General features: G+C 45.1%; 2 protein-coding genes across 3 annotated transcripts; one reads left to right on the plus strand and one right to left on the minus strand.

Moving 5' to 3' along the window:
* Positions 1 to 8304: 8304 nt before the first annotated feature.
* Positions 8305 to 40605, minus strand: KIF22 (kinesin family member 22). 2 transcript variants are annotated; one of them, XM_082261141.1, is made up of 13 exons: positions 40408 to 40605; positions 35751 to 35878; positions 35524 to 35672; positions 34340 to 34549; positions 23207 to 23437; positions 20901 to 21054; positions 18815 to 18938; positions 18557 to 18725; positions 16922 to 17114; positions 11046 to 11107; positions 10726 to 10923; positions 8820 to 8879; positions 8305 to 8591 (listed from the first exon to the last, which is right to left on the minus strand). In XM_082261141.1, the coding sequence occupies exons 1-13, from the start codon at positions 40593 to 40595 to the stop codon at positions 8562 to 8564; spliced, it is 1896 nt and encodes a 631-aa protein (XP_082117267.1). In that variant the 5' UTR covers positions 40596 to 40605; the 3' UTR covers positions 8305 to 8561. The 2 variants fall into 2 exon arrangements, with proteins under 2 accessions (XP_082117267.1, XP_082117266.1); XM_082261140.1 differs by having other exon boundaries at positions 16856 to 17114.
* Positions 40606 to 43355: 2750 nt separating this feature from the next.
* On the plus strand, positions 43356 to 54437 carry PAGR1 (PAXIP1 associated glutamate rich protein 1). The gene is made up of 4 exons (XM_082261176.1): positions 43356 to 43481; positions 47286 to 47731; positions 47847 to 47929; positions 54128 to 54437. The coding sequence occupies exons 2-4, from the start codon at positions 47286 to 47288 to the stop codon at positions 54304 to 54306; spliced, it is 708 nt and encodes a 235-aa protein (XP_082117302.1). The 5' UTR covers positions 43356 to 43481; the 3' UTR covers positions 54307 to 54437.
* The last annotated feature ends 17652 nt before the right edge of the window (positions 54438 to 72089 follow it).

Genomic DNA, 72089 nt, shown 5'->3' on the forward strand with positions numbered 1-72089 from the left:
ATCAGAAGAGAAAGAATGGTTCTTGTATCGAGGATCCAGAAGACATGCACGCACAATATTTTTATTCTCCTCATGCTTCTCAAAACGTTTGGGGAGGCTGTCTCTCATGGCCTACATGCTTTAATGCCACGTATGTTGGGTCCTTCATTCTGTTGAAGAAGCATCTTCAGCACTCTCACACATGGGATGACAGAGTACACAGTTGAGTCTAAATGACTCACCTCTAGCGTCACTTCCTCAATGGGTAGGAGGGTCTCAATGATGTTGGCTACTATGTCCCGCTGATCTGCAGTAGGGCAAGAATGTCCTCCAAGTTCATATTCACAAGAATATATGGTAAGAGCTCGCTTCTGCTCCAGCACCCTTTGCAGCATGTGTAGCGTTGAGTTCCATCGTGTTGGAACAGCCTGTATCAAGTTGTTTTTGGGTAGGCCAAGGTCTTCCTGAATGCACCTCAGTCACTGCTTGGCATGGATAGAATGGTGGAAATGGCCTGCGCACTTCTTCAGCATGCTAATTATGTCAAGCAAAGCTTTCTGATTTTACAGACCATAATTTACCACAAGCTGGAAGGTGTGTGCCAAGCAACTGAGGTCTGACACTTCAGCAAGTCTCATTCATTTCACCATGTTTGCTTCGCTGTCTCGAAGCACAAGCATCACTCGGTCTTTGGTAATTCCCCATTCTTCTAGCATGCCTAGAAACTTTTCTTTAATGTACTCCCCAGTGTGGGATCCTTGCATCACTTTTGTATTCACCCCTAAATGTCTTGTCCATCCGCTGTCAATGAAGTGTCATGTAAGACTTATTAGTGATTCTGTTTGTCCTGACCAGCAGTCAGTCGTGTATGAGAGTGAGTTGCCAGCATTCTCTGGTTGCAGCATAGCCTTTACTTTCTCAAAGACCTTTTGGTGAATCTTTTCCAGCATTTCAGTTTGATAAACCTTGTAACTCTTCAGTGTGTACCTTGGCTCAAGTATGGACATCAACCGCTTAGATCCAGAGTCACACTATTGTAAATGGCTGGTTATCAGTGACCATCATCTCTGTGATTACTCTGTCCAGCAGTTGGGATCTTCCATCCGATTTTAGCCACCTTTTTTTTTTTTTTTTTTGAAAGATATCTGTTATTGTTGCCTGGGATAGTGATGTTTCACCTTGTGATGCATTTTTTTTTCTGTGCTGCATGATACAATTTAACATAATTAACTCTTAGATGGGCTCAAAGATTAGACGTATTTTTGATATTTGCAGTTATTGATCCCATGCTTAGTTTTTGCAAGTGTTGCACAGTGCTGCTGCTTTTCCTGGAGATGAGAAATAGTCCCAGACCACACTTTTAATTTTTCTATCTGCATCCATCTTCATTGAAACTTGAAAGACACTAATAAATATAGGCTTAAAAAAAAAAAAAAATGGCTGGCTCCCACTCTTTGGTGGCTGACTGGAACCCTGTGTATAGGCGGATGGCTGGTACAGGCCTGTGGTGTATGCAGGTGGCTGGCACCGGGCAGCTGTGGGTGGGTGGCCACGGTGGCTGTGTGTGCACTGTATGATTGATTTTAGAAGAATCACTCACTGTCCCGACTGTGCAGAGACTCCACTGTGGCCACGGCGGGTGTAAAACACACTGTGCGCACTGTGAGACTCCAAAACGAGGCTTTGGAAGGCTGCAGAAGCTGTCCCAGACTCCCAGTGCGCGTGGCGCAACATACGCGATGACATCACAGGCAATATCCGTAACCGCCAGGGTCGACTGCGATATATCGGGGAAAGTGCATATCGGTGTTGCCGATAATCGGTCGATCCCTAATTAATACCCCTGTAATGTTTGTTTTCCTGTCTGTGCCCCTGTTCAGAATATTTCACCTCACTTTCTGTCCCTGTGATAATTGGATTTTGAAAAATTTGGGTTGTTGTGGAAACAAGGATTGGTGATAAAGCTTCAGTGGAGACACCTTTTTTCCCATGAGAACTCTTACAGGAGTGAATTTTACTTTCTAGGGGTAGATTTCCTCACTTCCTGTTATCTCCCTCCGTTTGTAACCCGAAGACCGCCTGTACTGGTTAGTGTCCTGAAGAGTCAGTGTTCACTGAGTCTGCTGCCAGAGTGAGCAAATAACTTTTCCTTTCATACAAATGCAGAATGGTTCAGCAGAGAGTCTGCTATTCAATTCAATGAGGCGGAGGCCAAGTGAGAGTTGTCCTCATCCGTGCATAGTTCAAATTAAGGTATCCCACTTATCCAGGAGTCAGCAACCTTTTACCACTTAAGGACCAGATTCAATGTATGTGAATGCATGGAGGGCCACATTCACCTGCTAATAAATTAAAATAACACAGCCCCCTGCACCTCTGGACCCCCTTCACGTCACACAGCCCCCGCACCTCTGGGCCCCTTCACGTCACATAGCAGCAGCCCCACCCACCTCTGGACCCCTTCACGTCATAGTCATGCCCCGCCCCGCAGCTACTTAAGCCACATTGTCTTGTTTACACAAACATCCCTGTTTGCTAATGACAAGTGTCCCAGTGCCTGTGCTTTATTAATAAAATGCCTCTATATACCCGATTTCCAAGCGCCGCTCGGCTCTTTCCTCCTCCCCACTGAGGTTAGTGGGGGCCTCTCAGCCCCTCCCACTCAAGCGGTCAGATCAGGAGAGAGAGGAGAGCCAGCCAGCCAAGCAAGCACCGCTCAGGTAATCAGGTATATAGAGTCATTTTATTAATAAAGCAGAGTCACTGGGACACTTGTCATTAGCAAACAGGAACGTTTGTGTAAACAAAGTGGCTTCACAACCACTTAAAAATGTCTGCGGGTCAGGTGCACAGGATTTCATCACACGCACTGATGGGTCGGACATTTAATGGCGGCAGGCTGGGTGCAGCCCGTAGGTTGCCGACCCCTGCACTATTCCCTTCTCCTATCCAAGTTCTACCAATAAACCCAAAATAACCAAACACCCTAGACTGGTAATTGGCTAACAAGCAGAAGAGTGTGCGGGTGGGCGTGTGAAAATATCCAAGTGTCTTGCTGCAGGATAATCAGAGGAAGGCCCAGGGTGGACTATATTCAGCAACCCCCACAGGGGCAGTGCTATCTGTTTTTTTTTTTTTATGGTGCCTAGTTGCTGATACCTATGGGCTCATAACCTTAGACAAATGGTCCTACTAATGAGTGGAGCCAGACTGTTAGGAAAAACTACATCAAAACATTTTAGGCCTATGTTTGGCTGGTCAGTGCCTCTGATCACTTTGGAAAATGCATCCTTGTTTTGCCAACTATCTGACATTGTTTAAGCATAAACTTCTGTATGATGCTTAAAATTTGTAATGAAAAACTATTGGGAAAAAAATGCATATAATTGTGCAGGTTTATAAAAAAAAAAAACAAGTTTTTTTTTTTACTAGGAGCACAGAAAGCAGATACAATGACAGGAAGAGAATGAACCACCAGGGTGCTGAACAGCACCATGGTAGTTCATTGAAACTACAAACTAAATTTCCCCATTCACAGAACTCTGAATGAATGACACGGCCCCACACAGCCAAGTTTTAAAAAAATAAATAGTGATGGGGAGCAGAACAAGTAACATGTTTCCACAGGTGAACTTATTCTTTAAGTGTATTTTTTAAGTATTTTAAATATTAAGTGGATTTGACTGCAGTGGTCACTTAAGCCTCGTACACACGATCAGATTATCGAACGATCTGTCGTCCCGTTTTTTGTTGCATGCTAGTTTCATGTCGAAAGTGAAAAGGTTACTTTCATACGATAATTCCCATACGACAGAATTCTACTTCAGAAATGATGTCATGTGATGGAATTGTTGTTTTGTATGTGTTCCTTCTTTGCTGAGCATGCCTAGTCTTGCTCTAACAATTTTTTTCAGACGAAAACTGTACTAATTAAATGAAAATCAGACATTGTGTTGACGTTCAATAAAAACATTATAGCCTGCACATCCAGTTTGTCGTCCGAAAATTCATAATCGGCTGTCGAAAGCACTATACTAACAATCTGAAAATCGGCAGATCGTTCATAGGATGAAATTTCCCTTCCGATTTTCGTATCGTGTGTACGGGCCCTTTAGGGGTTGATTTACTAAAACTGGAGCATGCAAAATTGAGTGCAGCTGTGCATGGTAACCAATCCACTTGTAACTCCAGCTTGCGCAGTTAAGCTTTGACAAAAAACTGGAAGCAGATTGGTTTCTATGAAGAGCTGCACCAGATTTTTGCACTCTCCAGTGTTAGCAAACCAACTCCTCAAACATGTGTTCGAGTGCATGCTTTTTGGGCCAGTTTACTCACTCCACCCCTTGAGAGACTCTTGGAAAAATGGTTTGTGTTGTGCTCAGTTGAGAAGGTGGTGTAGCTTCAACACATCGGATTATCAGGTGAGCGATCTCAAACATACACTAAATTACAAAATGTATGGTGATGCCTGCTTTGACACGCACACAAACTCAAGTTGGCCCACCCTTTGCAGCTACAACCACTTCAACTCTTCTGGGAAGGCTGTCCACAAGGTTTAGGAGAGCATCTATGGGAATGTTTGATAGTGAACAAGGCGGCCTGGCTTGCAGTCTCCACTCCAACTCATCCCAAATGTGTTCTAGCGGGTTGAGGTCAGAACTCTGCGCAGGCCAGTCAAGTTCCTTCACCCATGTATATATGGACCTTGCTTTGTGCACTGGTGCAGAGTCATGTTGGAACAGGAAGGGGCCATCCCAAATTGTTCCTACAAAGTTGGGAGCATGGAATTGCCCAAAATGTCTTGGTATACTGATGCTTAAGGCCCCTTTCACACAGGCGGACCCGTTCAGATCCGCCTGTCCGTTTTTTTGGCGGATCTAAACAGTCCCCCCATGCATCTCTATGGGGCATCGGAGACATGTCCGCTGACACCCGATCCGTCAAATCTGGACGGATGGAAACCCTATTTTCCATCCGTCCAGCGGATCGGATGAGTCCGTTCTCATCCGAATTCCCCATAGAGATCTACGGGGCTGTGACAGCTGTCTCTCCGCACAGTGCAGAGAACAGCTTTTATTCTCCTGCTCAGCAGGGGATCGGTGGATCGATCCCCCGCTGAGAAAAGCAGAGTCCGTTTGACGGACTTACTGTGTGAAAGGAGCCTAAAGAGTTCCCTTCACTGAAACTAAGGAGATAAGCCAAACCCCTGAAAAACAACCCCACATCATAATTCCCCCCTCCACCAAATGATTTGGACAAGTGCAGAAAGCAAGGTTCATAAAGACATGAGCAAGTTTGGGGTGGAGGAACTTGACTGGCCTGCACAAGATATTAGTTTCAGCTTTGGGAATTAATCTTTATAGGTGTGGTGAGAGGATATACTATATCTTCCAGGTCACAAAAAAGTTATTCGGGGGCTGATGTGCATTCCCACACCATTTATAGATTGTGCTAAAGCAGTGAAGTCTTTCAGTACCCCTTGAACTTGACCTTTCAGGTTGTGTATGGAAGTCCACTACCCTTAACATGGGTTTGGGATTCTCCTAATTTGTCCCCAAGTACTCTAGGAATTTTAGGGAGTGCGATAGCAATACTCACAGTGGCGGGGGTTTACCCCCCCCCTGTCAGAGGCTAAGACTATAGTGGCTGGTGTCATCTATTGGAGACACCAGGAGTCTTAAGGTGGTGGATATTCTGTCCCCTGTGCTGGAGCATTGGACAAACTAGTCCAAGTCTGTAGCAGGCATCAGTCAACCTGTCCGTCTCTTGCTGCCCTTCCACCATACAATGTGGAATCTGAGGGCTGCCAACATCTTGGTTTCCAGGTTCAGTGAGTCCCACTTCATCTTTTCACCTGGTTGTCATGATTAGAGCAAGTATGACCAGAGCTGAGGGGTAGTGCTCACAACCTGCAAAGGCTGTAGATAGAAGTCTGTAACCAATGAAGCACTGGAATTCTGTTATATACATGTGCAGTCAACCACACCCCCTCTACATAAGCATCTGATGTCCACAGATGAAAGGAGGCTTTGACCATTCTCGTGGATTCCATCTGGAACTTTTGGACTTTAATGTAAAACATTCAGCGCCTTGAGGTCAGGGATAGGGCAAATGCCCCCTTTGGGGTTTGGGAACCGCAAACCGGTTGGAGTAAAACCCCTTGGAATAGTTCCCCTACAGGAAATGAAGTTACAGCTTTTAAGAGGTTTTGAACAGTCAAAAAAGTTAAGCCAGAATCAGGTAAATAAGGTAGGATTACCAGAGAACAAAATGGAAGGAAGAAAAAAAAAAAAAAAAAAAAGATATGTCATGCAGCACAGATTAGCCTCCTCTGCTCCTGTGAATGGACAATGAAGGAGCAGCAACAATCTGATGAGGAAATGTCTATTAATGTGCCATAAAGAACAAATGAGCACAGGCCTGGCACCTGGTCAGCTCAAACTCCAGCCCCTAGTGCGGCTGTATAGGTGACGATCAAATCCAGGTAAATCCACTACTGTACTTGTACAGATTGTGCAAGATTTGCATTTTATTTTTTATCTGCACAGAGTTCAGTTTTAGAATTCTCATAATTGTACCTGCTATAGATCTAGGCCAGTGATGGGGAACCTTGGCACCCCAGATGTTTTGGAACTACAATTTCCATGATGCTAATGCACTCTACAGTGTAGTTAAGCATCATGATCATGGGAAATGTAATTCCAAAACATCTGGGGTGCCAAGGTTCGCCACCACTGATCTAGGGCCTGAAACTTAGGATATCCAGCAAACTGATTGGATACATTGCTTCCCTATAGTAAGCAGAGAAGAACATCAGCAGACAAAACTAAATAGTGCTTTTTCTATCTAATTTCTAGATCTCTTCTCTAGGCATGTTTCTACACATCTGTTCGTTATTTATCCCGGTGAGATTACATGTACTGTTCCCCTCTGGGGCCGCTGTGGTACCTGATGACTGTCTGGGTGACTTCCCCTGCGCACCTGCTACTGGCCAGGTGATAGATGCCGGGAGATGCCCTACCGCGGTCAATAACCCATTATCCTTATGCCTTTCTCCATAGCGCGATCTCAGGGGATTGCCTCTTTATAGAACATTACCTTACAATATCCATGTTGTCATCCCAGTCTCTTGTCGGCATGTAGACTTGCATATTTTCATATTTTTGTATTGAAATATTGCCTATGTTTTTTCACTCTTGCCTGATACCGTTCATTGCATTTCTCTGTTTGAATTGTGATATGCCTTGTTTCTTCAATAAACAAATTTATAAAAAAAAAAAAAACTATTCGTGCTCGTTCACACTGCCACAACTTGTCATGCGATGGGAGTTCAAAAGTTGCACCCCATTAACAGCAATGGAACTGTTCTAATCAGCGAGACTAAAGTTGCTGCAACTTAGAAAAAAAAAAGTTCCTGCACTACTTTTGGGCGAGTTAATGAAGTCGCAAGCATGCCGCAATGAAGTCACGCAGAATATTGGCTGTCGAAGCTGTGTAGATGTGAACCGGCACTTCTTGGGAGCCAATCCTGTGCCGATAATATCCAGTCCCATCCCAATATTACAGATCCAAGCATTGCCAAAAATCGGTCCTGTTAATATAGTTTTCTTTCACACTACATTATATAAAAAGAAATACCTGAAGACAAATCCTTAAATAAAAAAAAAACAAGACGTTTTATTAATACAGATTATGGGCAAGCAAACTCTCATGCAATGGCTGTCCAGATAGTAATGTCCCAAATCTCAACTCCCTATTCTGGTCTAGATGTTGCTTTTGAGTCTGTACGGTAGATAAGTCCCATTCCGTCAGACCTTTTGGGAGGCCAAAGATCCCGCAACAGTCTTATGGTCACTGGGGCTGAGGGTTTCCTTCAGAGCACCAATTTGCTGGACAAGTTGTAGAAGTTTATACCATTTGAGATACCAGCAACCAGTTAATTTGGCTGCGAAAAAGTTCTCCATATATCCCATGTTGTGTGATTATTGCTAGCAAGGTTTGTTTGATTTTCATTGCAAATGACAATCACATTAGGAGTAATGAAACGAACATACATGATGCAAGTGAAAAACATTGTATAAGTTATTTAACTATCTGGATAAAAACAAACAATGCTGGTAAAACAATGAACTTCATTGGTCCAATTTTGTTTCGCCCTTAAAATGGAATACATTTTATATACAAAAGTGGTTTTGCTAAAACAAATAAGATGCATCAAGAAGCCTTTTGACGTTGAAAACACATTTCCAGGTAATACCAGCCGTGACCCTTATTTACTTCAATAAAAATTTTAAAAAATAAAATTAAAAAAAAAAAAAAAAAAAGTCCTCCCAAAAGTCTCTTCGCTTTGCTATCAGCACAAGGACTCTGAAGCAGGGCACAGAATCAGGATGAGGATATTTGATGGACAAACGGAGGGGACAGGAACTTGGAACAAGGTTGTTTTGTGGACGAACTCCTCCATTACATCCTGTGCTGAGCTTGGGGGGGGTGGACTGAGCCCCATGTAGGTGTAAAAAGGTTTCATAGAATCCATTACATCAGAGGCTCCAGACAAGTGCAGGGTCCATAGGTGCAAATCTTCAGCTGGCCGCTATGCTCAGGATGTTGGTCTGTTGAATTGCAAGAGTGTTATAAAGGAATACTAGAGAATGGTTTTGGGTCAATTTTAATGGAGAATTAGACTCCCTGATTTAGTTATAGGACCCATCAGGGTGTCTTATTACCATGCAGACCAGAGCAAAGTCAACATTTGGATAATGCATGCAGACAGAATACAGTTTAATAAAGCTGTGGTATCAGCTGTATATAAAGAAAGATGGGTTATAGGAAATATTCACCTTTAAAAATGAACAGACTTGCTTGACAGACATCCCTTCCATATTTGACAGATCTTCCACCTGTGAAGCGAAAAGAGAACCTGTCAAGCCATCAAGCGTACCAAACTCCTATTTGCCATTAAGTGTGACCGTAAAGTGGTTCTAAAGTCAAAAAGTTTATCCTACAGCATGCTCTGCATCAAGGTAAAATACACCCCACTACTTGCACTACTGACTCCCCCTACTTGATTCCTGTCACCACCCCTGCTTTTATAATGACTACTTTTTTTGAATAAAATTTTATTGAATACTACACTATGAGCCTCCCGACTACTCTTTCCATCTCTATGCTGATACCCTACCACTAACGAGTGTGAGTGGCGAAGAGAGGAATCTCCAACACAACCCACACCGCACCCCCCTCTAAGGACATCTCAAACCCTAGGACAACAACCCTTGGTGTATCATCCTGAGTAGAGGGACCCCCCTACTCAGGATGCTCACCCATAGAGACCACTTACCTATGCGAGACCCCCCCAAGGGGGTCATCGGGTAAGTGGGCAGCGTACAAGGTGGAGGATACGCTCCAGATACCCACAAAAGTCACCTGTTTACAGAGCACGAATCTTCACTTTTTTGGAATTTCCTTGATTATCACCGTTTGGAGCACTATCACTTTATTAGCATACGCAGCTAGTGTTTGCACAAGGACTGTTACTATTGCACTTTTATACTTTATATATTTGTGCACAAATCACTTTATATACTCTTATTTATATTGTGTTAATATTGATTTGCCTATTTGGTAGAATAGGACATTGAGTTAATTTATACACATTTCATTTTATGAAAGGGGATATTTTTGCTATTCACATATGAGCGCTGTTTCACTTTATCTTTACTCTTCACAACCAATTGTTGTTTAAACTAGCAGCTCATAATATTCACTTTTAAAACAATTTAATTTATTTTTCCCCCTACACTTATTGGTCAATCCTGAGCGCAACCACCTGAGTATTATTACTCACTTCTTTCTATACTCCCATAGTTGAGAGTCCAGCCCCTTCCTGTTCTGCTCCTGGTTACCATCCAGGTAACCCATGTCATCAATGGCCCAACAGTGAGAAAGGAACTAGGGGCATCAGATCTTCAGTCCAAGAGATTTGGTGGGTAGCCCTCATCTGACTGATCCTATAGCAAAATAATCACATCTGGTACACCTATATGGACTGAGTCAGCTCCTGGCTTCTGAAGGCTCTGTTCACACCCGTTCAGGTGCTGTGCCTTTAGGGCCATTCAGTTTAGGGGCTTCCCAACGCACAAAAAAAAAAAAAAAAAAGGTAACATTAAACGCGCTGCACCAAAACGCATGGCAGATTGTTATGTGCTTGGCTCACAAGTGCTCATGTAGCAAGGTTCCATAGGGTGCCATTAAGAGTAAATAGCACTGCAGTGCACCTGCCAAAAAAAATGCACGCTAAGGGAAACAAAAGGTTGCTTACGTTCCTGCATTGCCAAAGTGTGAGCCTGTATTTCCTAGATAACCCAAATGAGATTCCTCCTGCTAGAATTCCTGGCTCCGTTTACAGTCTACTCATCAGTGTTGCGTGTACCTGCCTCCCATTACATGCTCCATAATAAAAAAAATCCTGCAGGGATGGTGGGATCCTATTATAAACAGCTCAACATGTATGCAGAGTTGGAAAGTAGGGACAGGAATCTCACTGGAAATGGAGACAGGTAAAAGTGGAGGAGAATAAACCACCAACATTTCTGTGTAGGCGGACCCTTCTAAAATGTCAGATACAGGGTTCACATCACCTTCAAGTGTAATAGACCATCAACTACCCCTGATGTGCACCCAAAGCTAGTGTACATGGCGAACCTCTGCTTCCTGACATAGCCAAGATGGCAACTGTCATCCCACCTTTTTGAATGGGCCATTCAGCTCCCTCCAGCCCACAATGAGTTTGGCTTTCTTGTCTCCAATTTTCTGCAGAGACTTCAGCTCTTTTACAGAGCCATTGTTGAGGAGATGGAGGATCTTTTCTCGGCCGTTCTGGAGGATGTCCGACCGCATGTTCACCTCCCAGCTAGGCTCGTTCTCCTGGCCTGCAGGGGCTTTCTGTGAGGGAGACATTAAATAATGTGAAGGAGAATGAGCCAGTGACTAAAACATGTCTGCATTTACATGCTGTTAATGCAAAGGCTATTTTAATTTTCCAGCTCTAATGTCATTCCACCTACCCGTGTCGTTTTCTTTACAACTGGTACCACTTCCTCATGGATATTTGACTGGTTGTTAACGCCTGAACAAAGACAGAACGCCAGTGAGTGAAAAAGCAAAAAGACTTCAAGAATTAGACCAACGTGTTCTCAATGCATAATAAACGCAATGCACAGCAAACTGTTTTAGTGTGGGTACACTGCTGCCAGGTGCTGCTGTGGGTACACTGCTGGCTCCTGAGACACATGACAAACAGTGAGTAGTGCTGGAGGAAGCATACAGAACATGCCGATGCTTCCGGTTTCTCTCCCGTCACAGGCGGAGTGCATTTGATATCACTTCGCCTGTGAAAGGATGGAGCCAGAACTACACAGGAAGCATCGGCTCCGTTCTGTCACAGCTGACAGATGCCGTTCTTTCGCCAGACATCCCAAGTCTCCTGCAAGGTCCGGGAGACTCCCGCATGTGGGTGCAGCACTTGCTGGTGTCAGGGAGCTGCAGCCCGCATGCAGGAGACTCCAGCACCTCACAGGAGACTTGAGATGTCTGGCGACCAAACCTCCTCTGGCAGTGTAACCCAGGCGCCTGGCCGCTAATTCTAGTCGCCAATGCAACTTGGTGCCTGGGATTTGTCGAGCACTGACATACAGTATGTGTTTTTATGAAGAATCCACTAGAGCAACTTCTCAGCTAAAGCTCACTGAAATCCTGATCGGAGGTTGCTTGAGCAATTGTGGATTGTCCTCCCACCTGAACGTGCCTTCAAAGCCTCTCATCTCAGATTAGCAAAGACTAAAATACTCTTCAGCTGTCTGAAAGGGTCCTTCTTCCCAAAGTCCACAACAGTTTACAGCGAGTTACACACTATAATATTATATATATATATATATATATATATATATATATATATAATTTTTTTTTTCTCCAGGTGAGCTCCAGTTGTTTATGGTTGAGCTCCATGTTACCTCGTTGGCTACGGTTTAGCCGTGGGAGTATTTTCTTGCTGTTCCCACCCATCATGTGCGACACTGCTTTGGGACATCCCAATGGTCAAGATCAGGAGCCGTCAAGGAACGAAAGCGAAAATGGGATTTTTGACTCACCGTAAAATCCATTTCTGTTATTCAATGACGGACACAGCACCCGCTCCTCTGTGGAATATACACACACGCGAACAACCAACAACGATACACCCTCAAAGAGGACCAGGTCCTCTAAACAGCAGCTTGCAAAACCTTGCAACCAAACGAAGCATCCACAGATGCCAACACATCTACCTTGTAAAACTTTGTGAAAGTGTGCAGAGACGACCAAGTGGCCGCCTTGCAAACCTGCATCACTGACTACTGATGACAGAAGGCCCGGAAGGCACTAAGCGCCCAAGTAGAGTGCGCCTTAACAGGGAAAGGAGGAACCTGACCCTTAATTGAATAGGTCTGAACCACTGTCTGATCCATCTGAAAATGGTCACAGCAGAAGCAGCAACCCTTTGAGGTTCATTCGTAAGTACAGAGAGTCTGACTTTCTAAAAGACTCCGTAGCTGCCAGGTACACCCCGATTGCCCGGACCACATCCAGGGAATGCAAGGCCAATGTCGTCATTCAAATGAAGTCCGAGATGACCTTTGAAGGAACGACAGACCAGGACAAAGAACCACCTTATCTCTGTACCAAATTGAGGTCCCACGGCAGCAATGGGGACCGCACCGGAGGAGCCAAGTGTCTCCCTGGATAAAATGTACGCACCAAGGAATGTGTGGCCAATGGACATTGAAAGAAAACCCGTTAAGGCCAAAACCTAGCCCTTGATGGTACTCAAGGCCAGGTGCTGCTCAACCCGTTGGAGGAAAGCCAATATCAGAGCCACCGAAAAGGATCAAGGGGGAACCCCAGGAAATGTACGTCTTCAAGTACGGCGGTAGATCTTCCTAGAAGTAGATTTTGTAGCTTTTATCAGAGTAGGAATCACCGATTCAGACAAACCTCTATCCTTTAGCACCTGGCTTTAAACAGCCAAGCCGTTAAAGCCAGCGACCATAAAGCAGGATGAAAGATTGGCCCTTGTAACAGCAGATCTTCCCTGAGATGAAGTCTCCTGGTACGGCTGTTCTCCGATTTTCCTTGATCGGCGTACCAAGACCGGCGAGGCCAGTCTGGAGCCACTAGAATTACCAGAACCCCTTCTGCCTTGATCCTGCACAGGAGTATTGGCAGAAGTTTGAGAGGGGGCATAAATCAGACGATACAGGCTTCAAGGAACCACTAAGGCATCTGTGGCTTCAGCTAGAGGATCCTGAGACCGTGCGACAAGCCTCTGTACCTTTCTGTTGAGACGAGAGACCAACAGGTCCACCTTGGGAGTATCCAACTGGAGACAACTGATTAAACCCCTCCGGATGAAGCGACCATTCCCCCTCGTCCAATGCCTGTCGACTGAGAATCTAAGTAAGCGATATGGAGACAAGCACAGGTTGGAAGGGAAGAACCTTTCCGGAGGATAAGACCGAAACGCTATCTTGTAGAAAAACTATCTTGTAGCCGGACCGAATGACTTAGTGGACCCACTTGTCCTTTCCCAGAGGTCCATGGATCCAGAAACCAGCGAAAACGTCCTCCACCCCAGATACGTGTGAGGGCGCCCTTTCATGCAGAGGAAGCCTTGTCCGCAGGTCTGGAAGAGCCCGCAGCACAAAAGGCTACAAGAAAATGGCAGCACCACGGGGACCCCAGGAGCACTGAACATGATCCCAGCAGGAAGGGGGGCCCTGGCAGGAGCCCCCACCAGGTACAGCCCCCTTCCCAAAAATCAATCATCCAGTTGCTGGCAGCGAGCCCCCACACCCTCATCTCGACACCTCAGACTGACCTAAAAAAGGTATGGCCACCCCATGGGAGGGGAGTTTGGGCAGATGGGGGGGGGGGGGGGTAGCAAGTCCACAAAGGACCGAGCAGGGTGGGGTAACCAGTCCACAGAGGACCATCGAGAAAGGGGGGGGGGCGACCATCCCAGGGAGGGGCCTACGTCCACCCCAAAACCCTCCAAGGGTAGAGGGGGGGACAGCTACTTACCATACCAGGAACAGGGTGGGCACCGCTCCTGACAGACCACCACCCCATCAGAATGGGGGTGGCTGTCGGCTAGGAGGAACGCTGCGACTCAGGCCGAGGCCAAGTCGTATACGTCCTCACAAGAGGTTTAACTCGCAGGCCAGCCCCCTGATCCAGTGGGGCTATGTCGAGGCCAACCTAGCACAGAGCTGAGGCCTGCAGATGCTCGCCAGATTGGGGGGACCCTCTGAATCTAGATCATCCAGTTGGTCACCCAGTCCGGCAGCAGATCGTACATTCTCACAGGAACAAAAAAAAAAAAAAACACAAACACAGATAAGAAAAAAAAAATCCATTCAGAAAGGAAAAGATTGCCAGGACCAAAGATCCCAGCAAGGAACTAGGTACTTACTCCTGACTAGGCAGAAGAAAACTGAGTGCCTATAGCTTTAAGTGGGCGTACACCCCCTGGGGCTGCCCCATAGGCGTAGTAAAGTTTATTCCTGCCTAGTGTCCTACTCCTGTAGGGGGCAGTATAACCCAATGGTCAAGAAGAGAAGGAGCTGTGTCCGTCAATGAGCGAAAGAGAAAGTGTCTTTTTTTAGTTAAAAAAAACATGTTCTACTTACCACCCCTGTGCAGTGATTTTGCACAGCAGCCCAGATCATCCTCTTCAGAGCCCTTGGCCCCTCCCTCCTGTTGAGTGCCTCCACAGCAAGCAGCTTGCTATGGGGCACCCGAGCCCGGACACTGAGCCGTGCCCCAGCCCGCCCCCTTCCTCTCATTGGCTGACAGCAGCGAGAGCTCATGGCGCTGCTGTCTCAGCCAATGGGGGGGGGGGGGGTGGAGTCCCAGGCAGCCGATTCTGCCTTTCTACATGGCTGGATCTAGATGGTCCTTCGGTAAGTATTAGGGGGCCTGCTGCACACAGAAGGCTTTTTATCTTAATGCATAGAACGCATCAAGATAAAAAAAACCTTCTGACTTTACAACCACTTTAAAGTATAAAATGCTGCATTTGTAAAGAATAAAAATTAGAAATAGTTTATATCCATGAATGTTTACTTTTAAATTATCCTAACTGTCTAGGGCCTAGTTAAACATTTTAGTTTTTAGTCTTCTGCTTCAGTTGGAGTCTGGCTTTAAAGGCCACAGACATCTGAAAATAGCTTGCCTAATTTCATTCATTCTCCCAGGGATAGTGAAGAACTTTTAGGCAACACAGCCCTGTAATAAAAGGAATGTAAATAAAAGATACAGGTGACCCCTCAACCAACTTACAAGCAAATCACCTACACCCCCCCCCCCCATTCTTTCCCCACAGTTTTCTGTGATACATCACAGGTCCCAGAAGAGTGCAGGACCATTCACAAATCGCAGCGCGGCACGCACATGCCCAGTAGGAAGCCAGCCGTGAAGCTGAAAGGATTCACTGCCCATTTCCCTTAGGAGGCCAGCACCTGGACCCAAAGCCCATTGAAGTATCAGTTCAGATGACAGTGCTGGCGAAGGACTGAGGCTCCGCTAATATTTGGATATACATAACCAAAACGTATTTTTCGGTAAAAGGGTTGTCGGGTTATTTTTTTACCGCCCGGTAACATTCTTCACTTCCTGTCTGACAAAGATGTTAAACCAAACCTTCAAAGTGAAGAGAATTCCACTCAGACAGTTGGACCCATTGGAATACTTAACCCCTTTGTTATGGGGTCAATGCTAAAATTTTTATTCTCATACTTCTAAACTGAATAAAATAGCCACAGAAGATGCTAGGGGGGAAAAAAAAAAAAAAAAAAAAAGTGTGCCAATGCATTCATTGCAAGGATAAGTCCACCCTAAAACTAAAATCACTGCATCTTAAGACATCTGCGATCTAGCACTAACCTATTTTTGCCTTTAAAGAAGAAATTTGTATACATACCTTTTTTTTTAAGCCGATCTGACCCGACTACCAGCGGCGGAAGCTCTGTAGAGGGCATGGCTGACAGCGGCTGTGAAATTAATGGGATGTGAAGTCGCCCAAAGACTTATTACTATGGGGCTTCCGTTGTCTGTGTCCTCTAAACCCACCTACACAGCGAAGCCGCAGGCTGACAGCTCAGCATGGGATCGGGTGGGCTTCAAAAAGGCAAGTACACAAATTTCTTCTTAACAGGGCTAGATAGGTTAGTGTTAGAACCTGCAGAGCTACAGATGCAGGGATTTTAATTTTAGGGTGGATTTATTCTTTAAAGGATAACTTCACCTTTGAGAAAATGTTCCACTGGTTAAGGTTTGAACATGTTCCCAATGCTGCAGCCGTAACCTCCCCCCCCCCACCCCGTGACAGAAGTACGGTGAGAAGTTGCCTGTACTAGCTGTCACTGAAATCAGCACGGCCATGCGGGGCTCTGCTCACATGGCCATATTCATTCACACAGCTCTGTGTGAATGAACTACAAGCCTCATCATCCTTTGTGGTTGGTGGCTTGTAGTTCAATGAACAACGGTGCTGTGAAGCGCAGTAGAAGTTAATTGATTCTTCCCGTCAGTGTATGCTTGTCCATATGGGATGTACGGGCATGCAGATACACTGACAGATCTGCAGGAGACCAGTGATCTGCTAACCGCAGGTGCAAGGCTTTACAGGCTACAAAAAATAAATGCACTTATTTTACCTGCAAAAAAATATGCATTTATTTTTTTCCAAAAAGTGAACTTTTTAAACCCCAAGCTCTTCCAGGTATAAAACAAAAAAGGTAGTTTAGTAGAGAACATTTGTGACCCGCTCTCAGGACAGTACCAGACTGCTCGAGCTCCTCCTGCATTCCAGCAGGCAATTCTCCAGGATTTGCCCTCGAATGCTCACCCTGCATGGGTAGAACACGGAGCACCTTCTTGGTCTTGGCGGTGGAAGTTGCCCGAGTGCGTAGTGGTGCCCGGAACATGCTTTCGCTCACGCTGGAATCCGAGAGCTCCAGATCTGAACTGGTCGATTTTTCCAGACGAGCCTCAGCTGCAATAGCCTTCTCCTCCAGCTCCTTCTGCTTCTCCTTTAGCCTCTGAGGAACATGAGAAGAAACACAATGAATGCCATAAACAGATCTTTAGTTACAGGAATAGAGATACGCATAACTGTGAAAGTGAAGCAACAGGTGCAGGTTATAAAAGGCTCTATTAAAGAAGTATTAAACCTTCTGAAGACCTCACTTCTACCAGGAAAACCTACAAGCATTAAGAGTTTTCAGGTCTCCAACCTTTAACATTTGTCACAACAGCCACTTACTCCCTATGGCTCAAGGCCACTTCCTCCCTATGGCTCAAGGCCACTTCTTTGACCTTCGCACTGCCCCATCAGAATGCGGGTGGCTGTCGGCCAGGAGGAATGCCACCACAAACGTTCACGAACACATGGACCCTTACGCCCAGTAAGAATACATGTGCTCCATGCATGGCTGAAGCACACAAGCTGTAGATGGGAAATAATGGTCACATGACTGCCCTCATCCCAAACGCCAGGATAAAAAGGCATGCATGAGTTGCTACGGTAGGGACCCATAGGATCCTGTAAAGCTGTGTAGCCACCCTCAAGACAGAAACAGGAGAAACTTCCAAGACAATGCAAAGTAGTGACAGGCTCTAGAGCAAAAGCAAAACACATTGTAAGTCCTGTTGTAGGCAGCAAAATTAACATAAGCACCGACTGTTACATGTAGTAATCCTAATAGAAATAAGCCATACAAACCTAATAGAAAAGCAGCTAAATATCAGAGTGAAGTGATTTAAGAACATGTTAGAGAAAAAAAAAAATAAGGGAAAAAAAATATAAGAAACATTCTCTTAATATTGAGAACAGTTGCCATATCTTCAGTTTCCTAGATCAGTACTTACTGATCAGGTATTTTTTTTAGTAAAGGGGCCTCTAATTTTTACACCACATTTCAACTGTCAGGTTCATCACAGATTTCTTATCAGCATACCAGAACAGGATGCAAGTATATGCATGGCATGAGCTGTACAAGACTGACAGTGATAAACGAAGAAAATGCAATGAAAAGCTGTGGATTAAACCAGCTCAGTGAAGGGGGTGGAGAAAAAGGAAATTACATTAAACCCCCCTCCATTGCGGGGGTTACGTTCCGGACCCAGCCGCGAAAAGTGAAAATCCGCGAAATAGAAAAACCCTATTAAAATGCATTGTAGGCATGTTTTTTTTACTGTCACTGTACGTGTAAAAGCATTTTAAGGTCTTTAAACACACTTTTAAAACAATAGAAACTCATTTAAACACATAAAAGATACTAACATAGCAAGAGCTATGGAAAACACAAAATATTTAATTTTAATGATTTATATAGTAAAACATTACAAAAAAAAAAACGCAATATACCGGGACCGCAAAAACTAAACCGCGATGGATCGGGGGGTTTACTGTACACCGATTTTTTCCCAATGCAAACTTTGTTGTATGCAGATGTGGATTTGGCATGCACCTACAGCTCACCTCAATCTCCATTTGGCTCTCTTCCCATTTCCTCAGCAGAGCCATTCGCTCCCTTTTTGGGGTGCTCAGAAGTTGGGTCTCCATCTTTCCTTTCTCAGTGAGAATTTTATCCAGTTTGAGAAGTCTCTCCACCACAGACGGGTCCAGCGAGGCCAGGTTGAGTTTGTTTCTTCAGGGAGAAAAAAGAAAAATTAAAAAGGCAGTCCGAGTCTGAACAGCTCCTGGAAATTGCTGGTACATATAGAACAAGGCACTCACTTTCGGACACCTTCATTGGAGGAATTAGGGGACTCCTCGATGGAGTCCATTTTGGTTTTCTTCAATTTGTGAGGTGGGGCAGTGGTATCTGCATCTTCCCGAGGCCTCTTAAAGGTAGCGTGAACTAAAGATGTGAATAGAGAGGTTTAAAAAGACGTGAATCACATACAAAACATTTTTTTAAAGCGGTTGTAAAGGCATTTCATAGTGCGGTTTGGCCATAACGCAGCGTATCTGCAGTTTTCACGTGGGTCACCGATGCTTACCCCAAATACTTACATTAAATCTGGCTTTGTGGCCTTTTCTGAAAGAGAACCAAAAGTTCTGCTTGCTGCATCTTTGGTGCACTTTCAGAAAATGCACCAAAAAATGGCCGTGGATAACCCTCGCGAGAGCTGCAGAAACACTGCACTCCGGGCAAACTGTAGCGCAGTAGCATGAGACATCCCTGGGCTGGAATTCCACTTTGTAATACAGGTATTAAAAAATAAAGGATTAGACTGGGGGGGGGGGGGGGGGGTCATACAAATCAGAAGGGATTTTTCCATTTCTGGCAGATGGAAGAGTTCAAGCAGATCTGCTTTGCCTTATTGGGTTCCAGCCCACTTTGCAATGATAAAAAACCTTTTCCTGCCCACCCAACACACCATTCATGCCCATGTTAGAATGACGCGTCTCTGCTTCAGGAATAGCAGTGTCCCACACAAAGCTGTGAAAAGCAAAAAACAAACGTACATTGCCCCCCTTCTCCTGAATAATTTTGCTTATTTGTCACTTCAAATTTTTTTTATTTTTTTTATAATAGTACATATCAATAACCCGAGTAAATACAAAATGTAATTTTTAACCACTTCAGGACTGAGCCCATTTCTGACATGTTTACAAGTTAAAAATCAGTATTTTTTGTTAGAAAATTACTTAGAACCGCTAAACATTTTTTTAAGCAAAGACTCTGGAGAATAAAATGGCGGTCGTTGCAATATTTTTTGTCATGCGGTATTTTCGCAGCGGTCTTTCAAACGCCATTTTTTGGGGAAAAATTAAAATTCACCGCATTTAAAAAAAAAAAAAAAAAAAAAAAAAAGTAAAGTTAGCCCATTTTTTTGTATATTGTGAAAGATAATGTCACGCCAAGTAAATAGATACCCAAAATGTTACGGTTTAAAATTGCGCACACCAGCGGAATGGCGACAAACTACAGTCAATAAAAATCTCCATAGGCGACGCTTTAAAATAATGTTTTATCGGTTACCAGTTTAGAGTAGCTTTTTTTTTTTTAATTATTGCTCTTGCGATCACAGCGATACCTCACATGTGTGGTTTGAACAGCGATTTCATTTGCGGGCGCCACTTCCGTATACGTTTTCTTTCGTGCACGAGCTCGTGGCGAAGGGGGGCGGTTAAAAAAATGTTCCCTTTTTTTGTAATTTTAGCACAGGTTTTTTAAAAAAGAAAATTTGATCACTTATTGCCGTCACAAGCAATGTAAACATCCCTTGGGGGAATGGGCAGTGACAGGTACTCTTATATGGGAGGGGGTCTAAAAGACTCTAGACCCCCTCTCCACTGAACTTCAATGAAAACTGCAATTTTGAATACAGTAACTTTAAATCTGCGACTTTAGAAGCCGAGTAACCCGGAAGTGACATCATGGACGCCACCTCCGGGTTAAGTCATCGGAGACCCGATCAAAGCCACATCGGGACTCCAACCAGCTGGGGGGGGGGGGGGGGGGTGTGGTCACGTCCCACTCGCTGGGGTAACAATTGAGCGGCTCCCGAGCCGCATCGGTCATTACTGCCTGAAAGCCGACCGCCTGCTCTAAAAAAATGGTACCGGGATGATGCCTCTAGCAGCAGGCATCACCCAAGTACAACCACTTATTGCAGCTGACTTAGAGCTACATCGATTTGCGGTAAGTTGTTAAATGGCAATTTAATAAGGGAAAAAAAAAAGATGTCCAAACCTGCCTGGCTCTATGTAATAAAGTAATTGCCCAGAAATAGTTTGTCTGGAGTTCATCTTTAACCTCAGAGGTGAAGAGTTAATTCTGGTGCTGATGGGTGGATGGAAAGCCAACTCTTACCTGGAGCTTGAATGGTTTCCTGACTGAAAGGTTTGTTAATGATCTGTTTGGACTTGGCAGCAAAGTTGAGGGCCGTCAGTGTGTCAAAGTAATACTTATGCTCCGGTGCGATATTTGTTATCATAACGCTGTGGGCGGAGCCACCAAGGGAATCCTAGGCAGTGGAAACAAAAAGTGTAATAACTTAAATGTTTACAATAACACCAATATTGAGGTTTAATAAAAGCTGAATAAAAAAAAAAAAAACGCGATCTGCATTCACTCCCCCTCGCGATCTTAAAAATCTATGTCCTTGATTCTTACAGAGCTGTTCTCTGCTCACTCACAGCTGTCAAAAAAAAAAAAAAAAAAAAAAAAAGCCTCCAGCAAATGTTGCAAATGTTTATCAACATTGTTAAGGCTGCTAGATAACTATGAACATAATGTTTTACAATGTATCATTTCCTTCTTAGATCAAAGGAATGAACTTAGTCTGTAAGTGAGGGCAGTTCAACCTCATAAAGATTAAGCCTTTTTCTGACACTTGTTGCTTACAAGTTAAAATCAGTATTTTTTTGTAGAAAAATACTTTTAACCCCCAAATAATATTTTTTTAGCAGAGACCCTAGAGAACAAAACACGATTGTTTCAATATTTTATGTCAAACTGTACTTGCGCAGAAGTCTTTCAAACTCAGTACAAAGTACAAAAAAAAAACCGAAACCATGAAGTTAGCCCATTTTTTTTGTATAAGTGTGAAAGATGATGTTATGCCGAGAATCGTGATCTTTATTGGAGGGGGGGGGGGGGGGGGGGGGGGGGAGTCGGGATTCTCATTTTATCCAGAATCGTGCAGTTCTAACAGTAAACAAAACTAACCACTGCTGCTTCCATCAAACCCTGAACACAGAGGTGGTTTGTAGATTAGGAGGGATTGCCAGGAAAACTGCACCATGTGTTGATGAATCCTAGTGTTAAGGTGTGTCGGGGGGGGGGGGGGCAATGTTTAGACTTTGAGGGACCCCACCATAAAAGCAAATAGGCATTTTCCAACTTTCTTCCTCCTCTCTCCCTTACACATGCGAATGACAAAAAAAAAAAAAATTTGAAGTTGGCACCTGTCTAAATGCAGCCCACCCTCTAATGCCCACATGTGATGCTGAGTCTTCATGACAAATCTAAAAGCGAGAGAAACGGGGGAGGGAGAGTAACAAGCCAGGGAGAAACAAGTCAGGGACAGTCATGCTTGGGTGAAAAGCTTCTGGAATAGCAATGCCACATACTGTGCGGCTTCAACTCAGGCATCCGTGATGAGAGCAGCAGTGAAGTTCTTCTATAACCCCCCCCCCCCCAAATTCCTACATCATTTAGGGATTGGTAGTGAAAGGTGGATTCTGGACCTCCTCTAGCCAGAAACAATGCAGGCACCATTTACATTTCTACAGCTCCTAACTGCGAGAAGCAATTTCTATACAAACTGTACAACACTGAATGCTGGAGTTTAGCTTTCATTTTCAGCCAAAAAAAAAAAAGAAAAAGCCAACCTGTTCTCTTGCACCCCCTACATACCAGAGTCTCCTCCGCACACAGTCCATTTGTATAAAGCAAAAAGGTGTAAATATTTGATGACCAGACTAATACATGCACTGAGCATCAGTGCTTCTGACAGCGGAACAGATAGGAAACAGAGCAGATGAAGTGGAACAATGTACCAACACATCCCTACATGACAATCTGGGGACAATGAGTTACAATATACCACAAACTGTAGAAACGCTCAGAAACTACTTGCAGCAGTTCTTGATGGTTATGAAAGGGGGTGGCGGTTAAAAAGCTACCAAATTATCAGCCTGCTAAAGTGGGGCAATTTGAGGGGAATCCATCAGGGTAAACATATGCAGCCATCACTGCACAAAGGCAGGTTGTTCGGTCATCCATGATTAAAAGTACCTTAATCCCTTGCCAGTAATCGTATGTATTTGGGTAGTGCTATTGAGACCCTTCCAGTCCCTCACCTGTAATTTTATCAATCACAACTAATCACTATTAATGCTGTTAATCAAGGCAGAACATAGGGCAGGACTAGCGGGAACAGCACATCGTTCTGTGCAACGATGGTCTTCCCCCCTTCAGATTCAAAAAGGAGGGAAACAAATAACTAGGAGGAAGGTGTGGGAAACATGACCTGGGCTGTGTGGCCTGCAGAGCGCAAACCACAAAGGTCATAGAATAACCCAATATTCTAAAATTTCAAACCTCACAAAAAGAAAAAAAAATGTTTTTTTAAATCAATCCTTTAGATACTGATAGAACAAACAATCTCTTACCTGTAGGAGCCGTGTTAGCTTGCTGTCTCTGTAGGGGATTCTGGGTAAGCCCTGATTTAAGGCATCTACCACCTTGCTAAGAGTGAATAGTGAGGAGTTGATGGCACCGCTCTCCTTTAGTCGGATGCCTTGGTTTCCTGTGCGTCGGTTGTCTTCTGATCCCGCCAGGTCTATCAGGTACAACTTCCCTGTTAGCTGCCTGAATGGAGGTATCTGCTGGGACTTCTGCACCTGAGAGGGTTTAAAGAAATAAAATATATGAAGTCATCAAATTAGCAATTTTGATAAAGTCACTAGCTTCTTGCCTTTGAAGTGCTGGGATCCAGAGTTCAAATCCCTCCAGGCAAACCCTCTGGATGAATTTTTATGCCCATTGTGTCTTTAGCATGCTGATAGGTGGCATCAATTTATTCAAGAAAGTCAGATTAAATTGGTTGTAAACGATCAGTTTAAAATAAAAATTAAAGGCAAAACGTGCATGTATATAAAAAAAAAAAAAAAAAAAGTATAAATGATCACATTCTCTGTGCTCAGCTGCATAAGAGCTGGGGGGAGAAGCAGCAGCACACAGAGCTTCTCAGTGAATGGCTGTGCAACAGAGGATATCAGGACAAGTCCGATCATTGGAGAGCAGAGTTCCCAGCATAGCTAGAGAATTGAGCACACAGTGTGCCAAGCAGAGCTGCACGATTCTGGATAAAATGAGAATCACAATTTTTATGCTTGGAATAAAGATCAGGATTCACTCCTGATTCTCGGAGTACCATCTTTCACATTCTACAAAAACCGGGCTAACTGTTTAGTTTTTTTAAAATTCATTAAAGTATTTTTTTCCCAAAAAATTGCATTTGAAAAACTACTGCGCAAATACCGTGTGACAAAATATTGCAACAATCTCAATTTTGTTCTCTAGGACAGCGTTTCTAAACCTTCTCAGTCAAGGCACCCTTAAAAAATTATGAACAGTCTTGAGGCACCCTTTAAAAATTATTGACACCCCATTCTAAAAATGTAAACGATTTTAATAGTTTTGCATTACACAGCAAGTATTCACACATGTAGAACACCCAATGCTAGAGGTGATTTATTCTTCCAAAGCAAATACACTTTTGCAAATTGGTACTGACTAGTATTCCAATGTTTTTCTCCCTCAATTTTTCTTCATCATTCAGCTAAGGTGCCCTCAAGAAGGTTGTAATGGTGCAAAATGAAACCCTGTGGCTTTGTGTAACTAAAAGGCAGCTTTATTCACATGCCAGCTTGTATACAATTTTGGGGCAATTTGCCAAGGCACCCCTGAAGAAAGCTCAAGGCACCCCAGGGTGCCTGGGCACACTGGTTAAAAAAGGCTGCTCTAGGGTCTCAAAAAAAAAAACAAAAAAAACTATTGGACGTTTAGAAGGGCTGGGGGAGGAGGGAAGGGGAACCCGGGAGTCCGACTGTCCCAGGGAGAGGCCCACATCTACCCCAAGAGACCACCAAGGGAGAGGGGGGGGACACTACCACACCATGGAACCGGGTGGGCACTGCGCCGGGCAGACCACTGTACTACCGGAATGGGGTGCTGCGGGCCAAGAGGCACGCCAGAAACAGGACGTATAAGCACTCGCGAGGCATTAACTCACAGGCCATCGACCGTCCAGTGGAGCTATATCGCAGCTGACCTAGCGCAGAGCTGAGGCCTGCGAGTGCTCGCTGGCTGGACTAGGGAGACCATAAGGATCTAAAATATCCAGTGCAGCAGTTTATTTTAGTTCTCACAGGAACAGAAAATAGAGGGAAAAAAATGTTATTTAAAAAAGGAAAAAAAAATGCTAGGACCAGAGATCCCAGCAAGGAACTAGGTCCTTACTCCTGACTAAGCAGAAAAAAAAAAAAAAAAACAAAGTGTGGGAGTATACCTCCTGGGACTGCCCCATAGGCGTGGTAGCTTTTCCTGCCTAGTGTCCTACTCCTATAGGGGGCAGCATAACCGAATGATTAAGAAGATTCTGGAGCTGTGTGTCAATGAATGAAAAAAAATAAACACTTTATAGACTGACGGGAAGATCAGCATCTTCACCTGTGCGATTTTTTGATCATGCGCTATAAACAAAAAAAAAAAAAATCACAAAAAGCGCATTTTGATTGGTTTGCGCAAAAGTTATTGCGTTTACTAAGGGAAAGATTAGTCATTTTAGTTTTTTTTTTTTTTTTTTTTTTTTAAACGACTAACGGCGGAGATCTGTGTTTTTTTTTCGGGACTGCAACATTGCAGCGGACAGATCGGACCCCTGACTGACATTTGACACTTTTGGGGTTACCTGTGACATTACTACAGTAATCAGTGCTATACATATGCACTGTTACTGTAAAAATGACACTGGCAGTGAAGGGGGTTAACTTTATAGAGGGAGGGGTTAAGTGTCTCCCTAGGGGCATGTTTCCAACTGATTGGTTGTGGCTTGAGGTGTAACAGTGATCAACGGTCCTAAATAGCAGAACCGCATGATCACTATTTCTTACACAGGGAAGAATGACAGGCTGCTTTGTTTACACTAGCTGTCTGCCTTTCTCTTCCGGTGTTAGACGATCGGGCCTGCCGGGCCGGGTGGGGGTCCGTGACCGAGCGGGAGCGCGCCTCCGGCGGCGCGTGCTTGATCGCCAGAGCCTCACAGGCTAGCGACGTAGCCCTACGTCGCTTTGCCTGTGAGGGGCTGACCGCTGCCGTAAATAGTCGTGCGGCGGTCGGCAAGTGGTTAATTACACAATTTAAAAAAAAAAAAAAAAAAAAAAAAAAAAAAGGTTTTGATCACTTATTACGTTTACTAGGAATGTAAACATCCCTTGTGACAATGACTGGCCAAAAAAGAAAAAATCCTCTGCACTTAAAAGCATTCAAAAACCCAAGTTTGGCTGTTTTGAACGCGTCTTTTTAAAAAAAAACAGGCGCCTTTGAGGGCTCCAGTACCCGGAAGTGATGTCATGACTTTACATCAGAAACCTGATCAGAGCCAAATGCAGCTTTGTTTGGCGGATGTGCTGGCTGGTTGCTCGGTGGGACGCGAGACCCGGGCAAGCCGCGGAAGGAGACCGGAGGAAAGTGGGGCGTCCACTCCCGCTCCTTGTAACGACAGCTGAGCAGCTGCTCAGTCGTATCGGTTGTCAAAAGAAAGCCGACTGTTGGCTCTAAACAGGACAGGGATGATACCTCTAGCTAAAGGCACCACCCTGGTACAACCCCCTAAAGCCAAGGCCGCATATTTGCGTTCTGTCAGCGCCAAGGGGTTAATGATCTGAGTGATGTTATTTACCAGATTCAACCTCTAATAGTATATACAGCACATCTGTGTTTTTCTCAGACTGGATTAAAGATTTTTCTACCCAACCATATAGTTGGTTATTTATATTTACCACTGCATATAAAGATTTCAGAATAAACTGCCTTTTTAAACTTTACATTTTAGCTAAATACACACTTTAAAAGGTTATTATCTGATTAAGCGAAACAATCGGCCAACTAATCGATTATGAAAATAATAGTTGCAGCCCTAATAAAAAATGCTCCTTTGGTGAAGGTACTGAGATGAGATGAATGTGACTGCAGTGGACTTACTGTGTTATACAAAATCAAAACAGATTCGACTGCGGCCAAAACCAAGCATGGCAATAAGTAGAACTATGCTGCCACCTGATGGTGTCTGACCTACACACAGGACTGTCACCGTGCAACAAATCACACATTTAACAAATACTATCAAATCTGAGTGCACATAATTGCCACTTAAATTCACCCAGGAAGATTAGCTATGCAGTATAATGGAGACTTTAATGTGCTTGGGATACCATCAAGAGGCAAACAACTCATCGCAGAGTTAAATAATCGCAACTCGCACCCAAATAAATCTCAATGCAGAACATCTAGGGTCACATGAGAGCTTTTCATGTCTGATTCTGTCAGGCGGGGGGATCTCCAAAATTTCAAAATCAGAGGGGAGCACTTCACTGACTTCCACACCAAGATACAATCTAGTTTCTCAAAAACGGTCACCCACTGATTTTGCACATATGCAAAAAAAAAAAAAAAAAAACACTTTACTGACAGGAAAGATTTAGTGCTCATACTGCAACGTGTTCAGATTGTTTAGTATTTAATTGGAACAGAATAGTGAGATGTGGGCAACATTAACCCCAATAGCTCAGCGGATTCACCTCACCCCCCTCTCTCAGGACCAAAACCGCAAGCATTTGAGAAGTATTAAACTTATTTTAGGCTAGTTATGTGTTAAATTATAGTGATTAAAAAATAACTCCTAAAACATTCTACTCACCCTCTCACGTCACCCGCTGGCACTCCTAGCTCCCTCCCCCTGCAAAGTGCCCCCATAGCAAGCAGCGTGTTATGGGGGGCACTCATGCGGCAAACTCCCAAGCCGTGCTGCATGTCCATTGTCAGTGTGGCTCAGCCTCGTCCCCTCATAGAATGTGATTAACAGCAGGGGGAGCCAACAGCTTCCACTGCTGTCAGTCTATGATGGAGAGAGAAGGGTGCTGATGTTCTCATGCACAGCGCTTGATCAAGATAAGGCTCAGGCAAGTATTCCAGGGCTGCATGCAGAAGGCTTTTTCCCCTTCATGCATAGAATGGGGACTAATGTTCTTGTGATACCATCAAAAGGCAAACAACTCAACTCATTGAAGCTATACTGAGCCTTTAGTAAAGTTTAAATCGTTTTTTTGGACCATGCTGGTTTAACCACTTAAGCCCCGGAAGATTTTACCCCCTTCCTGACCAGGGTTTTTTTTGCGATTTTTTACTGCGTGACTTTAATGGACAATTGCGCGGTCGGGCGACACTACCTAAACGAATTTGACGTCCTTTTCCCCACAAACAGAGCTTTCTTTTGGTGGTATTTGATCACCTGTGCGATTTTTTGATCATGCGCTATAAACAAAAAAAGCGTCAATTTTGCAAAAATAGCAATATTTCACATTTTTTTTTATATGAAATTCCCAAAAAAAAAAAATGTAAAAATCAAAAATTTAACATTTTCGGCCAATTTGTTTTATGCTACATATGTTTGGTAAAAAAAAAAAAAAAGTATCGCAAAAAGCGTATTTTGATTGGTTTGCGCAAAAGTTATTGCGTTTACTAACAAAGGGAAAGATTTGTCTTTTTTTTAACGAGTAATGGCGGCGAACTGCGATTTTTTTTGCGGTACTGCGACATTGCGGCGGACAGATCGGACCCTTGACTGACATTGACACTTTTGGGGTTACCAGTGACATTACTACAGTAATCAGTGCTATACATATGCACCGTTACTGTAAAAATTACACTGGCAGGGAAGGGGTTAACTGTATTGGAGAGGGAGGGGTTAAGTGTCCTAGGGGCGTGTTTCTAACTGTGATGGGACATGGCTACTACTGTAAAAACAGATCAACGGTCCTACATAGTAGAACCGTCTGATCTCCATTTTTACACAAGGGAGAATGACAGGCGGCTTGTTTACATTAGCCGCCTGCCTTTCTCCCTCTACCGACGATCGCAGTGTGACCGGCGGACATCGGGTCCGCCGGTCACACGCACGGACTCCCTCAGTGAACGGGGTGGGTGCGCGCTCGCCCGCTATAAGCTCACAAGCCGGTGACAGGCTAGTGACGTATATATACACGTCACTTTGCCTGGCCGGGGCTGACCGCCGCAGTATATGTACTTGCGGCGGTCGGCAAGCGGTTAAAGAGGTTGTAAACCCGATTATTTATTTTTTTTTTAACCCTGAAAGAAACACATAATGAGCTTAGTATGCATCGCATACTAGCTCATTATGAAATACTTACCTGCGAACGAGCTCCCGCCGTGCCGCCTGCTTACCTCTATGACGGGCACCATGTTCAGTCGCCCGTCTTCAAGGATCGCGGCATCCGGCCATCTGATTGGCCGGAGCCATGGTGACATTACTCCCACGCGCGTGGGAGCCGACGGTCACGGCACGGGGCTCTGAAGAAACGGCACCAGCGGCCGTTCCTTCAGAGCGCATGTGCCAGTGACGTCACTGGCTGCATGCAAGGTAAATATCTCCTAAACGGTGCATGTTTAAGAGATATTTACAGTACCTATAGGCAAGTCTCATCATAGGATCACCTATAGGTACAACTTGCAGAGGAGGGTTTACTTCCTCTTTAAAGGAACTTTAAACTATTTGACAACCGGAAGTTACCACCCTGAGGCCATTTAAAGCGCTTTTGCACCACTATCACGTGCTTAATACGCCACCATTGTTCATTCACAATATCGTGAAAGTCCTCGGGACAAGGGAACACCTGACCCGACTTCTGGGCTTTGTGGGAGCGAAAAACTACCCGCTTTCCTGACTGTGGGCTCTTTATCCTATTTTAATGTTTCCCTTACTGAACTAATCAGTGCTTTCACCATAGCAAGCATTTTTGGTGGTAATCACCTCTGCAGATTATTTTTTGAGCTAAAAACAAAAAAAAGAGTAAACTGAGAAAAAAAAAAATATATACTTTGCTACAGAACACCTCAAAAAAAAAAAAAAAAAAAAAAAAAAAAGAAACATTTCTTCAAGTTAGGCCAATATGTATTCTGCTACATGTTTTTGGTAAAAAAATCCCAATAAGCGTATATTGATTGGTTTGCACAAAAGTTATCAAGTCTACAAACTAGGGCATAACTGGATTTTTGACTTACCATAAAATCCTTTTCTCTTAAGCTCATTGACAGACGAAGCCTTCTTGATTAATATCAGTAGGGTTATGTCCTACTCCTGTAGGGGGCAGTATAACCCTATGGATATCAAGATATGGATTCTGCATCTGTCAATGAGCGAAAGAGAAAACTGGATTTTTTGACTTACTGTAAAATCCTTTTCTGTTAAGCTCATTTACAGACGCAGAATCCATATCTTGATATCCATAGGGTTATATTGCCCTCTACAGGAGTAGGACATAACCCTACTGATATTAATCAAGAAGTCTGCATCTGTCAGAATTTTTTATTTTACTAGTAAAAACGGCAATCAGCGACTTCTAGCAAGATTACAATAGTGGCAGAAAGTTGGACAATAACTGACATTTTGGGAACAAGTGACACTAATTCAGTGATAAAAACATGCACTGTACTAATGACACTGGCTGGGAAGAGGTTATCAGGGGAAATCAAAGGGTAAATGTGTTCCTAGCCAGTGCTTGGGTACAGTGGGGGAGGTGCTGTAACTATGGGAAGGCATGGAGCCATGTTCTGGCTTTGCAGGAACACAGGATCCATGCCTCCCCTACTGACAGAAGGGCAATCTGACTTGTTTACATAGACAGACTGCAATTCTGCCTGTGTAACAAAAGGTCACCGGGTGCCGACAGATAATGAGTCCACAGAGGAAAAAAAAAAAAACAGTGGGAGTGGGCCGGCGGCAGTGTGCCCCCAACCCAGAAGTGCTGGATCACATGCTAGGTACATGATCCAGCGCAGTAGAGCCACCTTGCCGGAAAGCTGTTAACCCCTTCCTAATCAAAGCCCACCATATACACTGATACTACCTAATTGGGCTGCCAATCACACCTGAAAGTGCTCCACATACCATATCAAATAATATTTCAAATTATTAATGCAGCACTACCATTTACAAACCTTAAGTCTTTAGCCAGCCTACTGAAAATTGCACACTCAATTCATGCAATACTTTATAAAGTAATCCAAAAACATATGAAGAAATTAGATCAAGTGCAAGTCCACCCGAACACTAAAATCCCTGCATCTATAGACCTCCACAATCTAACACTAACCCATCTAGCCCGGAAAAGAAGAAATCGGTATACATATCCTTTTTTGAAGCCGCTCCGGTCTCGTCTCCAGTGGCGGAAGCTCTGCAGAGGACACAGCCAACAACGGCTGTGAAATGATTAGGAAGTGATGTCACCCATAGACTTACTATGGGAATGTGTCCTTTGCATCCACCTACAGAGCGAAGCTGCGTCTTACAGCTCACTATGGGAATGAGTCGGATTGGCTTAAAAAAAAAAAAAAATGTATACTGATTTCTTCTTTACAGGGGTAGATAGGTTAGCGTTAGATCATAGAGTTCTGTAGATGCAGGGATTTTAGGGTCAGGGTGGACTTCTACTTTAACACAGTAAATACAAGAGACTGTAACTTTCAGATTATTAATGTCTGTAAATGGCAGTGCTGCACTAATAATTTTAAATAGTTTTCAAAGGAATTACCTTCACTAACAAATGTAGGGACTGGGCGCACTGTATGAACTATGTAGCCTCAGCCCATAGGAGCATTATACAGCGTTGTGTTCTGGCAGTGAGATGGGGGACTTCCTGTCCCACTACAGAGCAAAATTCACATCAGGCCGAGTGTTGCTCAGCCATTCAAAAGGAATTTTGAATTCTTCTATATGTAGCACTGCCCCCGTAGGGACTGCTGGAAATTGTCTTGACAGCCCCCCCCCCTGGTTACCAGCACACAGTCATGATTTAATCCAACTCCTTGCTCCCATGGGCTCTTCACAGTAAAACAGTCTAGGGGTGTTTTTGTTCGTTTATTTTGTAGTTGGGACAGAAGGGAATAGTGGGATACTCAAATTGAACTATTCAAAACATTTGAGGACTTCTATCTTCAAACCTCTGCTATTCGATATGGAACAGCCAGGCTGTTTATTCACCTTGCCACTGAGATGAATGGGGTTTTCTTTACTCTAACAAGGAGACTTGGACAATCGCCTTTCTTCAAGGCATTCTCACTAGCATCTTCATCCTGCTGACACCCATCCACTGACTAACCTAGGAGCAAGGGTGGCCCCCTCAGGTCAGGCCCCTTGACAAGTTCCTGTACTCAAGATACTGCAGAAACCGGACATCTTGTGTCTACCCTTCTCAGTCAGCTTCCATGGGCCTCTGGGTTCAGCTCCTATCGACCACTCCTCCGGCCCTCAGAACGACCTCCTGGCAACTCTACAGAGACGGGCGGCCACCCCTCCCTCCGGGACTCCGCTCTCAAACGAAAGACCCCAAACACATGTACTCCTGGCCTTTATACAGTATCCCAACATACACAGAGGTGACCTGCCCTCTGCCAATCATCAGGACTGTATCAAAAGCTATGCACCAATTTATCAGGTTTCCTTCCACTGTCCAATATGCCTCCCTATTGGACCAGCGTGAAACTCTAGACTGAATGAGTTGCACACTGAGCAGACCTCACTAACCAATCATGCTCTCTGGTAGGCAGAGAGCAATATAGATTTACCTGCAGTTCCTCTGGTAAGCAGACAGTGCTCAAAACTATACACTCACTAGCACCTAATTTTTTCTTTTTCCCGCTCATCGCCATGCCACAGCCACACAGCCGAAGGCCCCTTTCACAGGGGCCGTCTGATCCGGTCCGCCTGTCAGTTTTTCAGGCAGACCTGATCGGACCCTTCAGTATCCTCTATGGAGCGGTAATCTGTTGCCATCTGATCCTGTCTGCCAAAAACAGACGGATGGCGGTTCTATTTTCTATCCATCCCGAGGATCGGATAAGATGGCATTGGATGGAAACGGACAGTGTTTCCATCCGATTGCCCTATAGAGGAGAGTGGGGTTCTAGTTGTCTTTGTGTGTAAATTTACTGTTATTTTTTGAAAATAAAGCTTGGTTGTTTTTTTTGTTTTTTTTTTAAACAAACTGGCTCCTAACTTTAGCTGGCTCCTAGATTTCAGGCAAATTTGTCAAGCCCTGACTTAACCCAGCTAGAGATTGTATTCCAGCCATGTGGAAACGACCTCCTCCTACCTTTGCCCAATAGTTCGCCAGAGTGAATGATATAGAAAGCACAGAGCATCCCACCTTTGCCCTCTGTGACAAATCTGAAGAACATAAAACCAGATGGTTTTACTAGGATCAGTTTTGTTTCTCTGATGAATACTCAATATTTACAAACCATCTTTTGCCTATCTTAGATTGCCACATGAGTGTGTGTGTGGCAATCTGGGCCCTACTTGCAACCTCTCCATTTACCCCCTCCCCCCCCCCCTTTTCCTCTCTCCCAGTACATTTTCCTATTCTTTGCGCCCAAGTACAGCAAGCACCAGGACCGTCTCCTACAGTTGATTCAGCTGTGGGGATTGGTGTACAGAGCTTGCTCAGGAATGGCAGCAGGCAGGTGTGAGTACATATGCACACACACAGTGAGAAAACTTTTGGAGGATGGCCTGGTGTCAAGTGCCGCAAAGAAGCCACTTCTCTCCAGGAAAATCAAGGACAGACTGATATTCAGTAAAAGGTACAGGGATTGGACTTCTCAAGACCGGGGTAAAGTGATTTTCTCTGATGAATCCCCTGATTGTTTGGGGCATCCAGAAAAAAACCTTGTCCGGAGAAGAAAGGTGAGGGCTACCATAAGTTCTGTGTCATGCCAACAGTAAAGCATTCTGAGACTATTCATCTGTGGGGTTGCTTCTCAGCCAAGGGAGTGGGCTCACTCACAATTTTGCCTAAACACACCGCCATGAATAAAGAAAGATACAAAAAAACATCCTCCAAGAGCAATTTCTCCCAACCATTCAAGAGTTTGGCGACTAAGAATGCCTTTCCAGCATGATGGAGCACCTTACCATAAGGCAAAATTGATAAGTGGCTTGGGGAACAAAACAAAAAGTTTTGGGTCTATGGCCAGGAAACTCCCTAGACCTTAAACCCATTGAGGTCGCTTGGACAATCCTCAAAAAGCGGGTTAAAAAAAATAAAAAAAATAAAACAAATTATGACATACTACAAACATTGTTATGCAAGAATGGGCTGCTATCAGTCAGGATGTGGCCTAGAAGTTGACAGTAGACAGTATGACAGTAACACTGCAAATATTGACTCTTTGCATGAACTTGATGTCATTGTCGAAATCCTTTTAAACTTACGGAATGCTTTAATTAAACTGCAGTATACCATAGTAACATCTGACAAAAAGATGTAAACACTGAAGCAGCAGACTTTATGAAAATTGTAATTTATGTCACCCTCAAAACTTTTGACCACAGCTGTACACAATTATAAAACCCACCCTACAAGAGTAGCACGGACCAGTATTACTACAAAAAAAAAAAAAGTATACCAAGGCAACTTAGTGTCCAGTTTCTATCAAGTCCTTACCTTGATGAGTAGGACGGCATGGCTGCGGCTGGACCGGTCGTTTAGTTTTGTACAGGCCACTGTTCGGTTCTGACTAGCTGGGATGAAATGCTCGTCAAAGTCTGAAAAGTTGTTAAGTGTTTTCTGTGTCACGCCAGGAATGAGGATGTTATGGTCCTTATCTTCTCGGATAGGAAGATCCTTGTTCTTTGGCTCCAGAAGATCCATCACCTGGTTAAAAACCACCAATAATTAAATAGAGAGACCAACGGGCTCTATATACAAGAAATATGGCAGGGGCCATTTCTGAGCTTCTAAAATAAGTAATCTCTGGTTTCAGAACCACTGACCTATAACAAGTATGTAGATTACAAAAGTTAGGACTGAAATCAGACCTGGCACAGCTTGAGGTAGTATATTGAAGAACTCTGTATAGCTGTCACTTTAACTGGCACACTCTGTGCAATTCAGGGCCCAGACTGCAGGTGCCCCCTTTAACTCTTCAGGGTTCACTGACTATGTATTCCCCTTCTGTAGCTTCAGGGTACTCAACCTAGGTACCCCCTTTACAGCTAGCTGACACTGGATCCATGAACCTCTTCCGGAGTGGTCCCCTCTAACTTTAGGCAGACACCCAGGGGCAATCCTCAGTACTCACGACCTGTGTAGACTTCCCTGGGACTGGACCCCTCTCTTTCTGCAGGCTCTCGGCACACCGGATCCCCCTCAGCTCAACTCGGCACTCTCTGGACACTCAGGCGACACCCTGAGACATCCACTTTCCTCAGACAGGAGTAGAGACAGACGCACTCTACTTCCTGGGACTCTGCTCCCGCCAAAGACACCATGCCCACTCCCAGAATCCTTTGCAGCCCAATCTGCCTTCTGGGGTAGTTACAAGCTGGGATGTGTCCCCTAAACGGGCTTCCCACACTGCCCTATGAGAAGCCTCTCACAGGAGCCAGTGGGGAATACTGCTCCCCTCAGCAAGCACATCTGGAAGCCCTGACCCCCTAGCTAAATAATTAACAGCCCTGCTGTTAGGCAGACAGGGCCCACTATACATTTACCTAGCACCTACCTGTAGGGTGCTACATCTGCAAAACCAAAATGTGTGGGTGTGTTTTGATGTATGCAAACACAAACTAATCAGCCTCTGATCATTGCAGACTTGAGACAGTAAGCAAAGGAATGGGTTTACTTGCCTTCTCCTGGTAAATCTCCACATAAGACATGCTGATGGAGTAAGTCCAGTTCTCTTCAGTAGCTGCCCGTGTCATCTGTAACAGATCTCTAACAGCCCGAGGGATGACACCTGGCTGATTCGGGTTCCCCAGCATTGTGTGCGTCTTCCCTACAGAGAATAACTAACGTTTATACTATGCTAAAGATTATAATAAAATCATTTGAGTCTTGTGATGGTGATACCAACCTGCTCCTGTGGGCCCATAGGCAAACACGCTAGCATTTTGTCCAATAAGCAAGTGTGGAAGAATGGGGTACACAGAGCCTGTGTAAACCTCCCGCTGAGTAGCAGCTTCCCCATAAAACGCATCAAACCTGCAAGGAAGAAATGGCACAGTATGAATAGTGTGACCTGACTTACTAAAAATCCTTTCATCCGCCAATGCTTTAAGAAAACTGGTAAGAAGGAGCGAACAAAAAAAGGCAATTACTGATTACTTCAGAAAATGCAAGTTGTTTGGCTGCCATGCTGAATTGCTTCAAAACACTGACCTGAAAGAAAAAAAAACTATGCAGAAAAATATCAGACTTTCTTCATCTGTACACCTGCCAGGATGTAAAGTACTGAAGCCAGGTGGTCAAGCATTACAGCCAGATAAACTACAGCCCCTGTATTAGGTGGAGGCTTGTCAGTCATGTAATCTAATGCCTTGTTCACACGCAACGATCGTTGGCCGTGAATTTTCGGCGATCGGCCGATTTTTGGCTTGTTAGTATGATGCTTCCGACAACCGACTCCGACTTTTCGGCCGAACAAAATGGTGTGCATGCTATAAAATTTTTGTTGGCCGATTTTCCGTCAGTCAGCACAGATTTCGGCAGACAAAAAAAAAAAAAAAAAAAAAAAAAAAATCAGATGAACAAGACTGGGCATGCTCAAAGAAAAACACACGGAAAGTAAACCAGCACATGACCTCACTTCTGAAGTTGGTTTTTGTTGGCCGAGAAAATTCGTGTGCAGTCTAGAGCAGTGGTCCTCAACTCCGGTCCTCAGGGCCCACTAACAGGCCAGATTTTAAGTATTACCTTGGGGAGATGCAGACTAGAGTACTGCAATCACTGAGCAGCAAATTATATCACCTGTGATGTATTTCAGTTATCTTGCAAACCTGGCCTGTTAGTAGGCCCTGAGGACCAGGGTTGAGGACCATGGGTCTAGAGCACATTTCTACCAACACAACACTGGACAAAAGACAGCCGATCGGTCGGCTGATAATCGTTGCGTGTGTACGAGGCATTAGGCTTTTTAATCTGGAAAAATTGAATTGAATTTATACAGCTTGTTTTCAGATTGAGCTCACTTCTGTGCAGCTTCCAGGGCAAGCTTGGTCATCAAAGCCCATTTCTAAGCATATGGCACTATCCTCTACCATTTGTTCCCCAAATCCCAATACCATCCTTACCCGTTTGGCCAACCCCCGAGTCTGCCATCCTATGCCCCTCACTGGCGCTGCAGTCTTTATCTGTACTAAACTGTCCCTTTGCTATGACATCATTGCACCACTGTAGTTCTAACAAAGACTGCAGTGGCGCAAGGTCACAGCGAAGGGATACTTTGCCGCAGGTAAAGACTTAGGCGCCAGTGATGGGCATGTGATTGTATCCTGCTAATTGATAGCAGATAGGAGTGCCCAAAGCTCTCAGGTAGCAACAAGGACAGTGGAAGGACCTGAACACTCTGCTGTAGGAAGATAGATAGCAGGAAACCAGCATGACACAATTAAAATATTTATATGTACTGCAGTAATTGGGGGGGGGTATATATGTGCATGGAGAAGAGCTTTAATGAATATTTCCCCCATCAATTATATCTGCCCAGCACATACCAAGGAAATGGTGGACATAGCCAAAGACATTAGGTAATTGTCTCCTGTCTAAATTCACCCTGGTATGCATGCATGGTAAAGACCCTAGACTGTAAACTCCTTGAGGGCAGGAACTAATAAATGTACAATATGCAAAGTGCAGAGTAAAATTGTTGGTACTATACAAATACCTGTAAGGGTCCATGCACACTGGCCATAAAAATGTTTGCATTTTATTCTTCAGCCTGTGTAAACACCTCTATGTTAGTCTTTGTGTCCATGCTAGTGGAGTATCTTGAGGCAGAAAAAAAAAACCCTTTAGAACTGCATTTAAGAGGAGCTTTCCAGCAGAAAAAAAAAAAAGCCGATTGTAAAGTCATGTTTTGTTTGGTTTCAATAAAAACAACATGTTATACTTGTGTAGCACCCTCCTAGGTAGGTGCTAGTGAGTATAGTTTTGAGCTCTGTCTGCTTACCAGAGGAGCTGTAGGTAAACTATATTGCTCTGCCTATCAAGGAGCAGGATCTGTTAGTGAGGTCTGCTCAATGTGCTCAGCATGCAATTCATTCAGTCTGAAGAGTGTTTCACGCTGGTCCAATAGGGAGGCATGTTGGACAGTGGAAGGAAACCTGATGAATAGGTGCATAGGCTTTTGATAGTCCTGTGGATTGGCAGAGGGCGGGTCGTCTCGGTGCATTTTGGGATACTGTATAAAAGCCAGGAGCACATGTGCTGAGGGGGTCTTTGGCTGGAGGGCAGAGTCCCGGAGGGAAGGGGGACGGCTGCCTCCTTCTCTGTAGAGGAGTCATGAGGTCGCCCCGAGGATCAGATGAGAGGAGCTGAACCTTGAGGTCCAGGAAAGCTGACAGAGGGGAGACATTGGAGACCCTAGGACGGCAGTATCATGAGTACAGGGACTTGTATCAAGGGGCCTGACCTGAGGGGGGCCAGCCCTGCTCATAGGTTAGTGGACAGGTGTCAGCAGAGGAAGAGAAAAAAGGATACTGGGGAGAGTGTCCTGAATGGTTTGTTCACCAAGTCGTCTTAGGAAAAAGACCCAATCCAATTTGATTCAAAGTGGCAGGGGTGAATCAACAGCCTGGCAGTATCAGAAGATAGGAGTCCTCAGCATTCTCTATAGTTAAAATGGAGTATCCCACTATTTTCTCCTATCCCCATTTTACAATAAATCACAAAACCACCAAATACCCCTGGACTGATTATTGGAGTGAGCAGAGCAAAGGAATTAAGGACTTGTATCGGTCATGACTGTGCTGGTAACTCCAGGGGACCTGTAGAGTGAATAACTGGCAGTCCTTACGGGGGCAGTGCTACACTTGCCTGCTCTGTGCAGTGGGTTTTGTACAGAGCAGCCTGGATCCTCCTCTTCACAGGTCCCTCTTCGGCTCTCCTGGCTCCTTCCTCCTGTTGAGTGCCCCTCACAGCAAGCAGTTTGCTATGTGGGCACCCGAACTGAGGCACAGTTCCTTGTATCCATTCAGGCACAGCGCTGTGGTTCAGCCCCACCTCCTGCCCTCATTCGTGAACTGACTGACAGCAGCGGGAGCCAATGAGAATGGGAGTCCCAGATGTTTAAGACAGTTGTGGACATCGCTCCGACATCAAGAGGCTTGGGTAAGCATTGGGGGGGCTGCTGCACAGTTTTTTTTTTCTATGCATGAAGATAAAAACGACCTGACCTTACAACCCCTTTAACCACTTGCCGACCGCCGCAAGTAGATATACTGAGGCGGTCAGCCCCGGCCAGGCAAAGTGACATATATATACGTCACTAGCCTGTGACCGGCTTATGAGCCAATAGCGGGCGCCCGCCGCGGCTCGTTCACTAAGCAGTCAGTGCGTGTGACCGGCGGACCCGATGTCCGCCGGTCACTCGGCGATCGTCGGTAGAAAGGGAGAAAGGCAGGCAGCTAGTGTAAACAAGCCGCCTGTCATTCTCCCTTGTGTAAAAATGGAGATCAGACGGTTCCATGTAGAACCGTTAAACTCTTTTTTTACAATAGTAGCCATGTCCCACTACAGTTAGAAACACGCCCCTAGGACACACTTAACCCCTCCCTCTCTAATACAGTTAACCCCTTCCCTGCCAGTGTCATTTTTACAGTAACAGTGCATATGTATAGCACTGATTACTGCAGTAATGTCACTGGTAACCCCAAAAGTGTCAAAAAGGTCAGTCAAGGGTCCGATCTGTCCGCCGCAATGTCACAGGCCCGCAAAAAAAAAACAAAAAAAAACACCAAAAATGACAAAAATCTTTCCCTTTGTTAGTAAAACGAGATAACTTTTGCGCAAATCAAAATACGCTTTTTGCGATTTTTTTTACCAAACATATGTAGCATAAAACAAATTGGCCGAAAATTTTATAAAATTTGGATTTTTACATTTTTTTGGGGGAATTTCATATAAAAAATGTGAAAAATATTGTTACAAAATTTACGCTCTTTTTTTGTTTATAGCGCATGATCAAAAAAAAAAAAAAAAAAAAAAAAAAACACAGGTGATCAAATACCACCAAAAGAAAGCTCTGTGGGGGAAAAAAAAAAGGACGTCAAATTCGTTCAGGTACAGCGTCGCACGACCGTGCAAAAACCCTGGTCAGGAAGGGGGTAAAATCTTCCGGGGCTTAAGTGGTTAAATGCTTATAAACCCAACACGTTTATGAGCGCTTGGAAGCACACACGTTAATAAATTCTGATTGCATCCTATGGGAAGTGCGACCTCTACTCTTCTTACAATTGGAATCTGCAGCAGTGGCAGGGTTGACACCCCAGCAGGATTTTGTTCATTTCAGGATATGAGAATCACCCGGAGCAGCGATTCCTGTTTTCAAATGCCTTTAAACTAGTGTGCAATACAAACTGAGCATTTTTCTGCCAGAGGTTTTGCCATTCTTTTTTGCCCCAAGTGCACATGGATCCCAACTATAAAATTGACTTTAGATACACTTTTACTTTATGTTGAATATGGTGGTGGTTAAGGTTATGTTTACTATAGTAGTTTTGTGCAACACTTACTGGTACTGCATGGTCTCCATCTGGTTCCTCCAGTTGATAATCTCCAGAGATTGGGAGTCCAGACCCCTGACACAGACTTTATCCTCCCCTGTCTCCACATATGGCCTCAAGCGGACTGCTACACGTACGCGGGTAATGGATGGCTTTTTCATGCCATGTGAGTCCAGGAGACTTACTCTTTTCGCCATGATTGTTAATGAACCTAAAAATACACACATTTCTAAAATAAAATCTAGACAACATACAGCACACAAGGTTATTAGAAATCTACCCAACACCAGACTCCTTTCAAAAGAACACCTAGAATGTGAGTTACGATTTAAAATGCAAGCTCAGACAGATGCTCTGCTTTATTAAACTACAGAAGTCCTCAAAAGTGAAATCCCAAATTTAGGTCCCTGGAACAGTAAAAGTAGCCAATGGGGATTACTAGGTCTGGTAAACCTGGTCACACAACCAAAAAATCTCTAACTTTAGAATTTCCCCACTTGGATAGGTTAGTCTTAGAATGTGGCTGCGAGTAGATTTAGAGATAGTTTAAGGGTCCATTCACACTAGCGCGACTTGTCAGGCGACTTGGTGGCCTGCCAAGTGGCGGTCGGTCGCTCGCCATTGAATAGTACAGGACCCGTTCTAATAGGAGCAACACAAGTCGCTCCGACTTAGAAAAAGGGTCTTGTACTACTTTGGGGCGACCTGGAGGCGACTTGCATTGACTTCAATTATATGAAGTCCGTGCAAGTCGCTCTGCGGTCACGGTGCACCGCGACTTCACAGGTCGTCCCACCAAGTCGTGTCGCCCCAGTCTGAATGGGGTGTTAGGCTAAACTGCTACAGGGGGGCACCCCTGACAGATCACGTACTGTATATACACATGATCCGACATTTCCAGGTAAGGGGTGGGTATGCGCACCACCGCCGGCTTATTACCGCTGTGAAAACACAATGGGAGCCTATTGGCGGGTACTATGTCTTTTGGCGCCCGTCAATCTTCTTGCAGAGACAGAACAGTGGTCTACGTAAGTAAACAAGGCAGATTGCTGTTCTGACAGAAGGGAAGGCACGGATCCTGTGTTTCTGCAAAGCAGGGACTAGAATTACATAGTTACATAGTAGGTGAGGTTGAATAAAGACAATAGTCCATCCAGTTCAACCTGTGTAGGTGTGTGTGGCTCTAATCATCTCTCATACCCCTGAATGTTCTGATCCTTGAGATGTAAGTCTAAGAGTCTTTTGAAAGCCACCATACTTCCCGCAGAAACCACCTCTTGTGGTAGAGAATTCCACAATCTTGTAGCCCTAACAGTAAAGAACCCCCCACGTTGCCTGAGGTTAAAATGCTTCTCCTCTAATCGCATCGTGTGTCCTCTAGTCCTCATGCAATCCTTGCGACTGAACAGCTTTTTTTCTAAGCTTAGATCACCATTGAGATATTTAAAAATTGCTATCATGTCCCCCCTCAGACGTCTCTTCTCCAGGGAGAATAAATCAAGCGATTGCAGACGCTCCTCATAATTAAGGTCCTCCAATTCCCTAATTAGTTTAGTTGCCCTTCTCTGGACTCTCTCCAGCTCCAACACATCCCTCCTGAGGACCGGCGACCAGAACTGAATCCAGAATCCATGTGTTCCCCAGTAAAAGCACCTGGTCAGGCACAAAATTAACCCTTTGATTGCCCCTGATGTTAGCCACTTCCTAGCCAGTGACATTAGTAAAAAGGACAATGCATATTTTTTTTATCACTGATCGCTATTGGTGTCAGGCGTCCAAATGCCCGCCGCAATACTGCAGTCCCGCTATAAGTCGCAGATCACCACCATTTCTAGTTTTTTTTTAAAATCAGCAATCATTTGTGATATATATATATATATATATATATATATATATACACATATACACACACACATACATACACACATACACAGGGACATGAGGGGCCACACAGTACATATCTATATACAGTGATATATGAGGTAATATATGGCCTGTATACAGTCTCTGGGGTGATATATACACACACAAAAACACGTGAGGTAATTGCGGCCTGTATACTGTGCAGTCTGTGGGGAAAAGAAATTATATATATATATATATATATATATATATATATATATATATGTTTTTTTCCTGTATACTGAGTGTCTGCAAGGCAATGTGTAATATATATATATATATACACACAAACACACACACAGAATATGAGGGAACATACATTATTATTTCAGGTACTCATACATATACAGTGAAATATGGCCTGTATACAGTCTCTGTGAGGTGATATAGACACAATGATATGGGAGGTAATTGCGGCCTGTATACTAAGCAGTCTGTGTGTGTGTGTGTATATATATATATATATATATATAATGTACTCGGTGTCTGTGAGGCGGTATATAATGACACACATATCCGGTGTTATCCATTATCTCTATAGAACGTGTGAAGTAAACCGGACGAGTGACTATTCCTCCCCCCGCACTCAGTGTGTCGTTGCTGCAATTTACCAGCCCCCGGTGTCCGCTCTCCTTCACTCACACAACCCACCGTCGCTTCGGCCCACCATCGGTTAGTCGCTCTCCGGATTCGTATTTGGCGGCCTCCCTCCTTTTCCAGCCAATGGGCGATCACAACTTCGTCACGTGGCACGCAAAATCGAGGCTTGGGACGCACACCGCTCCCCACTGGCCAGTTTAAAAAATCAGTCGCGTCACGTGACCAATACTTATAAACGGCCGCCATGTTTGCTGTGGGCAGCAGTTAGTTAGTTCCTACGTCATTTCCGGTTGTAGAATCCGATAGGTAGAGGTGTATTCTGATAGAACACCCCCAAGGTGTCCAGTGAAAAAAAAACAAAAACAAAACACGACCGATACTTCCCGGACCGCTGTACGTATTGCAACGTAGAAAGTGGGCTTGTACTGGAGAAGCGGGTGGTGACAGCTGAGGGAGGAGAAGGGCGGAAGTGACGCCGAGCACTAAGCAGGCGGGTAAACAGAGTGGAGGGAACATGGTGGATTCTGTATTCTGATGAATGGTGGAGTGACAGCAGAGAGAAAAGCAGGACAGACAGCAAAGTGAGTGACACCATCATATGTATAGCTGGGGGAAGGCTGCTCCTGCATTGAGTATAAATGGGGACCCTGCTATGAATATAGTATGTCTGGTACACATATTTATATTATAACTCTCTGTATTTGTAGCTTTGGATTCAGCGGGGAGAATTCTCATGTGTTTTTACTTCTACCTGTAACCCCAATGTAGCTTTCCCCTCACTTCCCGTTCTAATTGTGACCCCATAAGGGAAATTGTACCTCACTTCCTGTACTTGTAATGTCATTGTAGCTTTCCCTTCACTTCCTGACCCCATTGTAGCTTTCCCCTCACTCCCTGACCCCATTGTAGCTTTCCCCTCACTCCCTGACCCCATTGTAGATTTCCCCTCACTTCCTGACCCCATTGTAGCTGTCCCCTGACCCCATTGTAGCTGTCCCCTCACTCCCTGACCCCATTGTAGGTGTCCCCTCACTCCCTGACCCCATTGTAGATTTCCCTTCACTGCCTGACCCCCACTGTAGATTCCCCTTCACTTCCTGACCCCACTGTTGATTTCCCTTCACTTCCTGACCCCACTGTAGCTTTCCCTTCACGTCCTGACCTCATTGTAGCTTTCCCTTCACTTCCTGACCCCCACTGTAGATTCCCCTTCACTTCCTGACCCCACTGTTGATTTCACTTCCTGACCCCACTGTTGATTTCACTTCCTGACCCCACTGTTGATTTCACTTCCTGACCCCACTGTTGATTTCCCTTCACTTCCTGACCCCACTGTAGCTTTCCCTTCACTTCCTGACCCGACTGTAGATTTCCCTTCACTTCCTGACCCGACTGTAGATTTCCCTTCACTTCCTGACCCGACTGTAGATTTCCCTTCACTTCCTGACCCCACTGTAGATTTCCCCTCACTTCCTGACCCCATTGTAGCTCTCTTTTCACTTCCTGACCCCACTGTAGCTTTCCCTTCACTTCCCGACCCCATTGTAGCTTTCACTTCCTGACCCCGTTGTAGATTTCCTTTCACTCCCTGACCCAATTGAAGCTTTCCCTTCACTTTCTGACCCCACTGTAGCCTTCCCTTCACTTCCTGACCCCACTGTAGATTTCCCTTCACTTCCTGACCCCACTGTAGATTTCCCTTCACTTCCTGACCCCACTGTAGATTTCCCTTCACTTCCTGACCCCACTGTAGATTTCCCTTCACTTCCTGACCCCACTGTAGATTTCCCTTCACTTCCTGACCCCACTGTAGATTTCCCTTCACTTCCTGACCCCACTGTAGATTTCCCTTCACTTCCTGACCCCACTGTAGATTTCCCTTCACTTCCTGACCCCATTGTAGCTCTCTTTTCACTTCCTGACCCCACTGTAGCTTTCCCTTCACTTCCCGACCCCATTGTAGCTTTCACTTCCTGACCCCGTTGTAGATTTCCTTTCACTCCCTGACCCAATTGAAGCTTTCCCTTTACTTTCTGACCCCACTGTAGCTTTCCCTTCATTTCCTGACCCCACTGTAGATTTCCCTTCACTTCCTGACCCCACTGTAGATTTCCCTTCACTTCCTGACCCCACTGTAGATTTCCCCTCACTTCCTGACCCCACTGTAGATTTCCCTTCACTTCCTGACCCCACTGTAGATTTCCCTTCACTTCCTGACCCCGCTGTAGATTTCCCTTCACTTCCTGACCCCGCTGTATCTTTCCTTTCACTCCCTGACCCAATTGTAGCTTTCCCCTCACTTCCTGACCCCATTGTAGCTTTCCCTTCACTTCCTCACCCCACTGTAGCTTTCCCTTCATTTCCTGACCCCACTGTAGCTTTCCCTTCATTTCCTGACCCCACTGTAGCTTTCCCTTAATTTCCTGACCCCACTGTAGCTTTCCCCGCACTTCCTGACCCCGTTGTAGCTTTCCCCGCACTTCCTGACCCCGTTGTAGCTTTCCTTTCACTCCCTGACCCAATTGTAGCTTTCCCTTCACTTCCTGACCCCACTGTAGTTTTCCCTTCATTTCCTGACCCCACTGTAGCTTTCCCTGCACTTCCTGACCCGTTGTAGCTTTCCCCGCACTTCCTGACCCCGTTGTAGCTTTACCCGCACTTCCTGACCCCGTTGTAGCTTTCCCCGCACTTCCTGACCCTGTTGTAGCTTTCCCCTCACTTCCTGACCCCGCTGTAGCTTTCCCTTCACTTCCTGACCTCACTGTAGCTTTCACTTCCTGACCCCGTTGTAGATTTCCTTTCACTCCCTGACCCAATTGAAGCTTTCCCTTCACTTCCTGACCCCACTGTAGATTTCCCTTCACTTCCTGACCCCACTGTAGATTTCCCTTCACTTCCTGACCCCACTGTAGATTTCCCTTCACTTCCTGACCCCACTGTAGATTTCCCTTCACTTCCTGACCCCACTGTAGCTTTCCCCGCACTTCCTGACCCCGTTGTAGCTTTCCCCGCACTTCCTGACCCCATTGTAGCTTTCCTTTCACTCCCCGACCCCACTGTAGCTTTCCTTTCACTTCCTGACCCCATTGTAGCTTTCCCCTTACTTCCTGTTCTAACACTGACTCCCATTAGGGAGATTTATCATCCCTTCCTGTCCCTGTGTTGCCATTGTAGCTTTCCCTTCCTTCCTGGCCCCCATGGCCCCATTGTAGCTTTCCCTTCCTTCCTGACCCCATGGCCCCATTGTAGCTTTCCCTTCCTTCCTGACCCCATGGCCCCATTGTAGCTTTCCCCTTACTTCTTGTTCTAACACTGACCCCCATTAGGGAGTTTTTCCATCACACCCTGTCCCTGTGATGCCATTGTAGATTCCCCTCACTTCCTGTTCTGTGACACCCGTTAGGGAGATTTTCTATCCCTGTTATGCCATTGTAGCTTTCACCTTACTTTCTGACCCTATTGTAGCTTTTCCCTCACTTCCTGACCCCATGACTCCAATGTAGTGTTCCCCTCACTTCCTGTTCTACTTGTGACCCCAATGGGGAGATTTTATTTATTTTCCAGTCCTTGTGACACCCATGTAGGAAATTATAGATGGGACTGGAAACCTTAGGCATCAATAAAAAAACATAGTCATAGTTCTAGCCCTCCCCCCACTCTACCAGGAATACATATTTCTCTTCCTGTCCTCACAGGAAGTGAGGGGTATTCTTCTCCATAGAGACCCAGGTGGCAATAAAGACCAGACAAAGGCGCTAATCCTTCCCCAGGAATAACATGTTTTCCCGCATGGAAGGGTTAGAGCCTTTGCCAGGTCCCTGCTGTGGTATTTAATCCCTCTCTATTGGCCCTGGTGGTGATCCCTGCCAGGTAAGGGGAAATGCAACATTTTTGAGTTGCCACCAGAGCAGGAAGTGAGGGGAAACCTTTCTTAGGGGACAGGAGATAATCCATCGCTTTGAAGAGATTCCCACTTCCTGCTGAGTCTCTGGGACTGGAGGTGAGGGGGGGGGGGGATCTTCCAGTGGGGACACCTGGTCTGGTGACAACTGTCTAAGGGGGTATCCAAGTGGGATTTCCTCCTATTTCTTGCAGGACAGTAAGTGAAGGGGGGGGGGGAGGGGGAGCACACCAGACAGAAAATCCTAACTGGGGTCCTAAGGGAAGGATGTCAAAGCTACCCTTGTAGTGATTCCCCCCCCCCCCCGCAAGGGTTAAATGTTCATTTTTATTTTGCCTAGGTACCTTTGAATCCTTCCCTCCCAGCATCCCTTTAACTGGGTCTTTACACTCAGCGGTTGGGGAGGACTAGCCGATCACATGACCATTGTACACATACAGTATACCGTCCTATCAGAATGTCATTGTATTTTGTCCCCGCGCAGATGCAGGACGCCTCGGAAGATGGGGAGCAGAAGGTGACGGCCGGTATGGAGTCCCTGGCTGTGAAGGAGAAGGAGGAAGAAGAGGAAGAAGAAGGAGAAACAGAGGAACAGAACCAGAAAGAGGAGGGGGAAGAAGAAGAAGCAGAGGAGGAGGAGAGGGAGAAAGAAGAGGGTGAGGCAGAGGAGGAACAGGACCGGCAGGATGAGGAGGACGAGGAGGATGATGAGGACTGGTGCATTCCATGCAGTGACGATGATGTGGATGAGACGGAGGGCTGGATGCCACAGACAGAGGATATCAAGCGCCTGTATGAGCTGATCGCCAGCGAGGGGAGCCTCCCGCTTCAGGTGGACATCTTAGCTCGACGACCTCTGACACCGGAACCGGATCCTGAGGATGAGGAGTCTGACCAGGAACAGGAGGAAGAGGAGGAGGAGGAAGAGAGGTTAGTGGATTTATAAATTGTATAATACAATACCAGGGAGGTATACGGTGAGCTATATAGTGTTATGTAAAGCAGATGTGACAAGTTTTCTGTTTTGTTTTCTTTTCTTCTGCAGGCCGCATGTTCCCACAGAGTTTGACTTTGATGATGAACCAGTCACCCCGAAAAATTCAATGATTGACAGAAGGAGAACCCCGGGTATGTACGGGGATAATGGGTTCGGTGGGGATTGGGAGGTGACTCCTACATATATAAAAATGTAGTCATGGGGCTCTATTCCAAATGGAGAGAAGATGTTTGTACAGGACACCAACGTGCCATGATGAAGGCCCGGGTTGAGAGGCAACGTGCCATGATGAAGGCCCGGGTTGAGGGGCAACGTGCCATGATGAAGGCCCGGGTTGAGGGGCAACGTGCCACGATGAAGGCCCGGGTTGAGGGGCAACGTGCCACGATGAAGGCCCAGGTTGAGGGGCAACGTGCCACAATGAAGGCCCAGGTTGAGGGGCAACGTGCCACGATGAAGGCCCAGGTTGAGGGGCAGCGTGCCACGGTAAAGCCCCAGGTTGAGGGGCTGCGTGCCACGATGAAGGCCCAGGATGAGGGGCAGCGTGCCACGATGAAGTCCCGGGTTGAGGGGGAGCGTGCCACGATAAAGTCCCAGGATGAGGGGCAGCGTGCCACGATGAAGTCCCAGGATGAGGGGCAGCGTGCCACGATGAAGTCCCAGGATGAGGGGCAGCGTGCCACGATGAAGTCCCAGGATGAGGGGCAGCGTGCCACGATGAAGGCCCAGGATGAGGGGCAGCGTGCCACAATGAAGGCCCAGGATGAGGGGCAGCGTGCCACGATGAAGGCCCAGGTTGAGGGGCAGCGTGCCATGATGAAGTCCCGGGTTGAGGGGCAGCGTGCCACGATGAAGTCCCGGGTTGAGGGGCAGCGTGCCACGATGAAGTCCCGGGTTGAGGGGCAGCGTGCCACGATGAAGTCCCGGGTTGAGGGGCAGCGTGCCACGATGAAGGCCCGGGTTGAGGGGCTGCGTGCCACGATGAAGGCCCAGGCTTCAAGGTTAAGGCTGGGGCTCAAGGGAGAATGTGCGGCGGTGAGGGCCCAGGATCCAGGGTGAACGTGCCATCAAGAAGGCTGACTCCAGAACATCTTACTGAAATGGGTGCTGGGAACTTTTAGAAAGGCAAGTGGGGGCCCTGGGTAGATGGCATCCACACAGCAAGCCTTCTCTCCATAGGAACCCAACAGTAGCTCAAACTATTGAAATACAGGAATTACGGAAAGGAACGCCAGATCAAAACCACATGAATTAGTTCAAAATAATTTTTATTGTTGGTAAAAAAAAAAAAAGCATATAAAAACAAGCAGCCCGTTTTGGCAGGCACCACCATTCCCCCTTCATCAGGGCCCAAAAGAGGATAAAACTTGGATGGATTCTGAGAAAAAAGTGACTTCAGAGATCCAAATTAGAATGGTGGCTTTAAGATCCTGACATCCTATAACGTCCTTCATGTGCGCCACTCGTGTGTGCCCCCGGGGGCACATAAAGTGGCGATCGGTGGTGAGCTGTGTCCCCCGGACACAGCGAATTACTGATCAGGGTATAGGGCCGATGACGTAGGCTCTTTGTTTACATGTGATCGGCTTTGTCCAATCACACAGTAATTTCCTTTCCTCATCGCCTCGTCGCTGTCAGTGTCTGAGGAAAGGGAAGTCGATAACTGGCTTTCCAGCTACAGGGGTCATTTATACTAATAATCGAGCCACTGATTATCAGTGCAGCCCCATCAGTGCCGCCTCATCAGCGCACATCAGTGAAGGAGAAAAATGTCATTCTTAACAAAATGTTATAACCGAAACTAAGAATTATTTTTTTCAAAAATGTTTTTTTTGTTTAACAAAAAATAAAAATCCCAGTGGTGATTAAATACCACCAAAAGAAAGCTCTGTCTGTCTGAAAAAAAAAAAAAACGATAAAAATGTCATATGGGTACAGTGTTGCATGGCCGCACAATTGTCAATCAAAGTGCGACCGCACTAAAAATTGACCTGGACAGGAAGGGGGTGAAAGTGCCCAGCAGGCAAGTGGTTAAAACAATCTTGGTCTGATTCATCTGGTTTTGTTCTTTCGCTCCGGTCTTCATTTGTATAGTATAAGGAAGGGCTGGGTATCGGTGAGTGTGCCATGATGAAGGCTGAGGTGTGGGTGAATGTGACATGTTAAAGGCTGAGGTTCAGCTGACTGTATCATGATAGAGGCAGAGGTTCCAGTGAACGTGTCATAATGAAGGCTGAGGTGTATACAAATATGACACAATAAAAGCTGAGGTTTGACTGAACGTGCCATGGCAGTGGCCAAGGTTTGGGCTGAACGTGCCATGGCAGTGGCCAAGGTTTGGGCTGAACGTGCCATGGCAGTGGCCAAGGTTTGGGCTGAACGTGCCATGGCAGTGGCCAAGGTTTGGGCTGAACGTGCCATGGCAGTGGCCAAGGTTTGGGCTGAACGTGCCATGGCAGTGGCCAAGGTTTGGGCTGAACGTGCCATGGCAGTGGCCAAGGTTTGGGCTGAACGTGCCATGGCAGTGGCCAAGGTTTGGGCTGAACGTGCCATGGCAGTGGCCAAGGTTTGGGCTGAACGTGCCATGGCAGTGGCCAAGGTTTGGGCTGAACGTGCCATGGCAGTGGCCAAGGTTTGGGCTGAACGTGCCATGGCAGTGGCCAAGGTTTGGGCTGAACGTGCCATGGCAGTGGCCAAGGTTTGGGCTGAACGTGCCATGGCAGTGGCCAAGGTTTGGGCTGAACGTGCCATGGCAGTGGCCAAGGTTTGGGCTGAACGTGCCATGGCAGTGGCCAAGGTTTGGGCTGAACGTGCCATGGCAGTGGCCAAGGTTGGGCTGAACGTGCCGCGATAGTGGCCAAGGTTGGGCTGAACGTGCCGCGGTAGTGGCCAAGGTTGGGCTGAACGTGCCGCGGCAGTGGGCAAGGTTGGGCTGAACGTGCCACGGCAGTGGGCAAGGTTGGGCTGAACGTGCCGTTATGAAAGCTACGATGTGCACAAATTTAACATGATGTAGACCAGGGTGTGGGTGAATGTGACATAATAAAGGCTGAGGTTCAGCTGAACGTGCCATGATGAAGCCTGTGTGTGTTTGAATGTGCCATGATGAAGGCCAAGTATAAGCTGAACATGCCATGAGCAGATACTGCTGTGCACAGTACATCACTTTCAGCCAAACGTTGGGCTATGTTGAAGCTCAAACCTCGTGCCATGATGGAGCCCAAGTTTTGGCTGAACTTTCCATGGTGGAGGCTGAGGTTTGGGTGAATGTAACATGATGGAGGCCAAGTTTGACCAAAATGTACTGGCTTTATACAATCTACTTTCTCCAATGAAGAATAAATAGTTGCTGTTCGGATATAAAGTTCCCAAGTACTGATCATGGTAATAGGGACCTCCCCCCTTTTTTTTTTTTTCTGAAACTGATATATTTCTTATAATATATAACATAATCAACTCCAACAGTATTTTGTCTCGCCCCCTGGGGGAGGGTCTTTACAGTGTTTTTTAAAGTTAGTCTAAAGACGGAAGTGGTGCCAGATGGAAGTGCTAACCACTTAGCCACTGTGTATATGATCACCTTTTACCTTCAAGTGTTACAAAGCCCACAACAGTAAAATCAGTCTGTATATGTAGTAAAGAATGCTTGTTATACTCACTCTGGAACCTAAGGGGTTATCCTTTGCATTGTGTAAAAAGGCTGTTTAATCCTGTCTTCTCCCTTCTTCCACTGTCCCCAATCTATCTTCTGATAGAACAGAGGCTAGGGGACAAGCTGCACGTGTTCAGTTTGGTGTGTATTGCTAGAGGTTTTTTTTTATTTTTTCTTGGGAGAGTGCATGTAATCAGCACTGTCCAGACAAGAGGGTCAGGGGGTCTTGCAGCCTCATAGGACAGTCAGAGGAGAATGAAAACTCCTACAAGCTTTAACCAGACATTGATATGTCACAAGCTATATACTTGCTGATGAGAAAAGGTATTTAGCAGTTTATATTTACTAAAATAATTGCATTTCCATGTTCTGTGTATTGTGGGAGCCCAGGTATAGTGAATTCAGGGTCCTGGGTTTAGTAACACTTTAATGCATTCTTTGCATTACGGTAGAAAACCTTTTGGGGTGCAGCTCCCCCCAGCCCCCCTTATACCTATCTGAGCCTCATCTCAATCCAGTGATGTGCATGAGAGCAGTGGCTCTCCCGGGTCTTTCTCTCCTCATTGGCTCACACAGCAGTGAAGCCATTGGCTCTTGATGCTATTAATCACAGCAAATGAGGAGAGAGTAGGGGCGGGACCAAGCTGCACTCAGTGTGTGAATGGACAGTGTCTGTTCACATGAAGCGTGGCTTGGGAGCAAGCCTGCCTGAGAACCCCCATAACATGAAGCTTGCTATTGGTGGTGCTCGGTAGGGGGGGGGGGGGGGGAGCCAGGACTACTGAAGTGGGATCCAAAATGAAGATTGGAGCTGCTCTGTGTAAAACCATTGCACGGAACAGGTAAGTATAACTTGTTTTGTTATTTTTATAACTTGTTTTGTTATTTTTAAGAGAGAAAAAAAAGAACCTTTACAATCACTTATGAACTTCTGTCAGTAACATTATCACTGATTTGTTGGTAACAAACAGACCTTTAAAGCATTATAGAGACTCAATAGTGCCAAATTTGCATAATGCTGCAAAGGGAATAATAAAAAAAATGGCATTAAACAGAAGCCCCCTACTGTTAAAGAATGGTGTGGGAGGGTTAAAAAAAAAAAAAAAATATATATATATATATATATATATATATATATATATATATATATATATATATATATATATATATATATATATATATATATATAGGATATATGTGAAGTAGGGGTGAGGGAGTTGAAAGTTTTTCAAAAAGTGGAGAAAGTGCTTGGATTGAAATAAAATTTGGGAAAATCAGGGAAATCAGTGTGAATAGGCAATATTAGGGGTATGTTGAAAAAGTTGGACAGGACTGAAATGGTGGATCGAGGTAAAAATAAGGTATTTTAATGGGAATTGGGGGGGTGGGGGGGGGGGACTGTTTTTGTAATATGTTTATTTGAAGGAAATTTATTTTTGAAGGTTCTGTAAAATTTGATTAACACTAATGAAAATTATAATTAAAAAAAAAATCACTGATTTTATTGTAAAATAGGACTTTAGTTTCATAAGTATTTATTAGGCGTCAGCAAAAAAAAAAAAAAAAAATACAACTAACCGTGTTCTGTTACAAGTACAGGTGAGAATGGTTTTGATTATGCAGGATGTGGAAACCTTGCAAGCGGACCTGAACAAAATAACGGGGTGGGCAACTACATGGCAGATGAGATTTAATGTTGATAAATGTAAAGTAATGCACTTGGGGGCCAAAAACCAGAAAGCAAGCTACTCACTGGGGGGGGAACCTCTGGGTGAGTCTAGGATGGAAAAGGACTTGGGGGTACTGGTAGACAACAGGCTTGGCAGTGGCATGCAATGCCAGGCCGCTGCAAGCAAAGCCAACAGAATACTGGGATGTATAAAAAGGGGGATTCACTCCAGAAATAAAGAGATTATTCTCCCGCTCTACAAGACTCTGGTCCGGCCACACCTGGAGTATGCTGTCCAGTTCTGGGCACCGGTCCTCAGGAAGGATGTGCTGGAACTGGAGAGAGTCCAGAGAAGGGCAACAAAAATAATTAGGGGAATGGAGGACATCAGCTATGAGGAAAGACTACAAGCACTGAACCTTTTCTCTCTGGAGAAGAGACGATTGAGGGGGGATATGATATCAATGTACAAATACTGTACTGGTGACCCAAGCATAAGGAACAAACTATTCAGAGAAAGGAGATACAATAAGACACGTGGCAACTCACTAAAACTAGAGGAAAGGCGTTTTAACCTTAAAGTGCGTAAGGGGTTCTTCACTGTAAGAGCGGTAAGGATGTGGAATTCTCTTCCACAAGCAGTCGTATCAGCAGGGAGCATTGATAGTTTCAAAAAACTATTAGATGGGCACCTTAATGACCACAACATACAGGGGTATACAATGTACAACATTCAGGGGTATACAATGTACAACATACAGGGGTATACAATGTATAACATACAGGGGTATACAATGTACAACATACAGGGGTATACAATGTACAACATACAGGGGTATACAATGTACAACATACAGGGGTATACAATGTACGGTTAAAAGCAAACGCACACACACATCATAGGTTGAACTGGATGGACCGATGTCTTTTTACAACCTCACTAACTATGTAACTATGTAACTATGATTAGATGGAACATCCAATAACTGTTTCCCTTTTCCTTCTTAGGGAGGAGCAGCCAGAAGAGGGAGGCCAGGCTGGATAAGGTTCTCTCAGACATGAAGCGTCATAAGAAGATTGAAGAGCAGATCCTGAAAACGGGCCGCGACCTCTTTGATATGGACCCTGACTCTGTACCCACTCCGAAACGCTCCTCCGCAATCTTCCCCCGACAGAGGAAATACTGAACTAGTGGGAGATAGAGACTGGAAGTAAATTAATATTGATGGGGACACGGAGCCCCATTTGGTTGTGAATATCGGATGGATGAGGCTATGTTCTGAGAATTCTTGACCAAGAGCAGCACCATTATCTGGAACACTAACATTTTCAACATGGCACTGCTCCAGGCAACCTCGGGGCAGCAACCAACCACGGGCACACGAGTCTCCGAGATCCGCCTTCTCCCCTCAAGACATGTAGACATTCAGGCTGTGCTCTGCCATTTTCTTTGCTGAATTACAACAAGTTTTATTGGCAACAGACGAAGTAAGTCAGGCATCATCTTCTCTGCCAGGCATGGCTCTTCTACTCATGTGTTTTGCCCGCAATATGGGCTTAATGACAGGGTTTCTAAACCTATACTGAGGATGAAGTTGTGTCTGACGGGGAAGGAGGTGTCTGATTAACCTCGTCTGGTGCCAAAAAAGGTTGTTGTGATTCACAGCGAAGTGCATCATATTTTACACACTGTCACCTGGAATGTAGAAGGCACGGTAGCCCAGACTTCTGAGGGAATCTTGTCAAAGCCCAGCTCCAAACTTTGTTCTCTTCCACCTACCTCCCTTTTGTGCCCCCACCCCACTGGCATTTTTTTATTTATTTTTTTTTTAAAATCTCTATGTACCTTTTCCGAAGTCTTCAGGTTGGGTATATGGTGCTACAGGGGACTCTTCCTCCTAGCCTTCTCTCAGGGCTGGCCAGTCCTCATTGGGACAGTTGTCAGCATTGAGGGGACGATGTCTGTGTTCCTCATTGGGGCAGTTGGCAGCGTTGAGGGGGACGATGTCTGTGCTCCTCCTCATTGGGGCAGTTGGCAGCATTTAGGGGGGTGATGTCTGTGCTCTTCATTGGGGCAGTTGGCAGCATTGAGGGGGTGATGTCTGTGCTCCTCATTGGGGCAGTTGGCAGCGTTGAGGGGACGATGTCTGTGCTCCTCATTGGGGCAGTTGGCAGCATTGATGGGGACCATGTCTGTGCCCCTCATTGGGGCAGTTGGCAGCATTGAGGGGACGATGTCTGTGCTCCTCATTGGGGCAGTTGGCAGCTTTGAGGAGACGATCTTTGTGCTCCTCATTGGGGCAGTTGGCAGCGTTGAGGGGGACGAGGTCTGTGCTCCTCATTGGGGCAGTTGGCAGCGTTGAGGGGGACGAGGTCTGTGCTCCTCATTGGGGCAGTTGGCAACGTTGAGGGGGACGAGGTCTGTGCTCCTCATTGGGGCAGTTGGCAGCATTGAGGAGACAATGTCTGTGCTCCTCATTGGGGCAGTTGGCATCGTTGAGGGGGACGAGATCTGTGCTCCTCATTGGGGCAGTTGGCAGCATTGAGGGGACCAGGTCTGTGCTCCTCATTGGGGCAGTTGGCAGCGTTGAGGGGGGACGATGTCTGTGCTACACAGAGAATTTAAGCCTGTGTGATGTCCCTGCACTCATAGTATGTCCTCAATCTTCCTGGTTGACCTTGGCTTTGTTCAGCCTGGAAGGCCGAGGCCACCTTGTGGCAGAGAAGAGGTATAGCAGGGGGCAACCCTAAATTACAGCCAAACTGGAGGGCACTAGAGGACATTTTTAGGGGAAAAAAATGACCATTTGCCAAATGTCTCTTCAACCAGTCGCTTTCTCTGACAAATGCTTTTGTTGATTGCCTATTTTTATTGTTAGGATATCCAGCAGATATTTTAAAGGCCAAACACTTGCATAGGTATGGTGCTTACACAGCCAGTGTCACGATTGTAAAGTTTACCTGAGAAGTAATTTGTAATATGACTTTCACATTGTGCATGCTTGTTGTCCTGTAAGTTGATGGTATTCTGTACTGTGAACTGTTGAGTCTCTGTCTATGTAGCATTCTGCGTAGTATGTGGCCGAGTCAGCTACCTAGCTAAACCACTACCGCAATAAAACCAATCAGCCACATAAGGCGGGTATTGGTTTTGGTAGGTGTGAGCAAAACAAAAGATTTGCCTTGTAATAGAGGAACTATAAAGCACATCCACCATGTAGCACCACTAAGCAGAAAGCTTAATGAAGCAGATAGGAATGACGTACTGTATATAGCTTAAAAAATCTGTATATAGATTCCCTTTAACTGAGAGACAACAAGACAACAAGAGAAATGTTCGTTGAATGTCGCCAGTATGATTTGATTTTAAATGAAATAAGCGGGGGGGGGGGGGGGGGTCCTGGAAGAAATCTTGTGAGCTGGTAACTTTTGGTGCTGACTTATCAGTTACATTGCTTCCAGCTCTCTCTGTGGACTATAGAACACCTCTGCTCTGTTATTAAGAGTGGGGGGGTTCTGTAGTCCTGTACTAAGGAGAAGGCTCCTCCATGGATACAATAGGGTGAGGGAAAGGTGTCACCTCACCTCAGAACAGGGAATGCGGTTCTCACAGGAAAATAAAGGCTTTAAAAAGAAAGCGAATGCAGCCACCACCTCTAAGAGACTGGCGAGCTGCTGCAATTTATTACATTTTTTGGTCTTAAGCCCCGTACACACGTACCGATGGTCGGCTTACAAATGTTCCTCTTTTCTCCCCGGGATGTCGGTGTCTGCTGAAAAGTGCAAAGACAGCACAAGGACAGCACAAGAATTTTGTCCGCAGACTGCAGAAGTGATGTCATGTAATGGTTAACTTTCCCTGTGTTTTCTATTTTCTGAGCATGCCCAGTCTTGCAAATCTGCGGTCTGTCGGCCGAATTGTGTACTGACAGGCGAACAATCGTCCGTTCTGGTGTCGGCATACAAATATTTTCATGTTTGCAAGAAAGACTTTTGTCCGCGGATTGTGCGCAGACATCTGTCGGAGGCACCATACTAACGCGTACAATCGGCAGATCCTTCGTCCACCGACGTTTGTATGCCGACGATCGGTACGTGTGTACGGGCCTTTAGGTTTAGATGCATTTTAAAGCAGATCTACACCCCCCACCTCCCCATTTTCACCCTACAGGGTTGTGAGTTCTGCAAAATTCAAATACTCCCCAACCCAGCGGATCCAATGTCATTCTGCAGACTCTACTCTTCTACCACCAATGGGGTCCCACGTCACCATGTTCTTTGTTACATCATCAGGAGGCTGCTGGCTTTTCTGTGCTCAGCCAGCGGGCCTCCCGATCCACCTCAACCCTCCCTGCCCCGCCCCTTTCCTCCTTTTTTTTTTGAATGGAAGACTATGCCTCCTGCGGTATGTGATGTAGAGAGCACAGTGCGTGATATTTGCCTAGGCGAGTGACATGCATGGGGGGTGGGAACCAAACGCTGTACATGGGAAAAGATAAACAAAAAAAGAAAGCGCTATTTGTGTAGTGGTGGAGAGAAGTAGTTCATTTGTAGGGTGAAGATCTGCTTTAGGGCGGGTGACCCCTTCAAGCCTGACTCCACTTTTAATGGCCCTTAAATATATTTTTTTTTGGTCTAAGCTGGCAAAAATGTATTTTCTGCTCTAATACGTGCACTTGCTGGGAACACTGTATTAACTATATGTAGCCTTGGCTACGTACAATATAGTTACATATATACAGTGCTGTGCTCCGGCAGTGGGACAGGGACTGCTGTCTCCTTTTCAGATTAAATGAGTTGGGCTAAGTGCTGCTATTCACAGGAAGATTTATATTCTTTGGATAGATGCAAGGCCTCCTCTGATTGGTTGAGGTGGGTGGATAGTTACATACATAGTTTGTGAGGTTGAAAAAAGACACCAGTCCATCCAGTCCAACCTATGATGTGTGTGTGTGTTTGCTGTTAACCGTACATTGTATACCCCTGTATGTTGTACATTGTATACCCCTGTATGTTGTACATTGTATACCCCTGTATGTTGTACATTGTATACCCCTGTATGTTGTGGTCTTTAAGGTGCCCAACTAATAGTTTTTTGAAACTATCGATGCTCCCTGCTGATACCACTGTTTGTGGAAGAGAATTCCACATCCTTACTGCTCTGACAGTGAAGAACCCCTTACGTATTTTAAGGTAAGGGGTTCTTCATCATGATCTTCATTTCAGCCAAAGAGCGGAAGCTTTGTTTTAATTTATAGAATGCAAAGCTTCCTGTGAAAGCTGAGCAGCACTCAGCTCGACTTTTCTTTTTGGAGTGGGATGGGAATTCTGAGTCCCACTGCCAGAGCGCAGTGCTGTATACTGTATCTAACTGATGCAAATTATACAGCATTTTTGTGCAAGTGCACCTTTTGGTGAAGTAAATGGGCTCCTTTTGGGGGCCAGCTTGACCCAATCAAACTTTATCTAATGGGACAGTAAACGTGGATTTAGGCCTGGGATCCTCAAACTACGGCCCTCCAGCTGTTGCGGAACTACACATCCCATGAGGCATTGTAAAGCCCCGTACACACGTACCGATCGTCGGCCGAACGATCGGCCGTCTTTTGTCCGAGGGCTGTCTTGTCTGTTGAAAAGTGCAAAAGACTGCACACTAATTTTGTCGGCCAACAACAGCTGACTGCAGAAGTGATGTCATGTGATGGTTAACTTTCCGTGTCTTTTTTTCTTTTCTGAGTATGCCCAGTCTTGCTAATCGGCTGTCTGTCGGCCGAAATCTGTACTTACTGGCGAACAATCGGCCGTTCTGGTGTTGGCCAACAAAAATTTTAATGCTTGCACGACAGATTCTCTTCGGCCGAAAATGCGCTGTCGGCTGTCGGAAGCATCATACTAACAAGCCTACAATCGGTCGTCGGCCGAATATTTACGTCCGACAATCGCTACGTGTGTACGGGGCTTTAGACTCTGACATTCACAGACATGACTAGGCATGATGGGAATTGTAGTTCCTGAACACCTGAAGGGCCGTAGTTTGAAGAACCCCTGATTTAGGCTTTAAGTGAGGAAAGAGATGAAAGATAGCCCTTGGAGTCAGATTCCTTTCAGTCCTCTGTACGTAGACAATATTGTAATTATGTGTATGTTGCTGATGCCATGTAAATAAATGTATTTTTTTTTTTTAATTTTGTTTTTTATCTGCAGTATCTAGTTTTGGCCACATGGTGGTGCTATAACAGAGCAGGTTTCATGCTGTTGCGTAGTATCCAGAGCTGACATTTTCAACCAGGGTTCTTCCAGAGGTTGCTAGGGGTCCACTTATCTTCTGATGGTGTCTACATTTTTCTAGGGCCTCTTAGCGGGTTCAGCTGTATGAGACCAATGGATCTTTTAGGCCTCATGAACATGGATGTATACAAGTCCATAGTGGGTACAGTTTTATATGGGCCTGACCTCAGCAGTATTATAGACCAGTGTTTCTCAACTCCAGTCCTCAGGGCACACTAACAGGCCAGATTTTTAGTATTACCTTTGGAGATATGCAGACTAGAATACTTCAATCACTGAGCAGCAAATGATATCGCCTGGGATGTATTTCAGTTTTCTTGCAAACCTGGCCTGTTAGTGTGCCCTGAGGACCGGAGTTTAGAAACACTGTTATAGACTATAGGACTCGTGCACATGGCTGCATTGTGGTTTGAAACGTTGAAAGAAAAATCTGTGTCCACAGTTTGATTCTTCTTCTCAGTATTTTCCACCATATAAACCTTTGTGCAAATGTTTACATGCGTTCATAAACAAGATCATGCATCACGAATCGCCAAAGGCTGAGGTCATTCTGTGGCGTTGACTATTCTTTGTTTACATCCCCCCCAGGCCCTGAATGGGCCGTTCACTAGGCAGCTGTGCTGGCAGCATGACCTCGGCCTTCAGTCATTTCATGTCCTGTGCTACCGCTGTCTAATGATGACTCATTCAGGTCAATGGCGGACATGTTAGCTATCAGTAAGGCCCCATGCACACTCCGGTGGTCAGATGTCTCGTTCAGCCTGCCAGACTCTGAGAGGAAGCAGTTGCTGCGGCTGGGTGGTGCAGCAGGAACATTTAGGGCAGGGTCAGGGATGTATGCTTGGAACGCAGGCTTCTTGCAGGCCAAGCATTTGTCCCCGAGAACATATTGCACTACAGTTAGTACAGTTGCTGCACTAACTGACACGGGGCAGATTCTGTTCCGATCAGCTCACAGATCCTCTGCTGATCATAACGGGGTGGATGACACATTCATGTCCACTCAGTTTCTGCAGAGCAGACATGGACAGAGCCCACTCTGCTCTGTGGGCGGCAGGAGTGAACAGATTCTGCTGTCCATTTACACATGACTACCCTTCTGATCCCATTCTCCTAGACAGAAGAGGATGGATCCTCTTCCCTTTCTTTTTTTTTTTTTTTTTTTTTTTTTTTAGCAGACCAGAATGAACCCAGTAGTAGGCAGGTATAAACAGACACAATTTAGTTTAGACATGCCTGTCAATAGCCATGCATGGATCTTCCGATCACCCCTGTGATACAAGCCTAGCGCTAAGATTCTTGTATAGTTTGACAGGCTGCCAGTGGCTGGGCTGAATGGCGCACCTTGGCCCTTCGCCCACGGGTAAATGACAGAGCCTTAGGCTGGGTTCACACATATGTAAATTGGATGCAGGATTTCCCGCATCCAATTCGCATGACATGCAAGTGTAGCCGGCTCTCAATGGAGCGGATTCACACACGTCCGGGAAGGCCGCAGTCCGGATTTAAAAAGGGTCCTGTTTGTCTTCTGGCCCAATTCAGGCTAAAATTCAGACCTGATTCGTACCTTAGAGCGGAGTTCCAAAGTCGTCAACAGCTACAGCTGCTGACTTTTATTATAAGGACACTTACCTGTCCAGGGAGCCTGCACCCAAAGCCGATCCGTCCATTGGTTCCGGGTGAGGGGGCTGGCATTGCTAGTAAGGGAAACCAGCAGTGAAGTCTTCAGGCTTCATAGCTGGTTTCCTACTGTGCATGTGTGAGTCGCACGGCGCCTTCTGAATGGTCCTGTTATCTTCTGGGGGACACACACAGTTCCCAGAAGGCAGTGAGGGGAAAGGAGAAGGGCACGATGCGATCGTGGAAATTATGTACCTGGCCGCTGTGACATAGGACGAAAGTCCTGAAAAAAAAAAGCAAAAAAAATAATAATATATATATATATGTATATATGTGTGTGTGTGTGTGTGTATGTACAGTATCTCACAAAAGTGAGTACACCCCTCACATTTTTAGAATTATTTTATTATATATTTTCATGTGACAACACTGTAGAAATGACACTTTGCTACAATGTAAAGTAGTGAGTGTACAGCTTGTATAACAGTGTAAATTTGCTGTCCCCTCAAAATAACTCAACACACAGCCATTAATGTCTAAACCGCTGGCAACAAAAGTGAGTACACCCCTAAGTGAAAATGTCCAAATTGGGCCCAAAGTGTCAATATTTTGTGTGGCCACCATTATTTTCCAGCAAATGGGTCCTTTTTGTCTTCTGGTCTTAACCCTCTTGGGCACGGAGTTCCCCAGAGCTTCACAGGTTGCCACTGGAGTCCTCCTTCATTTCTCCATGACGACATCACAGAGCTGGTGGATGTTGGAGACCTTGCGCTCCTCCACCTTCCGTTTGAGGATGCCCCACAGATGCTCAATAGGGTTTAGGTCTGGAGACATGCTTGGCCAGTCCATCACCTTTACCCTCAGCTTCTTTAGCAAGGCAGTGGTCATCTTGGAGGTGTGTTTGGGGTCGTTATGTTGGAATACTGCCCTGTGGCCCAGTCTCTGAAGGGAGGGGATCATACTCTGCTTCAGTATGTCACAGTACATGTTGGCATTCATGGTTCCCTCAATGAACTGTAGGTCCCCAGTGCCGGCAGCACTCATGCAGCCCCAGACCATGACACTCCAACCACCATGCTTGGCTGTAGGCAAGACACACTTGTCTTTGTAATACTCACCTGGTTGCCGCCACACACGCTTGACACCATCTGAACCAAATAAGTTTATTTATTATTAGTCCACAGGACATGGTTCCAGTAATCCATGTCCTTAGTCTGATTGTCTTCAGCAAACAGTTTGCAGGCTTTCTTTTGTATCATCTTTAGAAGAGGCTTCCTTCTGGAACAACAGCCATGCAGCCCAATTTGATGCAGTGTGCGGCGTATGGTTTGAGCACTGACAGGCTGACCCCCCCACCCCTTCAACCTCTACAGCAATGCTGGCAGCACTCATACGTCTATTTCCCAAAGACAACCTCTGGATATGACGCTGAGCATGTGCACTCAACTTCTTTGGTCGACCATGGCGAGGCCTGTTCTGAGTGGAACCTGTCCTGGTAAAACCGCTGTATGGTCTTGGCCGCCATGCTGCAGCTCAGTTTCAGGATATTGGCAATCTTCTTATAGCCTAGGCCATCTTTATGTAGAGCAACAATTCTTTTTTTCAGATCCTCAGAGAGTTCTTTGCCATGAGATACCATGTTGAACTTCCAGTGACCAATATGAGAAAGTGAGAGCGATCACACCAAATTTAACACACCTGCTCCCCATTCACACCTGAGACCTTGTAACACTAACGAGTCACATGACACCGGAGAGGGAAAATGGCTAATTGGGCACAATTTGGAAATTTTCACTTAGGGGTGTACTCACTTTGGTTACCAGCAGTTTAGACATTAATGGCTGTGTGTCGAGTTATTTTGAGGGGACAGCAAATTTACACTGTTATACAAGCTGTACACTCGCTACTTTACATTGTAGCAAAGTGTCATTTCTTCAGTGTTGTCACATGAAAAAATAGAATAAAATATTTACAAAAATGTGAGGGGTGCACTCACTTTTGTGAGATACTGTGTGTGTGTGTATATATATATATATATATGTGTGTGTGTGTATGTGTGTGTGTGTGTGTATATATATATATATATATATATATATATATATATACATTTTTTTTTTCTTATCTCACAAAAGTGAGTACACCCCTCACATTTTTCTAAGAAAAGAAAATTGCATAATGTATGGCCAGTCATCAAATGGGGATTTCCTGTCCCAGTGACATGCACAGCTTTTTTTTGTGGATTGCTAAGGCTACGTTTACATCTTGGTGTTGCTAATTACAGGCGTTTTACAGGCCTTTTCAGGTTGACTAGTAACCAATGGAAAAAAATAAAAACGCCTGTAATCTGCCCAAAAAGAAGCTCCTGTACTTTTTTGAGCGTTGGGCGTTTTGCTTATAACGTCAAAACGCTCAGATGTGAACAGGGGCCATTGAAATGAATAGGATTTGTCTTGTTGGGCGTTTTTTGAGCTGATCATAGAGCAGAAAAACTCCCCAAAAACGCCCCAAAACGCCTACATGTGAACTTAGCCTTAATCTTTTGGGTGGGGGGGGGGGGGGCACATTTAGTGCCTGCTCACATTGGTGCCATTTGACATGCTATCAGGTAAAATCGCATGTCAGATCACAGCCTTTTGCTGGCAGTGGGAGAGTCCCAATTGCGGGGCCGCAAAGTAGTTCCTGCACTATTTTTGGCGACTGCGGGGGCAATTTCAGTTGAAATCTGTGCATGAAGCTGCACAGATGTCTTTGAAGTCGCCCCCTGAAGTCGGACTAAAATGCGGATTTGAAATCCGCACGATTTCAAAGCGGCATTCCGTGTGAACGAGGGCTTAACGCTGAACTCCAGGGAAAACAAGTTTCCTCCCATACAGTAGGGCTGCCCCGTGCTGCAAGAGTTAATGCTTACGTACAGAGTACCAGAAAAAGCACTTTTATTGACCCATTACACCACTCCCGCAGGCTCCTCCGCCCCCACCCTGCATGTTGATAAATTGATCGCCGCAACCTTTTCTCCCCTGTCGTTTGGCAGGTGCATGACATCATCAAGTAAAATGCAGGACCTGGAAAGGGTTAATATACTGCATGTTATGGGCCACAAGGGTGGAAGGGAGAACTAAATCCAGCTCCAGATTTTACCGGTCCTTTAGAGATTATAATGCATCCTCACGATTCCTGGATGACCACACATGTAAGCCGGAGCTTTGCATAAGAGCAGGACATGAAAATCACCTGGATGGGACATAATTGATGCTTCCAACCGCAGTAAACAAAGAGGTCCCCAGGTCACAAACACACCCATAGCAACCGTTGCCGGGCGAGTCAGTTTACACAGGGATTAACTCTTCCTGCACACACCTTCATCTGTATACACAGCCGTCCTGGTGACACCTTTAGCCCCCGTTCACATTGGAGCAATTTTGTCATGCGATTTGACAGGTCGCATTCTATTGCCGGCAGTGTTCAAACTGATGTGACGCTGACTTGGTGGTGCCGCAACGATTTGAAAAAGTAGTACATGCACTACTATTGGCTTTTTCATGAAGCCGCACAGATGTCTTTAAAGTCACACTGCGATGCGGCTTTGAAATTGTGTGATTTCAGGTGAAATTGCAAGATTTCAATGCCACAGTCAATGTGATTGGGATTAAGGCTCCTTGTTTTTGGAGGGTGTGAAATCAGAAGAAGGTTGGAGGTCATCTGCAGATCTGACAGACCTGTCCACGAACTGCCTCTCCCCCATCTTATAAAAACCTATTCACATTTGTGCGTTGTGGCAATGCACCCATTGACGTTCTACCGCAATGTATGGCAACACACCCAGGGCAGCCAAGGGGGGAGGGGGGGGGGGGAATACCCCATACACATGTAGGGGGCCCGGCCTCCCAGGCCCCAACCAACGAGACCGAATTGTTGCTGCTGTAGAAACTAGCAATTGCTAAAGCAAGGTGGCTACAGAGTAAGTTGAAGGGATGACTCTTTGTTGGAGTTTGGTGTTTGCTGGATTGGGATGTCTTTTTGCTTAATATACGAGGCCGTCTCTTTACAGGATTGGGATGTGTCTTTGCTGAATATATGAGGCCGTCTCTTTACTGGATTAGGATGTCTCGTTTCTGAATATATGAGGCTGTCTCTTTACTGGATTGAGATGTCTCTTTGCTGGATTGGAATGTCTCTTTGCTGAATATATGGGATTCCTCGTTTCTGGCTTGGATTTATTTTCATATATTAAGTTGTAAGGGTGTTAAAAATAGAAGTGGGTGCACTGACGGACTGGACAGTGGGCGGATTCGGTAGGACGGCCAGAATACGGGCCTTGCGATATGTTGGTGGTCAGGCCTGGAGGGGCCCAATCCTACAGCTGTGTAAGGGGCCCAAAAATTTCTGATGGCTGCCCTGAACATGCCTGCTCTATATGGGGTGCATTATAGCCCCGTTCATTGTTAATGGCACCCCAAGAGAGCCTTACACACCTCAGCTCACTATACTGTGTATGATTTTTTAAAGGGATCACATTAGGTGTAGACTTGACGTAACTTCATCTACGGAAGAAGTCTACGCCTTGACGTAGCGCGTATAGGGTGACGTCACATCATGGCCATCACGCTTTTGGAGACTTTCCTTGTCCGTCCAACCTGCACTGCTATAAGTGCTTTCTTTGTGAGTTTTTATTTTTACTTTTATGCAAATTAATACTTTTTATACGGTGAGCACTAGATTCTGTCCTCTTTCCTACATATATCTGCTTTATACACCCGTGTGCGTCGGGGGTTTATTGAGCCATTTGGAGGAAGTAAGAGGGATAGAGGATCTCTAACGCTCATAAGACACCAGGATTCATCTTATATCCCCAAAGGGGAACTGCTGGTTCTGACCCGCTGGTGAAGCAGGGGTCAGAACGTGAGGTGAGCGGCCATCTTTCACTGGTGGAGGAGAGCACAAGCACTTTTTTTTTGTCATTTTTGCATAGACTTGATACTGACACTTACAGATTTTTTGGATTACACATATTCATTTTTAATAATTAACTTTTTACACTTTTTTACTCTGCGCATTTTTGCACAGTTCATTCATTTTATTGTATGTTCTTACATCTTAGTATGGTATGATACTCTAAGTAGCGCAGCACTTATGTTTTGAGAATATATATTACTACTCACTTCCTCCATCACAGTAGTATGTGGTTCAGTTTTGGTCACCAATCAACAGGAAGGACATTCTAGAATTCGATAAAGCAATGAAATGAATACGAGGACTGGAGGACCTCAGCTATTAGCAACCATTATGTAAATTACACTTATTTACTTTAAGTGGGGTACACACTAGTAGAAAATCTGCCGAAAATTCCCATTCGAGGTAAAATCGTACGATTTCCGGCTAGTGTGTACACAACTTTCAGCAGCCGATGCCGACATTTTCAACGAAAAAAAAACAGAGGGACAAACGCCAAAATATTTATCGTCCGTCCCCAGACGACCAATTTTCGTTTCATGTGTATGCAGTACGTCCGTGAAAAATCGGATACGAAAGACCGCGCATGATCTGAAGTTGCTGACGACCCGGAAGTCTGGGAACAAATGTCCCAAAAAAAAAAAAAAAAAAAAGATTGGACGAGAAATTTCGTGAACATTTATGCACTGTCAACTAAAAACGGTTATGAACGCTGAGCATGAGAGAGAAAAATCGGAGGATATTTCGTCCGATTTCCGTCAAGTGTGTACGAGCCTTTAGAGAGGGGCACTTAAGAGGAGACATAGTCAATATCTTTACATTAACCAATAGTGACTGTAAAGCCGGTAACAATGTGTGTAAACCTAGGTCCCTGACACATGGACACTAATTAGGGTTGGTGGAAAGGAGGTTTACCCCTTTCACTGCCACAGATGTAAGTACTGCAGCAATGGTAGGACAGCCCTGGAGCAAACATAAGTTCTTACATCCATGGTAGCACAGCCGCGGCACAGACATAAGTACTAAGTCCATGGCAGTACAGCCCTGGAGAAGACATAAGTATTACGTCTGTGGCAGCACAGTCCTGGAGAAGACATAAGTATTACGTCTGTGGCAGCACAGTCCTGGAGAAGACATAAGTATTATGTATGTGGCAGCACAGTCCTGGAGAAGACATAAGTATAAAGTTTGTGGCTGTACAGTCCTGGAGAAGACATAAGTATTATATCCGTGGCAGCACAGCCCTGGAGAAGACATAAATAATACGTCTGTGGCAGCACACCCCAGGGAGAAGGCATAAATAATACGTCTGTGGATGTACAGTCCTGGAGAAGACATAAGTATTACGTCTGTGGATGTACAGTCCTGGAGAAGACATAAGTATTACGTCTGTGGTAGCACAGCCCTGGAGAAGACATAAGTATTACGTCTGTGGTAGCACAGCAATAGAGAAGACATAAGTATTACGTCTGTAGTAGCACAGCCCCGGAGAAGACAAAAGTATTACGTCTGTGGCAGCACAGCAATGGAGAAGACATAAGTATTACGTCTGTGGCAGCACAGCTCTGGAGAAGACATAAGTATTACGTCTGTGGATGTACAGTCCTGGAGAAGACATAAGTATTCGTCTGTAGTAGCACAGTCCTGGAGAAGACATAAGTATTACGTCTGTAGTAGCACAGTCCTGGAGAAGACATAAATAATACGTCTGTGGCAGCATAGTCCTGGAGAAGACATAAGTATTACGTCTGTGGATGTACAGTCCTGGAGAAGACATAAGTATTACGTCTGTGGCAGCACAGTCCTGGAGAAGACATAAGTATTATGTATGTGGCAGCACAGTCCTGGAGAAGACATAAGTATTACGTCTGTGGATGTACAGTCCTGGAGAAGACATAAGTATTACGTCTGTAGCAGAGGCGTAACTAGAACCTTCAGGGCCCCGATGCAAGAAACCATGAAGGGCCCCCCAGACCCCTGGCCGGGGCCCTTCCCTTCAAGCCCGGGGCTCTTCCCACTAATCCTGGGGCTCTTTACTCTCATTGCATGGCCTTTTATTATGGTCCCGCATCAGGATCCTTTCACAAGTTCTGCAGTGGGCCCCCTTCCTGCAATCTTGGGGCCTCCCCACAGTGGTGAAATGCCAGGGCCCGGTCGCAAGTGTGACCTTTGAGATCCTAGAGGTTCACCCACTGTTTTGCTACCGGGCCCCCTGGAGCATGGGGCCCGGTAGCGATTGCAACCCCTGCAACCCCTGTAGTTACGCCCCTGGTCTGTAGTAGCACAGTCCTGGAGAAGACATAAGTATTACGTCTGTAGTAGCACAGTCCTGGAGAAGACATAAATAATACGTCTGTGGCAGCATAGTCCTGGAGAAGACATAAGTATTACGTCTGTGGATGTGCAGTCCTGGAGAAGACATAAGTAATACGTCTGTGGCAGCACAGCCTTGGTGCAAATATAAGTGCTACATCGATTGCAGCACAGCTCTGTAAATGGACTCCCGGTCTACATGTGTTCACCGAATGTCATCTTCCACACACCGTGCAAGGTGCCACCCCTTGGTGGGCCAAGTACTGGTATCAGTTAGGAGTATTGACAAAACTTCTAGTTGTCTTCCTTGATGAGCACAGAATAAAGGGATATGCATTCTTTAAGGGCTTGCTCACACTAGCAGTCGAGGGGTGGTACAAGCCCACGGTTAAGCTGCTTTTTTTACCACCCCCAATCTCTCCCCCTTTAGCTGCAGAGGCAGGGGCCAAAGGTATACACATGCCTCAGCCGTGATGCTCTGTGGTCGCAGCAGGAATTCTATCCCGTCAAGTGAATGGGGATGCTCTACATTGCACACGGTTGTGCTAGTACTGGGTTCAAAGGGTTAAAGTAGCTGTTAGGGAGGCGATACAAGGCCTCCTCACAGCCTGTCAAATGCTTTCTGAACAGCGATCCAAACATGCATTGCTCTTCAGAGACCAGACCTGATGTGAATGAGCCCTAAGGCTAGGTTTACACCAGCACAGTGCGATCTACCTCACGTAGGGTTCCTCGCGTTTTTCACGCGTTTCCACATGTTGCCTCTAGGGCAGCCTATTCATTTCACTGGCCTGCCCTACACACGAGAAATGTAGGGAAAAAAGTCCCCGACCATTCTGTAAAATTATGCCGCCGAAACAAATGGGGCTGCGGCATCATGAGATTTGGTGCACACTAAAACACGTGCGTTTGCAGATACATGGGGATGCCATTAAGAATGAATGCCACCCTGCGTGTCTGCTAAAGAGCAGCGCATTTCTCTGCGTGTCAGAAAAGCGCGGCATTTTGTATGCATTCCCAACACACATAGATGTGAACCAAGCCTTAGGATTCAAACTGACACACAAACAAACTGACATATACAAACGCATACTTTAGGTGGGACTGGATAGACCTGTTCTTTTCAACATCCTTCTCTACTATGTAAGAGAAATAGAGAAGAAAATCTCAGGAGACACCTGATCTGGATTTTCTCTTACTTCCTGTTGTGGCTCCAGGACAGGAAGTGATAGGAATTCTCTCTGGTGGGTCTGAACCTTCCCTTCCCTATCCAAAACTGAAAAATCTTCCTGTATGACAATGTTTCCCCAATTACTCATATATATCTGTATGATCATATAGATAACTCTATAGCAGGTTGGAAACAGAAATGAGGGTAATACTATGTGTACGCATGACAAGCGTGTTGTGTACTGTGGGTAGGAGGACAGGAAGGAAGACTCAGCACTCTTCTGATCTGACATAGATACAATTACATATAAATAGGTGTCACTGTCTTCAACATAAAAAGACCATCAGATCTAGTATAATATTGATCACACTTTATCACCCACTTTACAAACAATCTGTGCCAGTTTCCAACACTATCTGACCTTATGAAGGTGCATCAGAAAATCAATGCTAAGGCATCAAACAGATAGATCATAGATAGAGCATCGATATATCATAGATGGAGCGTAGATGAATCATAGATGGAGCATCGATATATCATAGATGGAGCATCGATATATCATAGATGGAGCGTAGATGAATCATAGATAAGATAGAGCATAGATGGATCACAGATGGATCACAGATGGAGCATCAATATATCATAGAGCACAGATCGATCATAGATAGAGCATTGATATATCATAGATGGAGCATTGATATATCATAGATAGATCCTAGATGAAGCATAGATGGATCACAGATGGAGTATCGATATATCATAGATAAAGCATAGATATATCACAGATGGAGCGTAGATATATCACAGATGGAGCGTAGATATATCACAGATGGAGCGTAGATGCGTCATAGATGGAGCATAGATAGATCATCAATATAACATAGATGGAGCATAGATATATCACAGATGGAGCGTAGATGCGTCATAGATGGAGCATCGATATATATATCATAGATGGAGCATAGATATATCACAGATGGAGCGTAGATGCGTCATAGATGGAGCATCGATATATCATAGATGGAGCATAGATATATCACAGATGGAGCGTAGATGCGTCATAGATGGAGCATCGATATATCACAGATGGAGCGTAGATGCGTCATAGATGGAGCATCGATATATCACAGATGGAGCGTAGATGCGTCATAGATGGAGCATCAATATATCATAGATGGAGCATAGATATATCACAGATGGAGCGTAGGTATATCACAGATGGAGCATAGATGCGTCATAGATGGAGCATAGATATATCACAGATGGAGCGTAGATGCGTCATAGATGGAGCATCAATATATCATAGATGGAGCATAGATATATCACAGATGGAGCGTAGATGCGTCATAGATGGAGCATCGATATATCACAGATGGAGCATAAATGCGTCATAGATGGAGCATTGATGGAGTATAGATGGAGCATAGATATATCACAGATGGAGCATAGATGCGTCATAGATGGAGCATTGATGGAGCATAGATGGAGCATAGATATATCACAGATGGAGCATAGATGCGTCATAGATATATCATAGATGGAGCATCGATATATCATAGATGGAGCATAGATATATCACAGATGGAGCGTAGATGCGTCATAGATGGAGCATCGATATATCATTGACGGAGCATAGATATATCACCGATGGAGCGTAGATGCGTCATAGATGGAGCATAGATATATCACAGATGAAGCATAGATGCGTCATAGATGGAGCATAGATCTATCACAGATGGAGCATAGATGCGTCATAGATGGAGCATAGATCTATCACAGATGGAGCATAGATCTATCACAGATGGAGCATAGATGCGTCATAGATGGAGCATAGATCTATCACAGATGGAGCATAGATGCGTCATAGATGGAGCATTGATATATCATAGATGGAGCATAGATAATCATCGATATAACATAAATGGAGCACAGATGGATCATCGATATATCATAGATGGAGCATAGATATATCACAGATGGAGCGTAGATGCGTCATAGATGGAGCATAGATATATCACAGATAGAGCATCGATATAACATAGATGGAGCACAGATGAATCAGGATAGATCGTAGATGGATGAAAAATAGATAATAAAATTACCATAAAACGATCATACAATGTAGATGGATGATAAATCTATCATACATGGTTAATAGATGGATCATAGATGTATGAAAAATACATCATAGAATGATCATACAAGAATCATAAATGTATGATAGAAAGATCATAGATTGTTCATAGATGGAGGATACAAGGATCATAGATGGATCATTTGTAGACCATAAATTCATCATAGATGGATAACAGAACAATCATAAATGGATCATAGATAGATCATAGAAGGATCATAGATGGATCATGGATGGATCATAGATGGATTATGGATGGAGGATTGATGGATCATAGTAGAAGGATCATAGATGAAGGATATATGGATCATATAAAGATCATAGATAGATTATAGATGGATTATATGTAGATGCATGATAGAAACTCTAGATCATAGATAGACCAAAGAAGGATCATAGATAGATTACAGATAGATCATAGATGGATCATAGGTAGATCATAGAAGAATCATAGATGGAACATAGAAGGATCATATATGGATCATATTTAGATC

Source organism: Pelophylax lessonae (assembly GCF_965119305.1).
Source record: "Pelophylax lessonae genome assembly, chromosome: 6".
NCBI lineage: Eukaryota > Metazoa > Chordata > Amphibia > Anura > Ranidae > Pelophylax > Pelophylax lessonae.

Excerpts from the sequence above, each read along its gene's own strand:
- PAGR1 (XM_082261176.1), top strand. The coding sequence starts at position 47,286 with ATGCAGGACGCCTCGGAAGATGGGGAGCAGAAGGTGACGGCCGGTATG. Across the intron at positions 47,732-47,846 it reads GAGGAGGAGGAGGAAGAGAG|GCCGCATGTTCCCACAGAGT; the intron begins GTTAGTGGATTT and ends TTTCTTCTGCAG. Across the intron at positions 47,930-54,127 it reads TGACAGAAGGAGAACCCCGG|GGAGGAGCAGCCAGAAGAGG; the intron begins GTATGTACGGGG and ends TTTCCTTCTTAG.
- KIF22 (XM_082261140.1), bottom strand. The coding sequence starts at position 40,595 with ATGGCGAAAAGAGTAAGTCTCCTGGACTCACATGGCATGAAAAAGCCA. Across the intron at positions 35,673-35,750 it reads CTATGGGCCCACAGGAGCAG|GGAAGACGCACACAATGCTG; the intron begins GTTGGTATCACC and ends TATTCTCTGTAG. Across the intron at positions 11,108-16,855 it reads GGAGGAGCTCGAGCAGTCTG|GCGTTAACAACCAGTCAAAT; the intron begins GTACTGTCCTGA and ends GTCTTTGTTCAG.